General features: G+C 40.0%; 3 protein-coding genes across 3 annotated transcripts; 1 reads left to right on the top strand and 2 right to left on the bottom strand.

Annotated features, from left to right (window-relative positions):
- Positions 1-17,383: 17,383 nt before the first annotated feature.
- Positions 17,384-22,960, top strand: LOC131235282 (auxin transporter-like protein 3). Its single transcript, XM_058232416.1, has 8 exons — positions 17,384-17,647; positions 18,139-18,324; positions 19,202-19,314; positions 19,597-19,780; positions 19,895-19,992; positions 20,589-20,796; positions 21,911-22,168; positions 22,650-22,960. The coding sequence occupies exons 1-8, from the start codon at positions 17,495-17,497 to the stop codon at positions 22,839-22,841; spliced, it is 1,392 nt and encodes a 463-aa protein (XP_058088399.1). The 5' UTR covers positions 17,384-17,494; the 3' UTR covers positions 22,842-22,960.
- A 20,668-nt stretch (positions 22,961-43,628) lies between these two features.
- On the bottom strand, positions 43,629-44,735 carry LOC131235151 (glycine-rich protein 2-like). Its single transcript, XM_058232288.1, has one exon. It carries the CDS (start codon positions 44,551-44,553, stop codon positions 43,957-43,959), a length of 597 nt encoding a protein of 198 aa, XP_058088271.1. The 5' UTR covers positions 44,554-44,735; the 3' UTR covers positions 43,629-43,956.
- A 4,557-nt stretch (positions 44,736-49,292) lies between these two features.
- On the bottom strand, positions 49,293-57,052 carry LOC131234735 (uncharacterized). The gene is made up of 5 exons (XM_058231674.1): positions 56,713-57,052; positions 56,403-56,604; positions 52,550-52,618; positions 51,191-51,323; positions 49,293-50,757 (listed from the first exon to the last, which is right to left on the bottom strand). The coding sequence occupies exons 1-5, from the start codon at positions 56,972-56,974 to the stop codon at positions 50,113-50,115; spliced, it is 1,311 nt and encodes a 436-aa protein (XP_058087657.1). The 5' UTR covers positions 56,975-57,052; the 3' UTR covers positions 49,293-50,112.
- Positions 57,053-72,089: the final 15,037 nt, after the last annotated feature.

Genomic DNA, 72,089 nt, shown 5'->3' with positions numbered 1-72,089 from the left:
TTGATAATTGTGTTGCACTCCATCACGTGGGCCACGCCATAAAAAACAATGCACAATAACCCAAACACCTCCATTGAAGTATGGTGGCAAACAATGCACAATAACCCAAACACCTCCATTGAAGCATGGTGGCAAACAGTGCACAATAACCCAAACACCTCCATTGAAGCATGGTGGCCCACGTGATGGTTGGATGGTTGCATACATGCCATACACACACCACAGTAGGCCCACATAGAAAAATATTGTAGAACAATTCTATCCAACAACATTGCATAGGAGTTGGCCTTCTAAAAGAAAAAAAAAAAATGAAAACAAATTCCAAAAGAAACCATAAATCTTTATTCAAAATGAAAAAGAACTCAGTAAGAGATATTAAGGGGCAAGAACACGCCTCCATCAAGCAGCTTAAGAAGAGATTCAATCATTTTTTTTAAAAAAAAAAAAAAAACAGAATTTTTTAGCCCACGGCCGTAAAAAGGGGGGAATTTGATTTCTTCCTTCGCTTAGGCTTCAATACTCTTGAAAATACAGCAAATGGATCTTCTTGTAAGGCTGATTGATTGGTCAAAATCTCCTCTTCAATGGGTTCGTGGATCAAGAGAATCAAAAAATCAGATTTGAAGGTCGGAGAGGTACTTGCCCTTGAGTATTAGGGTTTGAAAGAGGGCTTTCGAAAGCCCTCTTTCGAACTCCTTAAGTTTTAAGATAGTGTTTCAGTGTGAGTTTTACACCGTTTACAATAATCATAAGTCCTCAGTCATACACGTGGAGGCCCTTTTATGGATGGTTAAGATTGTCTTATATGGGTACATATATAAATGCTTTCCATCTACAATAGGACCCACTATTTGGATGGTCTGGATAACTCTACATCATTGCCACATTCAAGAAGGATGGGTCACCACCATTTTACATCAGTAGTTGAACAAACAGCATAGAAAACCTATTCTTCAATTTTAGTAAAAAAATAGCATGTAGTGTACGCTACAAACACTACATGCAAAATCTGATTTTTTCGCATGGAACATAGCATGTAGGCTACACTACACTACAGTGTATGCTACATGCCATAGCAACACTATTTAAAACACTAGGTTAATCTCTATTGTATATAAAGCCAATAGCTTGGGCCATTTTTGCCATCGCAATTAGTCTTGTCAGCACACGTTAAGAGATGGTAAATTCATCATAAAAAATTTAGCTACTTGGCAAGGTACACTTGAGACTTTACAGCACAAGGGATAACATAGATTGCACAAGCTTCCATTCACTTATTTTAATGTGTGTAGTCTACACCAACCCCCTATCTTCTCTACGTGTAGCCCACACAAAAAGGTTTAATTAGCGAGATTGTGAGACAAAGGATCTATGAGACCTTGATGATTGTGTTAAATTCACTCAGTACATCTATTGTATCCACTCATGTTACGAAGTCGGCCCAAAAGTTATGTGGATTGGGGACTCATGTGGGCAACAACAAAGGAAACAACAAGGATGTTAAGATCACCTTTTCTTTCTTTATGTATAGTATGCACTTGCGTGTACCCTCAACCTTTCCTTCCACCTCTCTTTCTTATACACACACCCCCCCCCCCCGAAAAAACCCCCCCGAAAAAAAAAAGAAAAAGGAATCTCTCTCCCTTTCCTCTCTCTAAGCCCTCCTCACTCCACATGCCGTGCATGTGCCGGCACCCCTAGTTCATCTATAACAAATGCAAATGAGGCATGGGCTTAATTCTAACCATTGCTAAAGACCCATTGCTTTAGGCAACTCATCAGTCTCACCGTAAGTAATTATGATTCTTGTAGCAACACATTCATGCATAGGGTTGTCAAAGAGTATTAGGATCCATGGGTACCCAATGTACCTGACTCCATTATAGGGAGGCCTATTTAAGAACCAAGACATATCAGCCATCTCTAATCAAGCACCCAACGTGTACTCGAATCATGCATAATGATATTATTATATAACCTCTTACGCCTTTGGTACCTGATGCATCACTGACTATCCATTTAATAATTGGGACTAGTTTAGGCCTGATTAATAATCGAGTAAGTTGGGATTTAAATGTATAGTTCAGTGTTTTAAATAGCGTGTAATGTGTGGTGTAACTTTCACCCCTCTTCTTAAATTAAAAAATGGAAAAATACAGTAAATAATAAAAATAAATTTCATCATCATTATCATCTAAGCCTTGTCCCAATTAACAGGAGCTGGCTAAATAAATCCCGTTCTGCCAGTCCATTCTATCAAAGACCATAATTTCAGTTAGACCATAGGTCAGCAAGTCTTTTCTTGCTACCTCCACTCATATCCTTTTAGGTCTCTTTCCCTTGTGCTTTTAGAGCCTTCAACTTGTACCAACTCACTCCTAACCGGTGAAGTTCTTGGTCTCCATTGCATATGACCATACAATCTAAGTCTACTTTCCCTCATCCTCATCTTATTACTTATTGGTGTTACTCTTAAGTTCCCACAAAGCATTCATTTCTAATGCTATTCTTCCTCATCTTGCCACTCATCCATCTCAAAATCCTCATTTCAGCTACACTCATCATATGAACATGTTGTTCCTTAACTACCCAAGATTCTCTCCCACAAAGCATGGCTGGTCTCATAGCCATCCTATAAAATTTCCCTTTCACTTGGAGGGGTACAAGACTATCACATAAAACTCCAGAGGCACCTCTCATTTCTTCCACCCAGCTTTATTTCAATGGGCAACATCCTTCTCAATCTCTCCACTCATGAATTATCGACCCAAAATATCCAAAATTGATATATATTTTTTTTAAATAGCAAAATAGATATTTAAAAAACCAAAAAAAGGCCTAGAAAACAAATGCACTGCTTCATTGTTCAAGTACAAAGAATATTAAATCATCAAGTGAACCCAGCTGGGATGATGGTATTGTTCAACCATATAAAACAATGCAAAAACCACTTAAGAACCAGCATATGATGGACTGGACGGATTGGATGGCATGCCATACACATACACACACCCACTACAGTAAGCCCCACACAACAAATGGTTGCAGAAGAAGCTTATTCTACACCGGCCTCCAAAAAATGAAAGAAAGGAAAAAAAAAAAAAAAAAAAACCCAAAATCATTCATAAAAAAATAAAATATAAAAATCATTAACTAATATTAAGAGTAAGAAAAAATACCTCTATTTAGCTTTTTGGCTTTTAAATCAATGAAAACACCACCAATCGTACGGACGTCAAATAGGGGAATCTCGATTTTCTCCTTCGTTTGGGCTCCAATGCCCGTGAAAATTCAGCCAAAGGATCTTCGCAGGTGGTAGATCAAAACCCTTTAATATTGTTTCCAACGGTTCTACGGATTGGGAGAATCAAATCTGCGATTTTTTTTTTTTTGGGGGTGGGGGGGCCGCGCTGGAGCTGTGTACTGGGAGCTAGATGTAAGGACCTGTCGAATGCGGAAGCGGATTGGCTGGTGTACCTCACACCAGCTATACAGCTGCTGTATTGACGTCAGCAAATTCTGTGGGTTTGATCCTGAGGTATATGATATATCCAAACCGTCCATCCATTTGGAGAGCTCTTCTTAAGCCTTGAGACAAAAAATAAAACACATATAACTATCAATGAATCACAGTCCAAAAGGCAGTGGGAGATTAGACGTCTACCATTGAAATCATTTTTGAGGTCACAGGAGTTTTGGATTAATATGAAATTTATGTTTCCTCTTCATTTAGGTGCTTGTGACCGAACAGATGGGATGGAAATTAAACTCTATGGTGGGCCCCACGATTTTTTTAATGGTGAAAATCATTATCTCCGCTGCTATTTGTGGTGTGATCCAGGTGATCTTTGGATATGATTTATTTTTTGAATAACTCTCTAAAATAATCTCTAAAAATATATCAACGGTGTAGATAAAAAAAATACATCAATGTGGGTCCCATGTAACTTTGATCTCCTTTGAACCGTTCGTACAACTCGGAGCTCGAGGAGCGTCATTGCTCGTCTTCGCACGACACGTACCTAGAGCAGCTATATAGCTGATGTGTGGGACACCAGCCAATCCGCTTCCGACTACTTTCGCTTTATGGAGCAAGTTCCAATGTTAGTTCTACACCGTTTTAAGAATGGTTGCAACTCTTCTTGGCCCCGCCTATACAGATGGTTACGATTGTCTGAAAGGTACGATTCTAAAAGATATGCTCCATCTACAATAGGACCCACGGTTTGGATGGTTTAGATAACTGTAATTTATTGCCACATCTGAGGAGGACGAGTCACCATCATTTTTGGTAGTTGATGAAAGGGATTTCTGGCAGCGTGCAGGGATTAGCCCGGCCCGCATCGTTCAAAACAAGCTCGAGCATGACCTGGGCGATGACGGTCCAAAAGTAGGCCAGCCCAAGCTGGGGAGGCTCGCATCTATAATGGCTACAAGTACAACGCAGTTAGTCCAGTTCAGCCAAGTCCAGAATGGCGGCAGATTCAAGACGGATCCCCACATAAATCTCACAGTTTTGGCCGTAGGCGATGATTGAAGGAAGTTACAAGCGGTTCAGATCTTGGAAGATGATAGAAAAATGTCGGGGATTGTGTAGTGCAATCCGAAATAAATCTAAATAAATTTAGGATAGCAATTCAAGAGCACCAAGTAAATAAAGAAGTAAACATAAAAGCAAACACAAAATAACACAAAGATTTAACGTGAAAAATTCCTTTAAAAAAAAATTACGGCATAAAGCAATAAAAATTTACTATGAAAACATAAATTAGAAAGAAAATGGACTAACCCGATTCAAACAACCTCGAATCTCACTCTTGTTACATCCTTTAAAACCCTAGAACCCCTTCTAGAAACCCTTTTGAATACTTTAAAAAGCCTTAGAATCCCTTAAAATACCTCACAATCCCATTTACACTCATATATATAGTTTTAGAAAGAATTAAAAATAATAATAATAATTGGAAAGAATCCTAAACGAAATCGGAAACAAATCTCGCACTTTTACAGTTTTGCGAAAAAATTTGCGCAGAATCTGATTAGATTTAAGACATCAAATATAATAATCTCTACAATGTCTTCAATATTCAAAGATGTAGTTTTTTGTCCTCTTCTCTTCTCTCTGTCTTTCATCATAATTTCATCAATGCTTTTTGTGTACACTCCATTCTCTTATTACACCATCGCAAAGCCAAGAGAAGTTTCACAAAACTTGAATTTTTCTATATGAACAACCTTGGTGAGCATGTCTGTTGGATTCACGCTGATGTGAATTTTTTTCAGAGTTACGCCTCCTTTCTCAAGTACCTGTCGAATAAAATGGTAACGACATTAATGTGTTTAGTACAAGAGTGATAGATAAAGTTTTTAGTCAAATTGATAGCGTTCTTACTATCACAATTAACCGGCACGGCCTCCTGCCGAAGTCCCAACTGATTTATCATGCATCTTAACCAAACACCTTCTTTAAACGCTTCTGTTACTGCTTATATTCTGTTTCAGTCGTGGAAAGTACCACCACGGACTGAAACTTTGACATCCAACTAATTGCTCTACCCGCTAGTACAAACGAGTATCCTGAAGTTGAGTTTCTGGAATCCACACTACATGCATAGTCTGAATCCACGTACCCTACCAACTTTGCCCCCGTCTTCTCAAAAGTTAAGACATGGTCTTTTGTACCTCGAAGTATCAAATTAGTCATTTCAGCACTTCCTAATGTTGCTAGCCGGGGTTTGACATGTATCCGCTCACAACACCGATTACCCGTGAAATATCTAGTCTCATACAGACCATATCATATATTAAACTGTCAATTGCATTCGAATGAGGCATATGAGACATAATCTGCTTTTCCTCATTTGATTTAGGACATTGTTATGAGGAAAGCTTAAAGTAAGCCGCGTGGGAGACGCTCACCGGCTTTGCCTAGTCCATCCCATACTTGATCAACACATTTTCAAGGTATTCTGCATATGATAACCAAAGTCTCTCTTCCTGTCTCTATGAATATTTATGCCGAGAACCCTCTTTGCAGCCCCTAGATCTTTCATCTCGAATGTCCTTGATAATTGAGTCTTTAGTATGTTGATTTCAGACATATCATGACTAGCGATCAACATATCATCAACATATAATACTAGGATGATGAATTTGCTATCACTTAGTGTCTTGTAATAGACACAACGATCATATTCACTTCGAATAAATTTCTGACTCAACATGAAATAATCAAATTTTTTATACCACTGCCTAGGTGACTGTTTCAGGCCGTACAACGACCTCATTAATCTGTAAACTTTTTTCTCTATCCCCTTAACTTCGTAGCCCTCTGGTTGCTTTTATGTAAATCTGATCTTCCAACTTATCGTACAAGAAAGCAGTCTTAACATCCATTTGTTCTAGCTCGAGATCGTATTGGGTAACCAACGTTAATACGAATTTGATGGATACTTGCTTAACCACTGTCATAAATATCTCTGTGAAGTCGATTCATTCACTCTAAGCATACTCATTCACTATCAACATTGCTTTATATCTATCTTGTTTTCTTTTGAATAATCACTTGTATCTGATTACTTTTTACCCCACTGAATGCTCCACCAACTCTCATGTGTGATTTTTGTGTAACAAGTTCATCTTATCATTCATAGCCGCCTTCTGCTTTTCTGCATCATGTTCATCAAGAGTCTCTTGAATAGTTGATGAGTCCCCCTCATCTGTAATGAGGGTATATGCGATATTATAATCGTTCATGTATCTTGTTGGTAACCTGCGATCACGCGGTAGGTTCCTTCTCACAAATGATTGCTCTACCTGTTCTTGTACCTCTGTCTGTGCATTTGTTTCTGCCTGAGTATCATTCGTATCAATCTGAACTTTTATGATAAACTTTCATGGTTCGTCTTGCTCTTCTTGATCATTCTTGCGGAATAGAGAGCTTTTATCGAATCTGACGTTACGGCTAGTGATGACTTTACGTGTAACATTGTCGAATAACCTATAACCTTTCACACCAACACCATAGCCAACAAAAATTTACTTTTTAGCTCTATGGTTTAGCTTGTCTCTCTCAACTGACGGTACATGAGAGTAAGCCTTACAACCAAATATGCACAAATGTGAGTAGTCCAGCTTATGACCACTTTATACTTCCTCTGAGATTTTATATTTAATTATCGTAGATGAGAACCGATTCACCAAATAGAAAGCCGTGTTAACGGTCTTAGTACATGTCCTTGCCCAACGCAACATAACTTAACATGTATCTAGTCCTCTCCAAGAGAGTCTGATTCGTCCGCTCAGTTACACCATTTTGTTCGGACGTGTGGCGCACTGTGTTGTGCTTGATGATCCCTTTATCATTGCAATATTCATTAAACTCAGTGGAAGTAAATTCTCCACCATTGTCAGTCCTTAAAACATTTATTTTTCACCATGACTATGTATCCTTCTATGAGTTGATATGCAGTATGGAGTGGTTTGACTATTTTACCATTGCAATCAACGTCACAACCTCCAAATGGTGTGTAATGGGACAAGGTTAATCGAGCTAAGTTTCCATTGACATTTTTGCATACACACAACCTTTTAAAAAAAATCACAGTAATGGGCTTGGAAGGGTTAGGATTTATGCCACGTTCAGGTTGATCCTTCAATGATATATTTCTTCTTGGATCTCAAGAGATTTTTAGGATTGAATTTCCTACTATGCATGATTCTAAAATGGGATTCCATGGTATGATTTGAGAGGAAAATTCAACATGAAATTATCAAAATGTTTAGAGGTCTAGAATCCTCAGATTTAACAATTACACCAAACATCAGGTTTTACATTTGGTTTGACTCTAATGCATATATAGGAGACATGATCCTTAGATATATCAATGTAATCCAAATGAACCAATAATCATTTGTTAGAAGTGGTTGATCAATAGGTTATGAGTATAAGTGTATCAACCTTTTTTGATTCAAGGCAAGTATCATATTATAGATGATATTTCAAAAGATATGCATGATACTTGTTATGAAGGTACTTTTTATCAAAATCCATGGATAATCAAGAATTTGTATGTAAATTGATTTAAAATTAATATTCCTTTTAAGAGTTTAGAATCAATTTTAAGCAACTGCGACTTACTTCTTAATCAAAAGTTTTTTTTTTTCATTTTTTTTATTAACCACTTTTTGAAGTTTCTGACCCATCGACAAATACATCAAAAGATAGGTCAAGGAAACTTGTTGATTTACATGGGCCAGATGTTACAAGGGCCTGAGTCATTTTTAGGGCACTTGTGTTTGTTTTGTATTACCTATTTGGTAACCATTTTCTTTGAGATAGAAGAGTACTTCTTTGAGTGACTTCCAAACGATTTAGATGTGACTTTGTGATTTGTCTTGAAAGTAACATCAAGTTTCTTGATCATAGGACATTCCCATTTGTAATGTCCGATCTTTCCATAGTGATAGCAGTCAACTGGATCTTTCTGAATAGCTGAATTTGTCATCAGTGATGAGGTGGAGGAGGATTCTGATTCATATCTTAGGCCTGTCATATTTTTGAATTTTCTTCCCATGCCTAGAAGTTTCTCAAAATTTTCATTACTTTGAGTAAACTTTCGGGTTAGTTTAGCTATCTGATTAAAATATTTTACTTCCATTTTTAGTTTCTTGTTTTTTCTTTTCAATTTTTCAAGTTTTATTTCTAGAAGTTCAATTTTCTTAATTAGATTGTCAAAAGTCATGCTTCTAACTCTAATTCTTTTCCCCCTTTTAATTTCCTAAAGATCAAGTTCATCTTCCTCATCCAAAATTTTGGAAACGGCTATAGTGGTGGAGACCATGAGAATCTTCTGTGACTTTGTATCTCCATCACTACCTGACTCATCTGAATCTAAATTTGAGTCGTCAGTGTCATCCCAAGTGGCCGCTATAGTTTTTTCTTTGGACTTCTTTGTAGGACATTCAGTGGATACGTGTTCAAATTTTTGGCAGTTATAGCATTGGAGATCTTTGGACTTTCTAAAAGATTTGACTATCTGGCGTTTGTTGTTCAATTGTTTCTCCAAAAAAGACTTGCTATGGTTCTTGTTAAAGAATTTTTTGAACCTTTTAGCAAGAAGAGCTACTTCCTCATCATCTTCTTCATTTTCAGTTTCTTCATCCTTCACTGTGTTTTTAGAGGTTTTGAGGACATTGTTTTTTGATTTAGTGAGAGTTTTAAAATGTAGCTCAAAAGTTTGTAATGATCCCACTAACTCTTCAGCTTTCATCTCATCAATGTTCCTACATTCCTCTATTGTGGTGACTTTATAGTTGAATCTTTTTGGTAGGGATCTTAAGATTTTCCTTAAGATTTTGGGTACCAGAACTTTTTCACCTAGACCACCCATGGAATTACGTATGATGTTTAGTTTTATGAAAAATTCCATGAATGTCTCATATTCTTCCATTCTTATGCTTTCGAATTGGGAGGTTAGCAGCCGCAGCCTTGATCTTTTTACTATGTTGGTTCTTTCATGGGTGGTTTGCAATGAATTTCATTCTTCTTTCGAAGTTCCACACATACTGATTTAATTGAACACTTCTTGTGAAACTCCACAGTAAATAGCATTAATGGCTTTAGCTTCATGTAATTTCATTTCTTTATCATATATATTCCATTTCTCTTTTGGTTTTGGTTTGGACACAGTTGTATTGTTATCTAGTACCACTTGTTTAGTTGGAGGTACATATCCATTCTCAACAACTTTCCAAACTTCAGTAACCAAAGCTTGTAAAAAATATGACATCCTGGATTTCCAATAAGGGTAATCTAAGCCATCAAAGAGAGGAGGCCGGGAGACAGCTGGTCCCTCTTTACTCATTATTCCAACTTTTGTTTATGATCTCCCTCTAGGTTGTTAAGCTCTTGAAGAGGAACCCACTCTGATACCAATTGAAATTGCAGTTTGCAGCGCACTGGTAGAAGTATGAAACTGTCTTTATAGTCCTAGAGGGAGGTGAATAGGACTTTTCAAGTGATTGTACCAAATAAAAACTTCTATTGCCTAACTTAAATGATTTACAAATTAACTTGGTAAGACAATGTAACTCTAATGGCTTCCAAACCAGTTAGAGGGTCCAATTACATAGGCAGCTTAAGATATTTCAAAAAAGCAACTAGCCTATATCATAGTGAGCTTGTGTGTGGGAAGTGTTTCCTATCAATCAAATAATATTCATTCAATCATGTATAAGAATTTAAACATTTAAGCATTTTCAAACATGATTAAACGTATGTGCAAATGACAATCCCAAACATAATCATGTATAGTGGTTCGGCTTCATGCCTAATTTACTCCCAGCATCCATACTCAATCCCAAAGTGCACCGGATTTCACTATCAAATATTTTAAATAAGTTCAGCTATAACCTTTACAGTCTTATACTAAGAACACAAATTTATGCTCTTCGCAAGAGCAAAAGTCGTACACCTAGAATTCACGTGTAGGCCCACCAGCCAAGTTCCCACATAAGGCACCCATCGTTTAGGTCTATCGGCCAAGGTCCCATATAAGGCACCTAACGTTTAGGCCCACCGGTCAAGGTCCCACACAAGACACCTACTTTTAGGTCTACCGGCCAAGGTCCCACACAAGGAACCTAAATGAGTTTATTGATAGCAAACTCTTAGTCTCGATCCTACACGAGGAAAGAGACTATACTTTTGAACTCTTATAATGACACTTACTTGTCGGATTGAGTTATCTCTTGTAGTAGAAGTAGGTGCTTTGTGTCGGGTTGAGTTCTCTCTTGTAGCTTGTCTCGGGTTGCCAGATCTTCATGCTCTCGAGCTTGAATTAACTTCATGGTGCTCCCCCGATCGCCTAGCTTGGATTTACCTGTTGGCTCAAATTCACGATAAAAAACCTATGGACGCCCTAGAGTATCCAAAAACCAAGGATTTTTCTATTGGTTTGGTCTTTGAACTCTAGTGAAGGCATGCGTTCACGTTTTTCATTAAATAAGAGCTTTGAATGCTCATAAGAGTGAAGGATCACAATTAAGAGAACATGAAACTCATATGAATAGAGTCTAAATGAGCCAGGATAAGCTTAGAATATACCAAAGACTCTATAGTGCTTATTTCTACTATTTTTGCAAGTTCCCATAAGCCATTATTATAAATAAAAGCTTCCAACAGATATAAAATGACTAGTTTATAGTGCTATCGAAGTGACATTCGGTACCACCGAACTTGCTTCAGTATTACCGAATTATCTATCGGTGGTACCGAATTAATCCCTTAAGTTGCTGTTCAAAATATGTCCATTTCGGTGGCACCGAACATTGTTCATCGGTGATAGTCGGTGTCACCGAATTATCTAGTCGATGATACCAAATTAATATTGTAAGCTTGCTGGATAGTTTTGAGCACCTTTGGTGGTACCAAAGGTGCTATTCGGTGGCATCTTTGTCCTACCGACAGTAGACAGATTTTCCTATTTTTATCCAATAGTTTAACAACTTAAAACTTGCTTAGGCCAAGATTATGGGATATTCAATATATACTTGGATTTGGCTTAGAATAGATGACCTATGAGGATTTTCCTATTTGGGTTGGGATCGTCTATTTGCAAGGTTTTAAGATTATAGAATTAGTTCTTCGTTTTCAATGTAGCTTTTCCTACTTCAGCTCCAGTTGTGTCGCTAGTATTCATTTGCTAAGAACTCATCCAACTATAAGACACAACTCGTCACGTGATTGACAAACATGAGTTCCAATAAGCGCACTAACAAATAGATGACTTATCTGGTTTGGACACCATTGTTGTATATAGGGATGTTGAGGTCTTCCTTTCCTAACACCCTTTAAAGAAGATACGATGGAGTTCAAGCTTCTCTCGATGGTGTTGGATTGGGGACCTAGCCCTGTTTTAGACATTGTAGAGGGTGGAGTTTGAAACCCATCAAAACTCTTCTCCCTAAAGGCTTCACATGAATTAGCAATCCTAGTTTTATTTAAATATTATATGTATGTTATAGTTCTAGCATTCCACCCCTTACACAAATTTCTAGATGCATCACAACTTAATGGGACCCATTGCTACATTTGATCACATTATCCAACCCTTAAGACAATCCAGACCGTTAATCAACAAGGCCCACCTTATAGAGTTATTATAGTCCCACGACAAGAAGAATGAATTCGAAGTGTTTATAAATATTTATTTTCCATGGCCTTTAAAAAAGTGCTACACTATGTCCTAACTTATATGTGCAGACGAGGCCAAACAAGCGAAAAATCAACCAGAAAACCTATTAACACCCACATGTGCACGATACTCGTTCTCAGCCCAGTAGCTTGAGCGGGTCCCTTTTTTAAGTCTTGGTTTGCCAAACATTCATTTGTTTTAATTAATCCTTGTTTAATTGATTTTGTAACAGTTGGATGTTGCCCACTTTCTAGGACTGTTTCATTATATGAGATGTGTTTGCTTAAATACGAACACACCTCAACTATGTGTAATCGTATATGAACATAAATAAAGGCCTAGTCTCTTAGGGTTTTGCAACAATAAAACTCTCTCTCTCTCTCTCTCCAAATCACTTTTTCTCTTCTTCTTTCTCAGCCTGTGAAGAGAGCAACTGAATCCGCGCCCCACCGGTTCCAGCAAGGTTTAGATTTGTTGTTCTATATTATTGCATTTGCAATCATTTGAACAAGTGTGGCATTCTATATTTCTTTCATTTATTATTGTTCAAATATTTCTGATACAATTGTTTTTAATAGGCATTGTAAATTTAGTACACCTGGGGTGCTTAAAGATGAACATTGGTATATGTTGCACATGTAGCATGTGACGGGCACTTGGAGATGGACATGTCAAATGTATAGTGTTGGAAGATGGATGATCACATATAGATCATTTGCCATTAGCATGTGTCATTCTTAGGCCACATATAGATCACATGCGAAACATGTGGGGTGCATGAATATGGATGGTATCATGTCCGGCAAATACGTCATATGTGGCATATATTATGTGCTTGAAGATGAATGGTGGCACATGTGGCACATGGGCATATGTGAAGCACTTGAAAATGGATATTAACACAAATTTTGAATTGACACGTGTACATGAAACACTTAAAGATGGATGGTGGCATATCGACACATTTCAGCTTGAAGATGAACGATAAAAAATTTATAATATTGTGGTATTTTTCATTTGGAAAGGATATTTCTTAAGCACTAGAAGTGAACGGAAACTAGAAAGATCATTTTCTAGAAAATTTGTCAAAAAGGGAACAATGTTTCCAAATAAATTTGGAAAACCAACAAGTAAAATAGAGTTTCAGATAACCAACATTCCCAGAGTTACAGTGGGCCTAGTTGCACTGGGACATGTGGACAATCCAATCAATCCATCTTCACTGTTCATTAATAAAATCAAAATTTTGAATAGACCAGTCCCAAATAATTTGGGGTCTGGGCCAAGGCCAACCCAAGGCCCGGCCCATTGACAGCCCTACTGAGAAAAGAAGGATGTGGCAAAGGCCCAGAGAAACTGCTGAACCTAGCCCAAGAAAGGCAATCCATTGGACCAGCCAACCCCTTGGCACCATGGTTTAAGACTCAGTGACTCAGATCAACTCAGTCCTGAGTTGAGCTGAGTCGCCCATTTTTGAATGCTGACTCGTGCTGCACTGAGTCTGAGTTGACATGGACAAGTCACATCCGTCGATCCGGATCGGCACCTTATCTAGTGCTAAAGCCCTGATTGTCCAAGACATGAAAGTCACATACGTGTATAAAATCAGAACCCCTCATTGGTGGCCTGGATGGGCCATATCTCAACAGGCCCAATGATTAATGAAAACCAGATAAAAATGAAAAATACTAGCCTATTTACATTCTATGCAAGGGAGGCAATGGGTCATGCCGGACCATGAATTATGGTCCGAACCCGGCCAGTGGGCTGACCTGACTCACTTGAATCCAACACATTCAATGTAATCTGGTCATGCTCAACCAACTAGACCCAACTCATCAGGCCCAGCCCATTGATAAAATACAAGGGTGGGTAGGATCAGCCCATCATGACCCATGTCTAGCCCGAGCCTGACCCACTACCCATTTAACTTCCTTAGAAGCAGGTTAGACCAGTTGACCCATGGGCTGACCTGACCTGTTGCTGCCTCTGAAGCTATGGGCTTAAATCATCCAATCCTACAGTTAGGAGAGTCTAATATGATTTTGGGTTATGGTTAACCCACCCACAGATGGGTCCATCTCATTAACAGTTACTGGAACAGATTCGAGTATGTGATTTTTGGGGAGTAGCAGTTCATTGATGGTGGGTACTGTTGCATGAAAGGGAATGATGCACACATGTACGACAGTACATCCGTCCATAATTAAAGGATGTGGCCCCACCAAGGTTCATTGGTGATTGCCTTTTCCTATTCTTTCTTTTTCTATTTGTTTTCGACAAGGAGAATGATAATGACAATGACATTTGAGGACTCATGAGTCATGATGAATATCCACCCGGCATGATGGATACATGATCTCAGCCATTCGTCAGGTGGGCTCCATTATTGAATGACAAAGCCAACAACTTCTACTCTTTAGTTGATTCTAAGCATCCAATGCTCAGCCCACAAATGATAACTAAAAGCATCTAGAGGCCATCTATGTTAATAGTAATGGTGGTATATTTCAGTATGGACAATGTTACAATTTTTATTTTTATTTTTATTTTTTAAGGTTAAATCATAAATAGGCACTGGATGTTAAGAACCTATTGGTCAAAAGTCTCTAAATTAATGTAACGTATCAAGCTAGGCTCTTTAAACTATTGGAAGTATAACAATCCAACACTCACTTTGGCCTCTTTCCTAAGGCCTGGCAGTTGGACTCTAGTTATTCAAATAGCCCTTTTTTATACCATGGCGGCTTTCATTTTGGTCCAAGTTATTCTTTTTATAGGTCACTCCTTTTGTGACTTGGACATAGTATGTGGTATTGACTCTGATACTAATTGTTAAAAACCTAATCAATACACCTATGGATTGTGGAACACGTCAAGCTATGCTCTTTAAACTGTTGGGATCGTAAAACCCAATTTATACCAAGAACTCTAGTGAATAAGGATATGGTTGTCCATTTTAGGCCTAATATGAGTATGAACATGACTACAAGCATAGTTTTCATTGACAGTCCCAACCTGGACCATTTCCACTCCCACCTAAACCAAACTCAGATATGAACCAAACGTGACTCAAAACCATGGGCCAAAGATTTGGCAGGCACTTGTTTTAGTCTCTTGATATACATTGATACACCATCCTCTAAAGGCTCAAGCTTTTAGAGGAAGTGGTTATTTGACATGGTAAAAGAGTAGAGCAAAAGGTCAAAAACAAGAAATTAAGCCCAACGGAACTCCACCTCATACGTGAGGGGGAGTGTTAAAGTCCCTTAATATACATTGATACGCCATCCTCTAACAGCTCGAGCTTTTGAAGCAAGTGGTTTTTTGACAACTCGGGCATGATTGCATCTAGGTCCACGTCCTAAAAAACAAGACCCTAACATGTCAAACTCTAAACTGATTAGCACAAGTACCAGTAATCTAGGACCCAATCTGATAACAACCCTATTGAGGATTCTCATTTTAGGCTAAGAGGATTTCCAAACTGTAACAATAAGTTAAATCAGACTGTTGGTTATGGGAATGGATCGAACTTTAGGGCAAATTTGATAAAGATAGTGGTGGACCTGGAGAGAAGACACAAGTGAAGTTGAAGGTGTGTTTGGCAGGACTTTGTGGGCTAGATAACTAATCAGTGGCTTGACTTCAGTTTCCGTACGCACAAAGGCCCTATATAACAGCTTGTGTGGCCCGCTTTATTTAGCAGGCCACCTGGCTTGAGTTATTTGGTTCATGGGCTGGGCTAGAACAAGCCCATGGCTCGGCCATTTAGATATATGGGTGTCAATGGGCCATCCCAAAGCTGAGCAAAATCAAAATTTTGAACAGGGCTAAGGCTATCAGAGGGGCCTGACCCAGCCAATTCAGAATCAAGGCCACAAACCAAGGCAAGCTGGCCCGTTCACACCATATACCATATTTCCTGCCAGCATGCCAGAAATCAGTACCATGAAAACGACGGGCTCCACCATGAGAAATCCTTTATCTATAATCAAGCTGATCATCTCACTAGGTGGGCCATACCTGTATGTTGAATTATACTGGTGGTTGTCATTGATTTCGACACTGTGGCCCACCCAATTCGCAGACCAGCTATATTTTTGTGCTAGATAATCATCCGACACGGGGAGGGATGTGATGAGGTCAATCTCTGTCTTTCTCAGGAGATAACTACTCTGAATCCACGGAAATCTCTGGAATACTCACAGAGCTTCCTCAAATTCACGAGGGATAAAATCAAGAATATTCTTAATAAATTCGAAATAACTTGATTGATGATAAAAACTAAATTACAACTTTTTAAATCAGGAGTTCAAACCTAGGATGAAATTTTAGACTTAAAGACTTAACTCAAATGCCCTAAAAACGTGACTTACTATAAATGGTAAACTTACTATTTATAGACAACCTCTATTTCTAGCATACTCATGGTTTTTTGCCAAAAATAGTAAGTGTCCATTTTGGCCCAAAGAAAAGCCATTTTCATGTTTTGCATGATTTCTACAACTCAAAAGATCAAAATTATACTCTAACTAAAACTTACTATTTATAGTAAAAACGAAACTAAACAGGACTTTTGACCAAGTGTAGCAGGTTGGCTGGCTTAAGTAGGTCCTCCTACCCCAAAATCACTATAATATCTCAAAAAACTCATACCGATTTGTGAGATATGACTGATTTAAGGTTCTGACGGTCCGGATTATTTCCTCCACCGATCAAACCTTCTCCAGTCCATCTTTGCCATGAAAGTGTCTGCAACCCACTCTACATCATCATCATAATAGGGCCTATCATTTTCATGGTACTGATGTCCCACACAAGTGGCATGCTAGACACAAAGATGACACAGAGCACCACAAGTTGTGGTAACTTAGCCTGTAGGTGACCAGTCATGGTACCTTACAAAAGAATCCTATCTTTAATAAAAAGAGGGCCTACCCCAACCTTATAAAGCCATTTGTCACACGTGTGGTCTTATTCATGTGAACCAACCATTCACCTCCCACCAATCATTCACCGCATCTTACACCCATCTCTTTCAAAAAATAAAAAATCTCTTATCCTTTTCACACATGCATGCATTTTTATATCAGAGTCGTGGACAATCAAATACATGGTCCCATGAGATGGACAAAGCGTGTGGGTGGGCCACCCCGTTCGTGCAATGTATGCAACATGGGCCCCACACACCCACTTCAAAGAGTGAAAAGAAAATGGAGTTGATGCATGAGGAGGATTTCCTCCTTTATAACCTCTAGAGCTCCTCTCTCTCTTGAACACATTCCTTTAGATCAATGGCGTCGGAGAAGGTCGAAACCGTCATTGCCGGAAACTACATCGAAATGGACAGAGAAGGCGATCTCAAGCCTACTAAAAGCCGCTTATCGAAGTTCTTCTGGGATGGCGGTTCCGTCTACGACGCATGGTTTAGCTGCGCGTCTAACCAGGCATTCAAAATCATCTTCACAATCATCACTATCATTTATTTTCTTTAGTATTGAATAACAATCACCTATCCAAATACATAAGACGGGTTCCTCTACTAGTCCTCGTAGAATAAGCTTATTCTACAAGAATTTCTTGTGGGCCCACTGCCTTGTGTGTATGGATCCAGTATCCAGATGGGTGTCTACTATGAAAGCTAGACATCCTTAAAATCAGGCCAATCCAACCATCTTGTGGGCCCACCACATGAATTCTGATGAATAAGCACTGTAACTTTTCAGATGCAGGTGAATCTCTTGTAGAGAAACTGGTCTCATTATCTTCAGCTGAATGGTTAGATGGTACACTATCTACTTTTGGTAATGCAATAATACAAATCTTGTATTACTAAAGTAGAAAGAAGGGTGTATTCTTCAAAAGGGTGGGTGTAAATATCACTTCTACTACTATTACAGTTAACACAAGGAAGTTTGTTATTGTTGTGTTTGTGTAGGTGGCTCAAGTACTTCTGACATTGCCATACTCATTTTCCCAACTGGGGATGTTGTCTGGGATCCTTTTTCAGCTGTTTTATGGATTGATGGGGAGTTGGACAGCTTATCTTATTAGTGTCCTTTATGTTGAATACCGCACTAGAAAGGAGAGAGAAAAGGTGGACTTTAGAAACCATGTAATTCAGGTAATGATTGCATATGACATGCACAACATGGTGCTGCATATCATAAATTCTCTACATGGGTTTTTTCTTATGTCATTGTAAATATAGATTGTGATAAAATAACAGGAAAAGCCAATTTGGTTTTATTGAAATCTGATGAGATTTACTGTAATTTTCATTTATAAAAATGGTTTTAAGTAGCAGTTTCGGAGTGCATACTCACCTGGAGACTGAAACCTGTATGACTCACCCCGCCTCGTTCCATTTTGGTTCGCTTTGGTCTGGTGGCTCATTTAGTTGCCCAGCAAACTGAAATGACTCGATCGAGCTGACTCAGTTTTGGAAAGTTGTTAGAACCATTCATTTTTTAGGCTACCCATTTGCTCATTTCATCTTCATCAAAAAATTCTTGCATCTGGTTATTTTAGTAAATAATTGATATCTCGACCCATGTTGGTTGATGTGCATACACCCATTTTCCATTTAAGAAATGAAATAGTATGCTTTTGTGCTATTTCAATTCCAAAAATAGAAATGGGTGTAAGCAAATCAATTGGGTGGTTCTAAATAGCTCCCTAAAAAGAGAAAGACTTTGATACTCTGGGAGATTGTGATGGATGATATGCAGGCAACTTAGAAATTGCACACACGTGGCATACAAGTAATTCAAATTAAACTATCCAAATTATGGGTCCAGTTTAAATGTACCATGGACCAAAAATCACACTTATTTGATTATCCGAGTATCAAATTGGTGGATATTTATTGAAGCATTAAAAAAAAAATTTTAAAAAAAAAATCCAATGGTTCCAATTCAGTAAGCAAGTGTTCACAAATCAGAGGTTAGGATTGCTCAATCAATCTGATCTTGGGACTATCTTCTTTTGATTCACCACAGTGGTTTGAAGTCCTTGATGGTCTGTTGGGGAAGCACTGGAGAAATGCAGGCCTTCTTTTCAACTGCACTTTTCTTCTGTTTGGATCAGTAATTCAACTAATTGCATGTGCAAGGTAACTTAATACAAAAACAACATACTATACTAATGGGAACTAATATTTACACCCTCCGAACTCACCCCTTTAACTTTGCATTGCCTACTTTTGCCCAGTCAAAAAAAAAAAAGAAAAAGTAAAGGGCTTAAAGGAAAAGGTTTGCATGAATCAAGGTCAAAGGAAAAAGTACAAAAAGTAAAGGGGTGTGTGCATAAAAAACATGGGTGTAAATGTCTCATTTTTGCCCTTGTGGGGAAAAGAATTTCTATTCACATTCCTTTCTCTCCTCCTTTTATGCAGTAACATATACTACATCAATGATAATCTAGACAAGAGAACATGGACTTACATCTTTGGTGCCTGTTGTGCTACAACAGTTTTCATCCCTTCATTCCATAACTACAGAATGTGGTCCTTTTTGGGGCTCCTCATGACTACTTACACTGCATGGTATCTAACCATTGCTTCCCTCATCCATGGACAGGTAATGGACTTCTTCTCTATTCTGTTAACTTTAGGCTAGAAAACAGAAAAATACCCAAAACCCAAATCATGATTTCTCTCCTTACTCACATTTTTTTATTTTTTGAATTTCAAGGTTGAAGGAGTAAAACACTCAGGCCCAACCAAAATGGTTTTATATTTCACTGGAGCCACCAATATTCTCTACACCTTTGGTGGACATGCTGTCACAGTGTGAGAACTAATTATATTACATATACATAAACAGATATATAGTTACATGCATGCACACACATAGGTACAGAAATTTCCTATAACCCTAAGCTCTGCAGGGTCCGCCGTGATGCATGTGTTATCACTTCACCCATCCATTCTTCCAGCTAACTCTAAAACATGAGCACAAAAATGGGGTAGATCTAAAACTCGAGTGGGCCATGGCACAGGAAAAAGTGGGGATGGAAACGCCAGTTGTTGAAACCTTCCTGTGGCCCACATTAATGTCTATATGCCATCTAACCTGTTGATAAGGATTCTCACCAAGACAAAGGGAGAAAAAAAAAAGGGCTTGATCCAAAACTTCTGTGGCCCACAAGAAGGTTTCAATGGTGGGCATCCAATCTCCATTATTCCTTATGTTGCCCGCTTGAGCTCTGAATCTGCCTGATTTTGAGGTCACTTCCTGAGATGAGCTGGTGCAACTGATGGACAGAATTTTTTATATATAACACAAACATCCCAGTGGGCCCCACAACATAGGGTTATAAGCAAATTGCGTACGGTCTACACATATACAAATACATACAACTGAATTTTGTTGATGTGGGTTGCAGAGAGATTATGCATGCAATGTGGAAGCCACAGAAATTCAAGCTGATATACTTGATGGCAACTCTCTATGTGCTAACACTAACCTTACCATCGGCGATTTCGGTTTATTGGGCATTTGGCGATATGCTTCTCAACCATTCCAATGCTTTCGCTTTGCTCCCGAGGTCCGGATTTAGGGATATGGCTGTCATCCTAATGCTCATTCACCAGGTGATAAACCCAAAGAACCAATTTATTTTTAGATAGACTTTTAGGCCCCGTTTGGATGCAGTGTTGAATTGAATTGCAATAATTAGTTAAAGACACCAGATCCAATACAAAGCTTTGTATATTAAGATCAAGAGAAAATGCATCTAAGTGCATTTAAGTACATGAAACACTTAAAATGCACTTAGATGAAGTTATACATACTTAAATGACTTAGATGCAGTTTGTAGGATGAGCTCAACATTCAAAGATTTCCACTAGATCCAGCCAATTGATAAATCAAGAGGAAAGAGCCAAGTTGGAATCACCTTTGTTGTTACCTCAAATTCGAAAGTAACATAAAGGCAATTTGATCGTACTCCCTCATTTTGAATACAAACGGAGGTGGTTGAAATTTGGTTCAAACTAATTATTGCAATTCAATTCAATTCTGCATCCAAATGAGACCTTAAAATATTACCCATCTGGAATTTTGACATTATCTTTTATCTAACCTACTTTTAACTTACAAAGCATATGATATGTGGGTACGTCTCTATTTATGCTTTTTAGATCTAAGCATCTAAGATGACAAAAAGATGGGCAATCTATTTGGGTTTTATTAATCTTGACAAACATTCGATAATCATGTCTTGTTTGGAACGAAAAACTGAAACAAACCATTGATGATGACGACGTATCCATGTCTATCGTTACGGATTTTTTTGTATACTTAATTAAACTGATTTGTAATGATGCAACTCTATGAAGACTAAATGATAAAAATGGAGGTACCCTACTCCATTTATATGAGGAATTAGCCCCCAAAACACAATTATTACCATTTTGAGTCAAAGTTGAAATGCATGGAATTGCAATTTGGTACCCCGTCATCAATATGAACTAAAATGGTGCCACCCCCACTTTGGTAATTTCTTCAATAGTGATTTTAATGAATTGCAATTCAGCTCAATTGAGCATCCAAACACATATCAAGTGTTGTTCTGTTATTAGTTTTAGTGAATGTATCTTGGTGATGAATTGCTGGCTATATGTGCTTCATGAAATCTAAGTTCTATAAATCGAGAAAACTAAAGAGGAATCATTTTCCGCTGCTATGTTTGGGTGGTGGATGCAGTTCATAACATTTGGATTCGCCTGCACTCCCCTGTATTTTGTGTGGGAGAAGGTCATAGGGATGCATGAGACGAAGAGTTTGTTTAAGAGAGCTGTAGTTAGACTTCCAGTTGTGATCCCCATATGGTTTCTGGCAATCATATTCCCCTTCTTCGGCCCCATCAACTCCACCGTCGGATCTCTTCTGGTCAGCTTTACTGTCTACATCATCCCTGCTTTAGCACATATGATCACCTTCGCTCCTGCTTCTGCGAGAGAGGTTAGTATCCTAATCACCATGCTAGTTTCACATAACCATAGATGAGCCTATGCACATTCATAGCCATCATCATTTTCTTCTTCTCAATAGTTTTGGTTTCCTCCTTTGGCATGAGGAAAGATTGAAAAGGTGACCTTTGTGGCAAAAAATGCCAATGTGCGACATATGAGAGGTTTGTTCCATCCATCAAGTGGACCCTCTATGTACTTGCCTTGCCACAAAAAAAAAGAGAGGCTGTTCCACCCATGTCCAATACAGCATGGGTGCATCACCTACCTGATGAGTGGATTGGCCTAATTTTCGGACGTAAGGATGTTGACAATGAACTGCCCTCGATGAATGGCATACAAAACTCACATATGTGAACACTAGCAAATGCGCCGTGAATTTCCTCTATAATCTCCCTTCCAAGGGAATCATCTTATAGGATTTTCTCCATTTAATTAGTTTTCTTTTTTGCATTGGTGTTTTTCCTATACAGAATGCAGTAGAGAGACCACCATCATTTCTAGGAGGATGGGCTGGCTTGTACTCCATGAACTTGTTTGTGGTGGGATGGGTGTTTGTGGTGGGATTTGGGTTTGGAGGGTGGGCCAGCATGCTCAACTTCATTCAGCAAGTTGACACATTTGGCATGTTCACTAAGTGCTATCAATGCCCTCATAAAGCTTGATTACCATTTCTCCAAATAAAGGAAAAGTTTAAAATATTTCAAAGATATATGTAAAGTGATTAGTATCTCTTGTAATTTCTTTCTTAAATGCAACCCTTCATGGGAACCTCTTAATTCTACCTCTCTTGCAATCATTCAAACAAGTGGTTCTTATATCTTACTATATTATTCAAATTGAGGTGTGATTGGATTTTCTCATCTCCCAAGATACCTATGCATCAAATCACGGATTTATTATGGTAGAAACGCATGCATGAATTTCCCTTGAAGCCATTATTCTACCTTTGTTGAACTCAGTTGTCTTGTGGTCTTCCTCACTGGTCTCTCCTTCCGTGCATGCTAATGGGATATGTTTACAATGCTTAGAGAGGTTTTGGAGACCAAGACAATAGATATGGAGAGAATCCTTCTAAGGCTTCTACCCATAATTGAGACACCTCTCTCTACAAGTCTCCACACTTTAGGACTTTCTCATTCTCAATCCAACACACTTACACATGGGAGCATCGAAGTTTATGCAGCCTTTGTTCCATCCATAAGTACAATCACCTTTTTGAGGCCATTGCACATCCATAATCCTTTGGTATAGTGGCCATTGATCTGTGACGAGCCACCAACTGAGGAATTATAACATGAGGGTGTGATTTTATTGGGGGAAAAAGAAAGGGCAAAGAGAAGTGTGATAATTATCCAAAATTATGGATCCTCAAGGATTCCAAGACACTATTGAACCATGGATTCTATTTTTAGGGATCTTGTAATTAGATAGCAAGTGGAAATCTTGGTTTTGTGAGACAATGCTTACCTCGTATTTTGTGTTAGGGAAATTAGACTATGGAAAAGTGCAATGATTGCTATGTGGAATCCATTCACCTGAATTGTCTATGACATCTATTTTATGCAACTGGGTAAAATAACCGACCTCTATGGGGTCTACCATGTTGTATATGTTACTCCACTCCATCCATCGGGTGAGAAACCTTATTTGAGCTATAATACAAAAGATCAGCCCGATAAAAGACAATGGTGGGGCATATACTAATGGGAATGATGTAAAATTGCTTCTAAGACCTCTAAGTTTGTGTTGTGGCCTGAGTGAGAGACTGATCAGATTGATTTTTGTATCTTCACTTCGTCCTAGAAAGTTACACCTGATTAACTGGTTTGATAAGAGATTTACACCATGGTGTCCCCCCAAACAACAATGGTATGGCCCATCTGAGTTCTATCTAGCAGGTTTTTCCCCATAGCCTAAAAATCAAGGATGAAACTCATGGATGGAGTGGATTTTACACATATAATATGCCGGCCCCATAAAACTTAGGTGATTTACACACTACGTAAAACAAGTGTGAGGATCTGGGTTTAGAATCCACCATTATTTTTGCCATCCAAACATAGTGAAACGTCCCATCATAGGAAAAGTGTTTCCTTTTCTTTCTTTTTTTCCTTTTTTTTCCTTTAATCTGAATAGGTCTTGAATGTAAAAGAAGAAAAACAAAGGAAACTCATATCAATTAAGATGCTATCTTAGATTGTGGTTTGCACTACCAAAAAGAATGTACACTTGAGGTTGCAATTGGAATCATAAAAATTCTACTCCCAATATATAATATCGACATGGCGAACTAACAAAATAATACAAGAAGAGCAAGAGGAGATAATTGATAGAAGGGATTTTACTAATTGAAACTTGAAAGTAGCTTAAAGTGCTTTTTAACGGGTGAAATGATCAAAATGCCGTGTCCATTTTATTTCCTAGAAAGTGGTAAAATCAATCATTGTGGGGCATGCATGGTGTGAGTATGATATCTAACCTATCGAACAAGTGCAGCCTGTTGTGATGATCTGATGGACCAATCATCACATGGGTTGCATATGAACATAGACAATGGTTACCTTGTATATTGCTCTAAAGGTAGATAAGTAAAAAAATTACTACATAAAATCTATGATTTTCTTTGCAATTTAAATAAACATAAATGTCAAATCATGAAGGGAAAATAATTATTTTCAGGCGGTTTCATTGTCTCCGAACAGGCCGTCAGCATCTACATGCACCAGTGTCCGAAAATAGAAGATAGTTTCTAAGAAAATACATTAACATAATGACATGGCTTTTTTTTCTCAAGAAATCTTACATGTGCATGGGTGTACACACATACATGCACTGGACACACACCACATTGTCATAATCTCATAGTATGATGCAAAGCCAAAAGGGTCATGGAACCAAGTACATTTTCCACTTCTCATCTTACAAGCCAAAGTGACCTTTTAGCTCAAAAGATCCCTTAAAAGAAGAAAATATAAAGAGCTGATCAAGATAAAAGGCATTGAAGGCAATCCCTACCAATCTACTTTTCTCTCTCCTATCTCTTTATTGATGTGCACCATTTCTATAAATTTGTATATTTGAAAGTGAAGTCTCCTAAACCAAATTTAAGATTTGAGTACTTTGCATATCTACCAAAAGGGGAAAAAAGGCAGTACTTCAACTTTTATATTTTCTCCTAAGAGAAAAAAGAAGAATAAAAGGAAATTCTATTCAGGCTTGTTTGAGGCTGAAGATTTGCTCCCATGGATTTTCCAGTTCATGGATTTTAGACAAGTTCTTGATTGGCAGCTATTTTCTGAATTCCTTCAAATTGATTGATTTGTTAAACCAAAAAAAAAATAAAAAAAATCCTCCTTTAAAAGTTGTTATTTGCCAAATCCATTAAATGAATCTATTTAAATGTATTACAACTTTTGCAATTTTGATATATGCTTTGTTGGACATGGGCTTGTGGGTGGACCCCACTCAACTATTCCTCCTTTTATCCTTTATGATTTCTCTTCAGAGTTTAAAGTTGAATCTTAAATTTGAGGTTTAGATTCCACTTTGAACCTGAGATTGGGATGGGATGAGATCAGATGAAACTAGATAACTTTCAATCTCATCCAAACTCCCCGACCCTTCCCTATAAAAAGTGGAGGGGTTTTCTAACAAGAATGAAAGATAGTATACATAGATTTTGTCCATATGACCCGTCCCTTATATGATCAAAGCCATTGATCATAATTTGGAGCTATCTTAACCGTAGAATCAGATGAGTGACTAGATTTCTCTGCTCCTATAGTGGTTAAGCATACCACTAGACATGCATCATACATCTTCAGATTTTACAAAGGTCCTGAAATCGTGTAGACCGTCAGATCCTATTGGCCCACTCTTCTGAGCCGACGATCATGCTCTCCAAATCTATGGATTTGTAACTTGATTACTAAACAGTGGGCTTTATGATTTGCTAATTTATATTCCTATTCCCTTGATCCCACATCTTTACAGAATATACATGTGTTTTAATTCTGACAAGTGGAGCCATGGTTCAGTAGTCCAAACCATTGGTTTATTCTGTCCCACTCTCAATGGACCATGCATCAAAAATCTCTTTGACATGGAAATTTTTATTTTTAGTTGTGGCCTACTGATGGATGGTTTAGAAGAGCCAATACAATTATACAATGACAATGCTCATTCAACTGAGATAAGATCTGATGGTTGTGATTTTTGGACGCATTTTATTCCATTGAGTTCTTGTTTTCTGGTATAACATTGTTAGACAGGCCACATGCCTTGTATAGCCGATTCTATAGATATACGATATATAAGTAGAAGATTTTATATTTATCATTTTACCTTGTATAGTCGTTGTAAAACTCTATATATTCAACCCTTTAGGGTTGTCTCAAATATACAGAAAAGCAAAGGAGAATCATTTTCCTCAAAGCCTTCATCGTTTTTTGCTTTGTTTACATGGTATCAGAGCAATACCGATCCTAATCCAGCATCTTCTTCATCACCGGCACCACCATCTGTCAGATCCGGCCCTCCTCTGTCAAATCCGGCTCTTCCCCTGTCAGATCTGGCTCCTCCCCTGTTAGATCCATCCCTGTCCTGTCAGATTCGGCCCTCCCCAAGCTCGTCCGATCTTTCCCAGGCCTATCCGCACGCCCTTGCTACACGTCCCCTGCGCACGACCCTGTGCACGCACCTGCGCACGTCCCTGAGCACCTCTCTATTGTGTCCATTCCCTGCTACATCATCTCCTGCTACATCTGATCCCTACTGCAACATCTCCTGCTAAACCTACTACTACACCTACTACTGCACGTCTTGATCTGTTGCTGTCTTTTGTTGCCTCCGATCCCTGTTGATCTCTTGCTGGTTGTTGTTTTGATTTCTGGCTGCAAGGTACTTTCTTCTTTAGCATCATTCTTATCTCGTCCTACCTATGGATAAAGACTCCCGTACAGAGGCCCCATGATATAGTTTCGATGGCACCAACTACAATATATGGGCCATCCACTTTCAAAGTTTTCTTAAGGGTCGTGGTTTGAGGGGACTGATTGATGGATCTGTTACTGTCCCTGCTTCCACCAATGCCGACAGAATGGCTGATTGGGAAATGAAAAATGAATGGATTATTACTTGGATTCTTAATTCGGTCGATCGATCAATAACTGTTGGCCTCACGCCACATCGCACTGCTAAGGCTATGTGGGATCATTTTCAAACAATATATCAACAAAGTAATGTGGCTAGGTCATACCGCCTGGAACAAGATCTGGTTCACCTTACTTAGGGCGATAAAAGTATTCAAACTTTCTACTTTACAATGGTTACAATTTGGACAGAGATGGCTATGATGGATCCAGAATTTCCAAATGACTTTAAAATATTCCACACAATGCGCGAGAGTACGCAAGTTAGACAGTTTCTTATGAAACCGCGTCCGAAATTTGAGCATTGCAGGGCTGCTCTCCTGAACCGTAGCCCAACTCCTTCAATGAATTTGGTTATTAATGATTTATTAGCCGAGGAACAACGACTACAGGTCCTCTCTCAGGAGACATCTCAGGGACCATCTGACCTGGCACTTACTGTATCCACCTCTGCACCAAACAGTGGTTCCACTCCTTTAACTTGTCGCGACTGTAACAAATTGGGACATGTCGTCGCTCAGTGCAAAGCTTGATGTGCGTATTGTCGAATAACTGGTCATGGTATTCAGGACTGTTGTTCACATGTCTACGTATCCTCGTTCGGCCGTGGACGTGGTGGTCAAGGTCATGGCCATGGTCGTGCTCTTTCTGCTACTTCTGCGACTACTTCTTTCGACCCTTCTGTTAGTGATACTGCATCCACTAGTTCTGTTGAAGGTCTTTCCTCACCTTTAACTCCTGTGATGCTCAAGCAGATCATGTAAGCCCTTTTTGCGGCTGGTATGTCAGGTATAACCTCATATTCTCCATGGTTCTTCGATTCCAGTACTTCAAATCATATGACTGGTGATGTATCGCATCTTTGTGATATTCATCCCTACATTGGCAATCAGGCTATTTCTACTGCAGATGGCACTAAACTACCCATTCAGTCCGTTGGTTCCTTAATTTTCTCTCCTTCTGACCATCGCTAGTTTACCCTTCGAGATGTGTTTCATGTCCCTAAACTCTCCTCAAATTTAATTTCTACTGGTCAACTTACATCCAATAATTGCTTAGTCATATTTCTTCCAAATTGTTGTTTTGTGCAGGATCTGGCAACGGGAAAGGTACTTGGGAAGGGTAGGTGGCATGGATGTTTGTACGTACTAGATTTTCACCCATCCGTTACTCCAGCTCGTTGTTTCTTCTCTCCCTCTTCCTCGGATATTTGTTAGGCAAATAAAATGTGGAAACTCTGGCACTTTCGCCTGTGTCATCCACATTCTGATTGTTTGATTTAGCTTTTTTCTTCTAGCATGTTAGGGAATATTTATCTTAATAAAAGTGATTTAGATTATTCTTGTTCTTCCTGCTGCCTTTCAAAAAGTAAGTGTATTCCCTTTCCTGTAAGGACTACAAAATCATCATCTATGTTTGAACTGGTGCATACGGATGTCTAGGGCCCTTCCCCAATTATGTCTCTCTCTGGACTACGATATTATGTTATATTCATTAATGATTTCACCCATTACACTTGGATTTACTTTATGCACTCTAAGTCATAGGTGTTTGAAAAATTCAAAATATTTCATTCTATGGTAGACACTCAATTTCGAGTAAAAATTCAAACTCTCCGCTCTGACTCAAGGGTAGAGTATCTCTCCACAAATTTTCGTATATATCTTCAAGGTCATGGGATTATTCATCAGACCACCTATTCTGATACTCCACAACAGAATGGGGTGGCTGAACAAAAAAATCGCCATATTTTTAAAATTACCAATACCTTAATAACAGCTATGAGTGTTCCTCGTTCCTTCTGGGTGGAAGTTATGATGCATTCAATTTACTTGATTAATCAGTTGCCAACCACAATCCTGAATAGTAAATCTCCCTACTTTGTTCTCACCGGTTCTCTTCCTACATATTCCACATTTCGTGTTTTTGGTTGCGTATGTTATGTTCATTTGGCATCACGTGAACATAACAAACTTTCCCCAAAATCAGTCAAATGTATGTACTTGGGATTTGGAGAAACTCAGAAGGGTTTTCGTTGTTATGATCCGGTCTCTCGTCGTGTACGGGTATCACGACATGTTGTTTTTCTTGAGCATATTGCCTTCAATTCATCTGTTCCTCCTTCACCCACACCAGACTCTCCTAGTCTTACTATTTTTCCTGACATTCTGGTTGCTTCGAGTACACCTCCTTGTCCATTACAGGTTTATTCACGACGACCACGTAAAATCCATCACTTACTACTCTCCCTATTGTACCCATAACCAATTCAGATCCTATCTTGGCACGTCGTTCTACTCGTGTACAGCGACAGCATGATCGCTTGATATACTTTATGTCTGCTATGAATACTACCCTGGATATTGTATCTATTCCTACTTCATACCATCAGGCAGCTAGTCATGATTGTTGGAAGAAGGCTATGACAGAAGAACTTGCAGCATTGGATGATAACCATACGTGGGACATTGTTACTCGACCTACTGACCAACAATTGATTGGCAGTAAAAGGATTTATTCTATGAAGGTCAAGTCTTACAGATCATTGGATCGATACAAAGCTCGGCTTGTCGCTTAGGGATACAAACAGGAACACGAAATTGATTATAATGAGACATTCGCTCCTGTAGCCAAGATGAAAACTGTTCGCACTCTTCTGGTAGTATCATCAATTCGCTCTTGGCCACTCACTCAAATGGACGTGAAAAATGCTTTTCTTCATGGAGACCTCCAAGAAACAGTATATTTGAAACCTCCTCCTAGATCTTTAATCCCTGCCAATAAAGTCTGTCACCTGAAGAAAGTTCTATATGGTCTTAAACAGGCCCCTCGGGCATGGTTCCAACGTTTTCATGATATTGTTACAGGATCAGGCTTTACTCAAAGTAGTCATGATCCATCCTTATTCTTGCGCACCTCTGAGCATGGAATTGTTATTGTTCTCATATATGTTGATGACCTACTTCTGACTAGTAGCAATGATACTAACATTTTGGCATTAAAGGAAGTTCTGAAGTCATCCTTCAAGATGAAGGACCTGGGTCATCTGACATACTTTCCTGGACTTGAATTTTTGCGCTCTATACATGGAATCCTGGTCAGCCAGCATAAATATACCAAGGATCTTCTCGCCTTGGCCTCCTTAATAGATCAAAAGACAGCTTAGACTCCCTTGAAACTTAACGTTCAATATGGCCGTGACGATGGGGAACTCCTTGCGGATCCCACATAATATCGCCGTTTGGTTGGGAGTTTGGTTTACTTAACAATGACTCGTCCTGATATTGCCTATGCGGTCCAAGTTGTCAACCAATTTGTTTCTGCTCCTCAAACTCTTCATATGACTGTAGTATTGCGCATCTTACGGTACCTACGTGGAACTCTGGATCGATTTCTGTTCTTCTCCTCCATGGCCCCTCTGGACCTTCGTGCTTATTCAGATGCTAACTGGGCCGGTTGTACTCTCACACGCAGATCTACCACTGGCTACTATGTTTTTCTCGGCACTTCTCTCATCTCTTGGAAGTGTAAGAAGCAGGCCACTGTTTCCAAATCAAGCATGGAAGCCGAGTATAGAGCAATGTCAGCAGCTTGTAGTGAGATTATCTGGTTACGTGGACTTCTTTCTGACTTGGGCGTTCATCTACAAGATCCTACTCCACTCCATGTAGATAATCTGATTGCCATTCAGATTGTCTCTAATTCGGTTTTCCATGAACGGACAAAGCATATTGAAGTTGACTGTCACTTCATCCGCGAGAAGTTTCAGTCTCGGCTCATTTCGCTACCACATGTCGCATCCCATGATCAGATTGCCGACATTCTCACGAAGTCCCTCACTTCTGCACGACACTCATTTCTAGTTATCAAACTATTCCTTATCGATGACCAACATTAGTTTAAGGGGGGATGTTAGACAAGCCACATGCCTTGTATAGCCGATTCTATAGATAGATGATGTAAAAGTAGAAGATTATGTATTTATCATTTTGCCTTGTATGGTCATTGTAAAACTCTATATGTTCAACACTTCAGGGTTGTCTCAAATACACAGAAAAGCAAACGAGAATCATTGTCCTCAAAGCCTTCATCGTTTTTGCTTTGTTTACATAGCCTCGGTCTCACCCATAGGTAGTGTCCAGGACTTGGACTTGAGTCATGACTCAAGATCTCTCATGATCCAACCCATCGAACATGGAATGCTGCACCAATGTGGCATGAGCCATGAAAATCACTGTCTCCACCCATCTCAAGATGAATAAAAGGATCTCACCAATCATTAAATCCAAAAAATAAAAATAAATCAATTTGGATGATAGAAAATGAAATGTGGGTCTATGATCCGAACCGTCCATCTAGCGGTTCTCGTTCCATAATGGCCATTGTCCATAAATCACACCAATAAGAATTGGACTCTTCGCTATTCCCATCAAATGTCATTTATACAACGGACAAGATCACCCAATTGGTGCAATTTTTAGATAGAAGCATACAAGAGCAGGCACAGCAAATGGACGGTCTGGATCTAGTGCCCATCACCCACATGTAAAGTGGAGCCAAACAAAGCACCATATGCGTGTCGTATTAATGCCTAGTGGGCCCCACTAAAGACAGACAGCCTTGCAACCCCCTTGTATTTTTCATATTGTAAGCTTGCCACAATGGAATCGTATCTTGATCAGGCACCATGTCCAAATCATCCCATCAGATAAAAGCTACACATGTGCGTGGGCCCCACATACACGAAGTATCAATGAACACGGCCGGATGCTGTCAAAATCCATGTGTCCTGACAGTGTTGGTAGACCATCCTGTTTCAATGGTGAGCACTTGAGGACATGCCATGAGTCAAAGATCCCAACAAGGTAAGTGGCCCACCTGACTACTACGTAACATGGCTTTGGTCAAGGCCTTCTGGTGGACGATGGTCCACCAACCATCAGGAAAAGCATGGGAGAGTGGCCCACCTTACTCATTAAAGGTCACATGCTTTTCTTCTAAAGGAAAATTAGGTGGCCTGAGAGAGTTGGTACTGAGTCAAACCCAAGGGTCCATGGAATCTTTCATGCTTCTTTCTCTTTCATCATTTTAAATACCAGTTTTGGAAGCCGTTGGTGTGACTCGTTTTGTTGCGCAGTGAAACTGAGTCAACTCAGTTACCATGCTAAAAGATGAAAGAGCTGGCAATGGGCTGAGAGGAATAGCTTAGCATGTACTTTACATAGTTCACTCTAATACACACACACACTATATCATGTATTTGGATTCCTTATTCTCATTTTTTTCGAGACAAGGCAGGCAACAGAAATAGCTTAGTATCTGCTTTACATAGTGCATACTAATTTTTTTTATTTTTTTAAAATACTATAAATTTTTTTTAAATACTATAATATATTATGTATCTGAAAATTGTATTAATTTTTTTTTCCTATCTCATTAATATTATAGTTGTGTAAAATATTGTCAAAAAAAAATAAAATAAAATAAAATTCATTCCCCAAATTATATACTAAGAGCGGAGATGGAGGCCCGAGCTCTATTTTTTGGGCGTGACAGACCCACGACTTGTAATTGACGGAGGCACCCCAAAATTTTTTTTTTTTAATTAGACTAATTTTGGACCATTGATCATTTAAATATATATTTTTTTCTTATAAGGCCAGGGCCTTTCAACCCAGCCCAGACCTAGCCCACCCTAAATGGATTGAATCTCCAAAGAGCGTTTAGACTCATGAAAGTGTAATTGTGCCAACTCATCCAAATGTGTGAGGTCCAACTGTGTCTAGGCACCCCAATCCGTTCATCAGGCTTGCCAAGGTGTCCATCTAAATACTCAGCTGGCCAGCTCACAAAACCCATTGGGCTTGTCCCGGATTTGAACCGTGGCTCGTGGGTTATGGCTCCATGTACATGCGTTTTATCCTGCCTGTGCTGTTCCAGTCATTTGTTGGGTGAACCATTTTGATTTTCTCTGTCTATTTATTTATACATGTGTGGCCCACCTAATCAAGGGATGGATTAGGAACATTCCATATAGGGTCGATTGGCCAGGATCTAGCATAGCCCAGCCCAAACCTGGCCCATTTCCACCCGTTCTCAGCATCAATTTAAATAAAATAGGCTGGATCAGGCCTACTTCTGGCCTTTAGGTTTATGCAAGCCCAGATCCAACCCAACTTTCTAAGTCTCAGCCCAAACCCAGCCCAAAAGAACGATGGACTCAGCCCAGCTGTGCCAGCCTAGCCCATCTGCCACCCTTCATGTCATGTGTACTTCAATCCAGATCATCCAATTGGTGGCCACCGTAATGTATATGTGAATCCAAACCGTGAATTTGGTGTGTTCAATCACGCCGTGGATTCTAAAATCCATCCTGATCTGTAAATCAAATGGGCCACACCAAATTGAACAATGGAGGACATCGGTGAAACTTATCATTGAAACTTCCAGATGGAATATGGTGTCCATCATGTTTTCTATATAAAACCCATATTCCAAACCATTCATTTAGGTGAGAACTGGAAACACTAAATCGCAGGCCATTCGAAAACTCGGGTGGGGCCACACCACGTGTGTGCATTGCTCCTTGTGGTGCGTCCAACCTGAATTTTGGATCAAGATGACTCTTGGGATGGACGGTGAATATGAGGCGGCGCACAAGATGCACCGTTTAGATTCCACATACAAATCATGGGTGGACTCCAGACAGCTCTAACACATGTTAGGTTAACGTGCGTTCGTATGCATGTCGATGCACTCCATGATTCACCTGCATGCATGTAATGATCACATGCGTTTGAACGTATGCTAATTACCATAGCCATATGGGACCCACCGTTGATGTTCATGTGGAATCCAAACGGTGCATCAGGTGTGCTTCCTCATAGGAATTGTACATCCCAAAAATCATCCATATAAGGTATTAAGGTGAGACACACCACAGGGAGAAATGTACAATCACGGTCATAACCTATATATTCACTAGTAATGGCCCCACCTAAATTTTTGAATGGTTTGATCTTTAGTGTATCCCTTAGTCCAGGTGGGACGGACCTAATGAACGGATTAAATGACATATGCATAACACGGAGGACCCCACATTCCATCTGGAAGGTTCTACGGCGTGCCTCCTCCTCCCCAACGTCCGGCATTGTCCCCCTCTTGTATGGCCCACCTGCATTGATCCGTTTGAATTTTTAGCATCTAGGCTTAAAATCAGGGGGTGCATCTAATGAACGGGTTGGATGGGATTCACAAGTCATGCTGGCCCCACCGCTCCATGGTCCACATGGCATAAAGTGACCTACTGTTTATGGGACGTGACCCTAAAATTAGATTAATTAAGCAATCTCGTCCTTTGATTAGTGGTTTGTCAAATTTTAGATTCTCGAGTGTATATTTGTTTTTAACCATCAAATTAGAGGGCGCGGATTGGGTACTTACCCCACCGGGACCTATCCATCTAGAAGTGGACGGTCCTGTCAGGCGCTCTGTGGGCCCACCGTAATATTTCTTTTTATCCAAGCCGTCCATCTATTTTGACAGATCATTCTAGGGCATGAGCCCAAAAACGAGCAAGATCAATGGCTCAAATGGACCACACCACAGGAAGTAGTAAGGATTGAATGCTTACCGCTGAAAACCTCTTGGGGCCACAGAAGTTTTAGATGAAGCTGATATTTATGTTATCCTTTCATCCAGTTCAATGTGACCTTGTGAACAGGTTGGATGGCAAATAAACATCACTGTGGGCCTCGGAAGGTTTCAACGGTGGGGATCATTGTCACCACTGCCTCCTGTGGTGTGGTCCACTCAATCCTTCGATCTAGCTCCTTTTTGGGCTCATGCACTAGGATGATCTGCCGAAATAGATGGACCGCTTGGATAAAACACATATATCACAGTGGGCCCCACAGAGCCTGACAGTGCCGTCCAACTCTAGTTAGGTCATGGTGATGCCGAAAATCGGTCCCATTGGATCACACCAGCAATTTGATTTTTGGGGCTAGTCCACTGGGGCCCACATGCGGGTTGGAACCGGGCTAAACAAGTGGGACCCGACCCGGATCAAAACCCGAATAAATTAGTAGAAAATAAGTCTCGATACAGACTTGGGGGATGAATCTATAAGTGGTATGGGTCCAGTCACAGGGTAATGGGTCTCCGTTCGGGTCTAGGCTGAATTCTTGGCCCGCTTAGTAAATGGGTTCAACCCAAACCCGACCATTGACACCCCTACATACATAGGATTGTTTTGACTGTAGGTTCATTCAGGATCATCAAACATGTGTTGCCCACTGGGGCCAACATGCAAAGACGGCGTATGATCGGAACCATGGATGATTCTTCTCATTTCCTTTCAATGGTTCACATTTCATATCTCGAATTCAACGGTCATAATCATTTCTCAGTTATTGGACTATAGGCAATTCAAAATAGAGAATTGATCACCTAGTGCATGCATCACGACTAGGGGTACAGGACGTTTTCAGCCCTTGAATGCATACAACAAAACGATGGCTATAGGATGGACGGTCGAGATAATCCAATCAATGCTTCTACAAATGCAGGTGATCATGTATCATCAGATACGCATAACAACGTCACCATGCAAACATGGAAAGTGTGTAGAACATCCAACCGTTCATAAGGTGTGGCCCCCTATAGAAGATGGCCATGTCCACAAATGGCCGATGACCGGTTTCTATACGTATGGTCATCTTCATGGACATTTTAACACCCGTGCCAAGTTGACACGTGCTGCTGCATGAAAATGTGGTGCGTGTGGGGTTGGCTAATGAACATCTATTCTACCTCTTAAAAGAGGAGAAGACCATGTGTAGGGTTGGCTTAGCACCACCAGCTTCACCCCATTAACATGGCAGGAGTGGTAGAAAAGGGTAGGAAAAGATCACCAAGTTCCTCTCATCTGATGAACCTTCAATTCATGAGGAAAGGAAAAGCTGGAAATTTTCTTCCACTCCAAACTGATATCTTGACTCCTAATTCAACTGAAAAAGTAGATTTATTTTTATTTTTTCCCGTAAATTTTATAAAAATAGTAAAACATCTAAATTAGTGTAAATAGAGGTTGTAAATGAGTTAAATGAACTGAGAGTAAATGGCTTACTGAGTTGTGTTTGGATGGAAATAAATGAAATGTATTTGAAATCCAAATAGTCCATTTGAATGGGAGGAACTGGATTGCATTGGAAATTATCAATATATTCACAGGAACATATGCAATATCCCAAATCAGCTTTAAGATCCCAAATTAGTATATATATGGGATATTTAACGAAATGATTGTAATAAGCCCTCTGAAAAATATACTCTCACAGAAAAAATTTGCTGAATTTTTGAGCCTTGGGTAGGCTACAAGCGTAAAGATCACAAACAAGTAACTTCCCAATGTTTTTTTAACAGTTGATTTATATGGCCAACCTTTGGATGGTTTGGATCATTCTATTGGTTTGATTATAGTCATGTGGCTGTTGAAGTATCATCAGCATGTCACATGAATGTCGGGCATGTACATCAAGGCACCTTTGTTAACTCTTATGACTCTCCAATGGAGCTCAAAAAGGCATTTCACTCAATTTACTTTGAAATGCTCTCTCATCATTTTTAGGCCCATTTACTCGGGTCCAAACACACCCCAAATGCCGTTTACCTTAATTTACTTCCAATTCCCCCCATTTACTCACATCCACCCCTCAAATGGCCATTTACCTTCAATTACTTCTAATTCCCCCATTTACTCCCATCCAACTACCCCTAAGCCTATCCAAATTCATTAAAGATAACTCAAAAAGAAATTATAACTTCACAAAAAAAAAAAAAAATGGAGTAAATTTTGACTTCAAACTAAAACATAACCATTGATATAACCTTAATTTGTGAAACAATTCAATACTTGTGAAACAATTCAATGGTAGCTTTTCGAACAATACCGAAAACCTCTTAAAACCAGACAATACTGTGGATGCCTTGGGTTCAAGCCCATGACTCAATGCCAAACAGCCTTCTCTTCATCTTCAACATTAGGACCTGGCACCACAAGGTGTCATACCTCATCAACATGCCATTTGTGTAGGACATCAACGAAACGGGAGGGCCCCACCATGCAGATCACCTGGCTGGCACAAAAATCAGCTGCTCGCACTGTTAGAATTGATGCACAACCAGCGGTCTGACTCAGGAGACAGGTGTAGCCCACATAGTGAGTGGATCAGCCTGGTTTTCGAGAACGGTGATCTTCATGGGAGGCCTACCGCCGGGGGAAAATCTGGGAAGAGAACAGGGAGGATTAGGCCTTCTACAATTGCAAGATATTCACATGGTGTGCCTCAAACTCTCATGGAAAGCAATGCCCTTAAAAAAAAAAAAGAAAAAAACCGACACTCACGCCCATTCAGTCTGCACTGTTTTTCTTTCTTGGCCTCCTATTGAGAGGTATAGGATTTTTCAATCTGCAAGATTTGTCATGCTTGGACTGCCACAAGGGGTCCTACATATCATCAGTATCGGCCCAAAATACAAACTAAAAACCCAATCACACACATTTTTACACGTTTCTTAATTCCTATTTTTATTCACATGTCACATCACAGGTCGAACTGGTGAGACTGCCAGTTGGACCTGTTTGGACTGGATCTCCAAACAGAGAAAATAAAAATAAAAATCTAGGTAATGATTAAATTTTGTTTAGTTGATACGCTGGGGTTTTCATGTGTAACAGGTCAACCCCAGATTTTCTGTTTCCAGATGAGTGTTTGGCCTAGCATTTCTTAGGGATGATTAAATGTTGTTTGGTTGATACACTGGGTTTCCCGGGAAACCTGGGAAAAGTCTAAAATTCTATTTTAATTCCCCAGCAAAAAATAATAATAATAAAATAATAAAATAAAATCTAAGGAATAGAATTCCTGCCTAATTTAGAAATACCAAACTTGTTTTCTTTCTTTTCATAAAACCAAGAAATTACTGATCCTAGAAATATAAAAACTAGCAACTAAGCACCCCTTTATTGTGCATGACTATGGTGATGGAATTATTTGGACAGCTATATATTCCTTGAGAAAACACAAAAGAAATTATGTCCATTTACAAAAACATACACCGAGTACACTCAGACAAGCCAGGTATTTAATCTGGTGAGTCCTACCTTGGAGCGTCTACAGCTCCAGTGGAGCTGAAGAACCGTAATATGGAGCAATATCTCTGCAATACACACGAGAGGGTGATGTGGAAACCAGGCCCTAGCATGGATGGTTTGTCTTAAAAATCACACTTACTCTACATAATCCTATGCATCTGATATGTTGCTGTTAAAGTGATGGTGGAAAACAAAAACAGTTGATGGTCAAATATGGAGTGGGGTAAACTGTAGGAAAAAGTGATGGATGGGATTGTATCATGGGTTTTGTTTTTGAAACGTAAGTCATCCAATTGATGGACCCAGTCCATACATCACCCTGCCAAATGCCCCGTGGATTGATGACTCAATCATATTCAAGTTCTTCCAGCTCTACCATATCATCTTCCTAGCTCAAAAATCACAGTGATAGAATGATGATAATTGTAATGCCGGAGAAGCGCGGTCTTTGGCTGCGGAGGAACTATATGGTTCTTCACATCAGCACACATGCTTGCATGACCCACATGATTTTGTACACAAACTACATGGTTTACCAAGTCAAAAGTTTTTGCCAGACCAACAAAAGACTTTTCTTGCCCATTTGTTAACCATCAAAGTTGCATCCTGATAGGCTATTCTTGGTGTATATCCAGCTAAAGCTTGTTTGGATAGGGTTGCATGAAAGGCTATCTTGTTGTCCTAGTCTGCTATCCTGATCAGTAGTTGTCGAACACCCCGACATAGGGATGGATGGACACGCACATTTGACAACTTTGGACACTGGTTTTTTTTTTTCATCCTTATCTTCTTCTTCTTCTTCTTCTTTCTTTTTTTTTGTCTTTTTGTCTTTTTCTTTTTTTGCACAAAGGCACATTAAAGGCGTGATAGTGACACACTTGGACGCTTAAAGATGAGAGGTGGCACACGTGCATATACACATGGGCATATGCGGCACCTTGGTGGGTGCTTGAAGGATAAATGTGGCACATGTGCTTGGAGATGGACATTCTTAATTGTGGCACATTGCCACATGTGCCACATGCCACGTGTGAGATGCATGTATACAAAAAATAACTGTGTACCTTATGAAAAAATATGCTCAAATCACCAGTTTGGAAAGATCAGTTACTGACTATCAAATTTCCTACAAGGCTATCAACATTTTTGCAAAACTATGTAACAAGTATAGATGACAAAGCATAGACAGAGTCACTATCCAAACAGAACTTTTTAGGTTACCAAACAGGCCCTTGGTGTCCTCAACCTGGACACGAATTGCCTGTAACCAGTGGTTACTAGCCGTAACCCCTGACATGGCCTAATGAAGAAGCGCCATGTGCATGTGCTAGTGGTGGGGCCTGCAGTAAAAAGGGTAAAAACATTATTTTACCCAGAGGAATATTTCCTTTTGTCTGTGGGCCCCACCTCTGACATATGTATGTGGTGCTTTTTAGTTGAGCCATGTCAGGGCTACATGAGATTCCTGTAACCCCTAGTTACAACCAATTCATGTCCCCTCAACACAATCACCCTGTGAATGAGCAAGCCGAGCAAACTTGGAAAATCATTGATTTGTTAGCCCTTTATCCAATGGCTAAGATTGTTAATCAAACTAATCATCAGAATAAATGTGGGGAACTGCGCCAGTGCCCATGAACAAGATATCAGGTTGTTCCATTGTATGCACATGGCCCACTTTGTATGGTGCTAATTGATTAAAAAAATGTCAGTCTTTTTGAAGTTCAGAACAGCACATCAGATTGAGAAATCAAATGTTATTAATATCATAGTTCTTAAACTTGGTGTCCAAGTCAACCTGACTCAATGAGATTTAGAGCTGAGTCACTAGACACTTACTCTAAAGGGCAACTTAGTCCCGACTCAACAAGACCCGTTGATTTGGCTCCCTGACTCAGTTGTTTCAACACAACTCATGGTGAGCTGAACCGAGTCACTCGGTTTGATGGGCCAACTGTTTCCTGGATAAAAGTATAATCATAGTCATAGTTCTTAAACTCAGTTTCCAAGTCAAACTGACTCAATAAGATTTAGAGCTGAGTCACTAAGACCCTTACTCAAGGGCGACTTAGTCCCGACTCAACAAGACCCATCGATTTGGCACCCCGACTCAGTTGTTTCAACACAACTCATGGTGAGCGGAACCAAGTCACTCGGTTTGATGAGCCAACTGTTTCCTGGATAAAAGTATAATCATAGTCATAGGTCTTAAACTCCGGGTCCAAGTCACTCGATTTAGAGCCGAGTCACTAAGACCCTTACTCTAAAGGGTGACATAGTCCCGACTCAACAAGACCCATCGATTTGGCACCCCAACTCGGTTGTCTCAACACAACTCATGGTGAGCTGAACCGAGTCACTCAGTTTGATGGGCCAACTGTTTCCAAGATAAAAGTAGAGGTGGGCATCGAGTCAAGTCGGACCGAATTGCGTCCAACTTGACTCAATCCGAAAATTTCAAGCAATTGATCCGAACTCGATCCGTTCCAGGACTGAGTCCGGGTCAGCTGACTCGATCCAATCCGATGCACTGCTGGCCTGACCCAAACCGAGTTTGACTCGGTCAGGAAAACTAAGTCGGATCGGGTTGGGTACGGTTCGGATCGGGACCTATGTGGTAGGGAGGGGCGGGATTAGGGCAGTGCAGAGGAGAGAGCAGTGGGTGGAGACGGGATGAGGATCTCCTGTGAAAGCCTTTCGCAGGAAGTTCCTGTGCAAGGATGCGGGGTGGGGCCCACCGTGATGTTTCTGTGAAATCTACCCCGTCAATCCGGATTTTGATCTTATTTTAGAACATACGACCAAAAATAAGATGGATCCATACCTCAAGTGGGTCACACTATAGGGAAATTTGGAAAAAGAAATTACTGCTGTTGAAACCTTCCTGGGCTCCACCTTGAGGCTTATGTGCCATCCAAACTGTTTATAAGGTCAATACCACTGGGATGAAGTGAAAACACTAAAGAAAAAGCCTGATACAAAACTTTTATGGTCATAGGATTGTTTCAACGGTGCTCATTGAATCCCCATTGTTTCTTCTCATGTGGCCCACTTGAGTATTTTATATACCTCATTTTTGGTCGAGTGCCCTAAAATGAGTTCGAAAAACAGATTGACGGGTGGATGTCTCAGAAACATCGCAGTCGGCCCCACCCTAGATCCTTGCGCAGGAACTTCCTACCAAATGCTTTCGCAGGAAATCCACGTCGGTGTAGACATGAAGTACACGGTTCGGAAGCGGATTGGCTGATGGTGTATTGACGTCAGTAAGCTCTGTGGGTTAAACTATGAGGTATGTGTGATATCCAAACCGTCCATCCATTTGAAGAGCTCGTATGAAGGCTTGAGCCGAAAAATAAGATAGATATAAAGATCAGTTGGATCACACTGCAAAAAACAGTAGGGGATTGAACGTTTACCATTGAAACCCTTTTGCAGATCACAGAAGTTTCGGATCAATATGAAATTTGCTTTTCCTCTTCATCCATGTATTTTTAACCTTATTAACAAATTAGATGGAAAATAAATGCTATGGTGGGGCCCATGTAACTTTGATCTCATTTGAGCCGTTCGTAAAACTCGGAGCTTGAGGTGCGTGGGCGCTCGTCTTCGCACGACACGTATCTACACCAGCTGTATAGCTGGCGTGTGCCACACGAAACCAGATTGCTAACTCGGTACTCTTATCATACTTACTAAACTCTGTTTGTGCCCACCGTGAATGCATGTGGTTTATCCACGCTGTCCATTCATTTTTCCATATCATTTTAGGGGTTGAACCCAAAATTGATGCATATCCAAAGCTCAAGTGGACCATACCACAGGAAAAAGTAGTATTGATTTCCACCGTTGAAAACTTTGTAAGGCCACGGTGATGTTTATTTGTCATCCAACATGTTCATAAGATCAGAAAGACATGGATGACAGGAAAAAACAAATATCAACTTGATCTAAAACTTCTTTGGCCCCCAATAATTTTTCAACGGTAGATGTTCAATTCACACCGTTTCCGGTGGTGTGCTCCACTTGAGGATTGGATACACTCTATTTTTGGGATAAAGCCCTAAAATTATCTATTAAAAAAGATGGACGGATCGGATCGGATCGGTCCAGATCAGATCCAATCGGATTGGATTGGCCCGGATTGGCCACTGATTCGAACTCAATCTGATGTACGATCGGATCTGAGTAGGCCTACTCGATCCGACCCGATCCTGGCCTTCAGTTCGGATCGGATCGGGTCGGATCCGTCGGATCGAGTAAGATTTTGCCCAGCTCTAGATAAAAGTATAAAGCTTGCCTCTTGGGTTGTGAACCTAAGACAAGGAACTAAATAACTACCATAGCATTGCTGATGATTTGCATATTTTACCTATTTTAAATAAAAGAATGATTTGGTAGCATAGTCACAGAGGTGTTGAGCTGTGTGGGCCCGTCATGATGTGTGTGTGACATCTGCTATATGCCCCCGCCCGTTCGCCTATCGAGCTCAAAAATCAGGCTGATCCAAACCTGAAGTGGATCATCCCATACTGAAGAATGCAAAATCATGCCTAAAGAATCTAAATTCACGTGGTGTGTCCTACCTAGGTTTGGAATGGTCAGATTTTTGGGATGTTCCTTCATCTTGTTGGGGCACGTGACGTGTGTGAGAATTGGCATCTACCCACCTTGCTAGGCCCAAACACAATCTGGAAGGTTTTAATAGGTGGGCATTCCCTACCAACTGTTCCCTATGTTGTGGCCCCACCTGAGTTTTGGATTGGTCCGAGTTTTGGGTACAGGGCCAAACATGGTGGGTGAAGCTGGTTGTCAGAGTGGACGCCATGCATTCATCACGGTGGACCCCATTTTGCCAGAAACTAACATAAGTATGAGATGAAACCTCTTTTAAATATTTTATATATTCACAACTATTTTCAATCTTTTTAATTTAATAGAAAATACCAAATTGGATCAAGTGAAACTCAATCTCAGTCCAGCATTTGAGTCAACCCAATCTTTTTAATTATGATATGCTATCATCTCCAACTAAAACCGAATTCCAAGCTTAAACCAATACCACACTAAGAAACAAACAAATCAGCACGAAAAGAAAAATAATATAAACAAAATCAATACCATGTTACCCAAAGAAAATATAAAGAAAGCAGCGAATAGGGATTTCATTGATTGATATTGAAAACATAAGCAGCAATCGACTGATCAATAAAAGAAAAAGAAAAACTATATATATTTTTTTTGTAAAGAATTACCACAACCCAGCAAGCAAATTACCGAAAACAGGACATGATCCAACCATCCATTGCTGCAAGACAGATCCAAAATCAACAGCGCCGGTGAAATTCATCACCCCCAAAAATCTTCTTCTGCTTCTTTTCTTCTGTCGAGATACCCCATCAACCCGAAATACCCAGCAAACAAACGATAATTACAAGCGCAACCACACTAATTAACCCACATTTGCTCTCAGTTCGGCTCATACGGGCATTCCCTCGCAAAATGCCCTTGCTCTCCACAATTATAACAACCTCTACCACCCCCGCCGCCGCCGCCGCCACCACTTGATCTCCCGCCGCCACCGCCCTGATGACAGTCCCTCGCCATATGACCACTTTGCCCACAGTTATAACAAGCGCCACCCCCACCACCTCCATATCCTCCACCCCCACTAACTCCATATCCTCCACCCCCACCACCCCCATACCCTCCACCCGTCCTTGCTCTCCCACCACCACCCCTCCCTCCTCTCCCATAACCGCCATAACCACCACCTCTCCCTCTCCCGCCAGAAAACCCCCTCCCGCCACCGCCACCCCCGCCGCCGCCAGACACATACGACCCGTTGGGACCGGTAACATCGACTGCCTTCGTCCGTCCATCATCGCCACGGTCGATCTCGAATTCGACCGTCTCGCCCTCCGAGAGGCTCCGGAAGCCGTCGGATCGGATCGACGTCTGATGAACGAACAGATCCTCACCGCCATCATCAGGGGTTATGAATCCAAACCCCTTCTGCCCGCTGAACCATTTGACGGTCCCGGTAGATCGCCTTCCCTGGGCCATCTGCTCTTCGCGATTCCCAAACCCTAAACCCTACTTCTCGAGAAACCCTAGCTTTGGGAGGGGAATTCCATGGCGTCGATTTGGAAAACCCTAACCCTAATTTGGGGTTCTGATGATTTCTTTCTACCTTCTGCTTTGTGCTTTTCTTGCTACTGCTTGGGAGTTTGATCTGTGGTGTGGGGATTTTATTGAGGGGGAAACGGATCTTGAATCATTGGACGGTTCTGATTTCAGATGTGACACTTGGGGGAGATATCTGCCGTTGGTTTTATTCAATTTCGTTATATGGGGAAATGACTAAATTACCCTTCAATATGTCAGTTAGATTCTCTATCGGTGTGGGTTTGCTACAGATTAGTGAATTATGGTAACTGGTGTGCTTACACGTGGCGTATAAAGTCATCTATCAAGACCGTTCATATCGTGGGACTATCTGTCGATGGAATACGGTAGCAAGTTTACACTCATTGGAAAATCGTAGCCATAGAATTGGTGGAATGAAGATGGACGGCTGACAAGAAAATGACAAACTTTCGGAATTCAGCCGGTCATATTGCCAAGTGTACGAGGATGATGAGCTTCCACGACAAGTAAAGCAACGAGCGGAGTGCAGCGTATGATTGTTCATACGCATGCACTCAGCACTTATACACGTCATAATGTAACTGAAATCAAACCGTAGAATCATTGGTCGTTGATATCTACACCATCATAACCTCTCATTGAAGGATGACTCGTGTGTTAAATCTCGACCATTGATTCTTTTGTTTTCAGCCGTTCATTATTGAATATCGCTTAAATGTAGTATTTGGTTTTTGATCCATCAGGTTCACGGTTTGGAGGGTTTGATTTGAGTTACACGCATGCGTTCAGTACACCAACGGTCCAGATCACTGAATCACTGGCCCACTTGGGCAAACCGAAAGCGGCTGCCTACCGTACATATCACGTTGGATACTTTACGGTCCGCTGCTTGTCTTGCACACAGTAATCAGTGTGTAGTATCATAATCGCCTAATGTTAGATAGTAGAGACGGAATCTGATCCGTTGGATCATGATTGTGACAAGTAGGGAGGTGGATCCAGGACTTGTAACCGTTGGATCCTGTCCTCGGGTAGCCATTGGTTGAAAATTACACCAAACGGATGATCCTAGCCTTAAGATTATACTGTTGATTTTTTTTTAATCGTGACCATTCATTTAATTGCCATTGTTTATATCTATATGATCCCCTGTTAAGTGTAGTTTTCAATTGTGGGCCATCCATTGACAGGACCCATTAGATGGATGATCTAGATCCACCACAATATCTGTGTGAGATCAAAAGTCAGTCAGAGTGAAAACTCAAGCAGGCCACACCATGATAAACGGTCGAGATTGGGACTTTCCACCATCGAAACCTTCTTGGGGCCCACAGAAGTTTTGGATAGTGCTGATATTTGGTTTTTCCCTTCATCTTGGTGGTAATCATCTGATGAACGGATTTGATGGCATATAAACACAACGGTGGGCCCCAGAAAGGTTTCAAAGGAGAACGTTTCCATTCTCACTGTTTCTTGTGGTTTGGCCCACTTAAGTTTCAGATCCATATCATTTTTCGTACACCGTCCTAATACAAGCTGAAGAAACTGATGGACGGAGTGGATGTCACGCAGACATTTCTGTGGGTCCCACAGAGATTTTGTTGCACGGGCTTGAAGCCTCACACAAATGTTGTGGGTAACTTGCGTAGCCCACACGCGTGTACAGCCCCTGCCCATGACGTGTCAGCATGGCACGTACGATCAGTATCCAAGGTTCCCACAAGTTGGGACACATCGCTTAGATGCCCTCACCCAAGAGATCAGCTATGTCCAAAGATCAGGTGGGCCACATTGTCCAAAATAAATTGACAGCTAGGAAAATTTGATTTAGCCGTCCATTTGTTTTTCTACACTCGCCTACATTCCCAATTCATGTTCAGGCGATCCACACGGTCTGGCCCACCACTGGACCACTTTTACACATATCCCATAATGGCACTTGTGCTAGCATGTAGATGGGCAGGGGTACACCTCACATGTGGCTTGGCAAACCTCCCATTCCCACTGCTATTATTGGTAAGGAGGTCTCAGTCCAACCGGTTGTACCACAAGTAACCATCCACCCGGAGTATAACATCAGATATTTCATATTTTTGGTACATCCAACCCGTCCAATGGGTTGGCACCATCACCAAGATCACCTTTTAGAGAAAAATCACATCAATTCATCGGGTGGGCCACATTTGTACTTTGTTATTCATATGGTAACCATCACCCAGCAAATAACTTCCAACCTTTCATGTGTATAGGAAATCCAACCCGTACAATAGGTTGATGCTATCATGAAGATCAACTTTAGAAAAAATAAACTCTATCCACTAATCCAGTGGACAACAATTGTACTTTATTATTCATAAACGTCCTTAATTTTTTATTAGGTGTGGCCCACCAAATGAGTGGATGAATATGATTTTTGCATACGTCAATCATCATGATGTTTCCAAGTTATTGGACGGGTTGGATTTTAAACTTCTCATCAGTAAGAAGCCACTGATTACACCCACCTTAATGATAGATACACCTTTTCTTTCTTCTTATAATAATACAACAGTCTACATCCTTCTCCCTTGTATTATCGGAAGTATTACCAAAAGGTGTATCTATCAACCAGTATGGGTATAAATATAAATGACATTATTACCCTTACCAAAGCAAACATAGAATAATTCATAGTTTTGTTATTTTTTTCATGGTGTGTAGGGTATTTTGGTCCGAAAGTGGGCCATGATGGTCCCAGCCATTGGATGCAACATGAGAAGATATTTTATAAGTGGAGAGAAAATAAAGGGACGAGAACGATGGATAGGATCCAAAAGAGAAAGCAAGTGGCCAAAAGAACGGTCCTGCTAGCACCTCTGTTACACACAATATTCCGTATATATTCCCTTTAAAAGAATTTTTCCTTTTTTTCTTGCAAGCCACCAACTAAGAAAAGATGATATTCCTAGTTTCTGTATTCTCTCCTTCTTTCCCCTTCCTACAATAGAAAAAGTAATGAGATGATGCCGGGATTTTAAGAATATAGTCACATGGCCCACTTATCAGCTTTTGAAACATGATGAAATGGTAGATGGGAGATGATGCCATAGAGAACAACTCCAATGTGGTGGACCCATCTCGCATCGATACACTTGTCATCCAGGCCGTCCATCTAGTGGCCATACCATGGATGAGTCATGTTTCGAAAGTAGTACACTTGATGCAATCCTATCCGTTGCTTTCTTAAAATTCCTTGACGGTGAATGATTTTTACCTTATCGCTTTGAGGGATACTTATCAGACGGCTGGAATCACCTGATATAATTTTGTTTTGAACTGTTTGATATCTACTGTAGAGTCAATGAGATGGACGGTCTGGATTGGTTTATTACCCTGCCACGAGTATGGTGGAGAGATGGATCCATCAATGTTCTGGTTCCATTGGCTATAGGGCATCATATCCGAAGATAGAGATAGAAACCTTGGTATATATTCCCTTAGAAAATAACAAAAGACACCGACCATTTTGAAAAGTATAAGGAATTTTTAGACACCATGTGTTATAATTTGCTAAAATGGGCACAAACTAACAAAAGCATAGGGTATTATGATAAGTCGTCTTTTGTGTAAACTACAAAAAACTAAAAACCATCCCCACCGTCCAAGCGGTGCACACGTCAACTGATCATTAATTGTGCTTTTGTGGGCCACCCCTCTTACCAAAGAATCGTGCTAACCATTTTTTATGGATGCGGATTGAATGCAAAGCTAGGTGGGACCCACTGTGATGTTTGTGAGAAATCCACCCATCCATCCATTTTGCTATCTCATTTTAGGACATGAAATATAAAATGAGGCAGATCCAAAACTCAAGTAGGCCATATAACAGGAAACAGTGGGGATTATAGTCCCTCGTTGAAACATTCAAGGGATCACAAAAGTTTTGGATCAGGTTAATATTTTTGTGCTTTCAGTTCATCCAAGTGGGAATGACCTTATGAGTGATTTATGATATATAAATATAATGATAGACCCCAAAAAAGTTTCAACACTAGGCATTTTTCATACCCACTTGGCAAAATTGGATGATGGAGTGGATTTCTCACAAACATCACAAGTGGGCCCCAGCTAGTTTGACTGGTAGGATTAAAAATGATTATCGGATAAAGAGATCCAATACAACAAACTTCCAACAGATGCCACCCTTGATCCCCTTTGAGATAACATGAAGCAAGTTCTTCTTCCCAATTAACAGCTGAATTTCAGACACCCAAGAACAAAGGAGCCCTATATGAGCCAGCTCAGCTGATTGCAACCTATGGGGTTTTCGGATCATCCCAGCCAGTAAAAAATTAGGTTGGAGCGCAGCCCCAATCGAAGAAGGTGTGCTATCACTTAAAAATAAATAAATAATTGCCCCAACCATAGGTAGGGCCCACAGTGGAAGACAGATGACCCAAGAATCATCATAATCCTAGCCGTTTGATCCAGAGCCTGCAGGATGGATGGACTACAGCACATGACAGGCCCCACTTACCCACCAGTCTACATTCAACAAGGCATATAGACCTAGGTTTTGCAAATGGGTATGCAGCATAACATGTAAGCAAGCAGGGCCTTGTTGGGGACACGAGGAATGTGATCTTAGGATATATCCCATGGGGAAGGTGGACCACTTAATTCAGAATCAGTCCCATTAATAGCGTATGCTACTCTGATTTTATACACAAACTATCCCAAATATAATACCAACAAGAACATATCTCATTATCAATTTGCAAATGCATCCAACTGCATCACAACATGAATATGCCTCTAATATTGCAGCTCATCTACTAAAAATGTACCCATAATCCCTACCTAATACTCATCTAAAACCCAAAACTTTGATCCGCAAGCCCACTTGGTTGAGAAACATGAGAAGCTTACCTCAATTTCAACATCCCATGCCTGGCCCATGAATAGATGGGGGCGTCAAACATCAAGGAATCTCAGAAAAATATATTGAAGCCATGTTCGACACTCCGAACACACGCATGTTTGCTGATCATGGCCATGATAGCATGAGCATCATCAAACCCCCAAGGGAAATCGAAGTCCTCATTTCATACCAGTGGGCTTCATGGTTTGGCGATTGGGGCTACTGATCCGATGCTGACGGTCAACAGTCACACCCCCCCAAAACTCATCTCCATAGGAATAATCCCTGCTCTTTTGAATAGTTCATATTCAACTTGAGGCCGAAGAATGAACTGCTAGGATCCTTTCCAATTTTGAGACATCTCCAGCACACATCTATCCTATCTAGAAACCATCAAATCAACCACCTACATCACAGAAAACCATGGGCCCCACATATAGAAACTGAGGACCCTGAGGATATTATCTGCTAGTCAGTCCTTGCGCCAAGGATCATACAGTTCCTCTCGATGTATAATGTGTTTTTTGGCTGTTAATACCTGCTGCTTCTTTTCGAACTTGGTTTCTTACTACCTTTTAAGATTCCGGAATCTCCCCTTCCTCTAATTCCTCGTCCCTCAACACCTCTCCATCAAAGACCGAACAATCCCCACTCCTTCCATCCTCTTCATCAACAAATCCGCCATCCAAGCACAGGAAATCATCAGGGTTAACTTGCCCAATCAGGTCCGAATAAGCATCCCTCAAGTCCTGCTCAAAATCGAAATCCATGTCGTTGGCTTCTTCTGATGCCTTCATGCTGCAGTGAAAATACTCAATCATTTCTTCCCCCTTAAATGCTCGTACGTTGCTTTCAGAAACAGGTCTCGTGACTTCAAAAGCTCTCGTCGAGAGACTAGCTTCTTTCTCAACTACCTTATCTCGGATAAGAGGCTCTGGATTCATGTAGTTCATGAAATCCATCACCTGTGTATCGAAGGTGGCATCATCTTCATCGATTTCTTCTTCCCTGAAGAGAACACCCTTTGGACTTGGGATATCATTGAAAGGCTCTGCCTTCTCCACCTTAGAAAATGTGTTTGCGTCTTTCTCGACTTCAAAGTCATAGCTGTGGGAAGGGAGGAAAACATGGATAACAGGGAACTCGATAATGACAACACCGGCCAATTGCAGGCTTATAGGGTCCTTTATGTTCAGCTCACGGAATGGCGACTTCAGACCCTACAATAACAAGATATTAGATATATGCACATGCTAGTTGGCCTAAGTATTATTGAGATGTCATGCAGTACTTGATCGTAGGAAACGACATCTCTTGTCCAGCAGTGGTCCAGATGGGGCCCACCTTTTGGTAATACAAGCCACTGATCCTGCTGGCCCAGTCATGGGACACATCCTCCCCAATACCTCCTCAACAGATGGCCTTAATCATCCATTAAGAACTGACAATGGCAACAAACAGTCCATGTCCATCGGGGAGAACCAGAAGGATATGATCATCTGGCGGGGGACATTTTGAGGTACCTCCCATGCAACATGGCCTACCATATGACAGTTTGGGACACCAAAGGGCGGGCACCAAATATACGTATTGTTGGGCCAAGCAAATGCCTGGTTGGACTTAACATATGGGAAATGGTTGATCTATCAATACCTTCGGGTTTTTTTGAATGAAAAACTTGAGAGAGTCTAATGGCTCCTTGCAGAAGGGCTTCAGCTGATTATTCCACGGACCAGGTTTCAGATGTTTTTCAATCACGGGAACCAGGTGCTCGTGTTCATCTACTCTGCATGAACGAAAGAAAATGGAATACAATTACTTCTGCAATAAGATTCAAATGATTAGAGGCACAAGATCTATCATATAATATAAACTTCCAGAAGAACCAGTTTATCCACAGAGATGCTGCCTTCAACGCTCAATTCTTATGAATGTAATAGTAAATAAAAGAAGAATGCTCACCTACAAAAAGTAGCATTTGAATCCATTTGTGCAGTCTGGTGGGCCCACTATGATGTGTTTCTCACATCTGAGCTGACCATCACATGCATCACCTCATGTTAGATCTCGGGCCCAACAGTCAACCCGATTAGTGATTCATGTGTGCCACACGGAAGGAAACAGTTGGATGGAGGACGCCCATGCTTGATTTTTCATGGGGCTGATCATGCTGTGAATGTGATATCTACTCCGGCCATGAGATGCGTCACCCAGTTTTGGCTCTGGGCCCAAAATCAGCCCCATCCATCATTCAGGGGGGGCACAGCAAGGTAAACAGTTGGAAGTGTGGGCATCCCCTAGTTCACTGTCTCTTATGGTGTGGCCCATCTGAATCACAGATCAGACTGATTTTTGGGGCCCAGGCCTAAATTTACTGGCTGCATCTGATCATCGGCTGGGATGTGAGAAAAAACATCATGGTGGCGCCCAACCCAAGCGGACCTCACAAATGGAATTGTTTGTTACAGTTCGCAGGTGAGCAGTTCTCCAAATAAAATGGCCCCTTTTTCATTTTTTATATTTTTGCAAGGCCAAATAAAATGGCCTCACTCAAACAGGTTAAAAAGAAGAAGAAGAAGAAGAAGAAGAAGAATGGGTAACATTTAACACAATGTGGAAAAGAAAGTCTGGAGTTTGCAAGCCCCACACACATCCTCTCCATATGCATTCTATACTCTATGCCCCTCTCCATGTAGATGATTGGTATACCATATATGTATGAAAAATAGGCCTCCGTCAACTGATCAGGTAGGCAACATATGTATGAAGACAATGGATGGTTTAAAAAACTTGTCCACTGTTTCATATGTCTGGCCTACCTGATGAGTTGAGCTGCCTATTTTTGGGCCACCTCAACTACATGACAAGCCTGACTTGAAAAACAGCCCGGATGCCCTACACATGCCATGTGGAAGCAAGTAGAGAGTGCTTGTAGGGGTAGCAAACATCAAAAGTCACGTGACTCACGTCCTGTAATTGAATCTGCACAAGATGACAATGTTGGCAGCTTACCCATGATCAATTAACACGACATCTGTTGAATGAAACCGCCACTCAATTGTCCAGAAAATCGATTTCTTCCTGAAGCATAAGAAACCAAAACATCACTGGTCAACCATCAGAATTAGTAAAAACCCGACTATTGCAATCAGCATGAGAGCCTGGATTTAAAAGAGAATAATCTCTATTATATATAAAGTGAGCAGCGTTTGGATATTGTTGACCCACAATTAATGGGGAAGGGGCGTTACCAAGTAGTTGTTGAGTGTGGCTGGCCCTTCAACTGAGGGATAGTTTTGCCTTTTTCAATTCATTGATGAATGATGAGAGAGCATGCTGCCACTTCCCTTCCTCTTTGAGTGTAGCCCGCATGTAAGCATGCTACTAGGGAGACGGTTCAACAATGGCTATATGGGGGCCACTGTGATGACCATGTAACATCCATACCATACATTAATTGTGCCACCTCATGGTTTTTTTTTTTTTTATAAATGAAGGTAACAAAACAATTATTAAGAACCATTGCGCAAGAAAACCTCAGGGCGCAAGAAAACCTCAGGCAGGGAGGTGCAGCAACTACAAAGCAAAAGCAGAAATTAAATTAAAAGCATCAATGTCCTTGTATTCTTATTGGGTCTCTTTCAAGCCAATGCCTCCTTTTTCTGATCCATAACGGCAGTTAAAGAATGACCGAGGAAAACAGACATGTGAATTTGCACTTGCAGACAGAGTTTTTCAGTTTTTTTGTTTGGCCTTTCCAATGCATCATTATTTGAACAGAACCTTAGTCTAGGAGGTTTTTTTCCCAGATAACTAGCATTTTTTTTTCCTTTTCTTTTCTTTATAAGTAGCATGTTTTTCTGTTGAGAGGAATTACAGGATCCTTGACCTGAGGATATACACAATACAATCAGATTTTTTTAGTTTGCGCAAGTGGGGCACATAGTTTACTGATTAGTTGGGTTAAACAGCATCTTCAATAAAATTCTGCAGAAAAAGAAAATGCCAGATCAATAGAGGAGAAGAATCCTGATACCTAATCCATATTTATAAGAGCAAAGGAGGCGCACAAAGTTGCACCAACTATTGGAGAATCAAACGTACAAGTCACTAGATGAAGCTCAATGAAAGGCTGGTAGAAGAAGGATATCAGAAAATGAGTTTAACTTCGTGTTAGGGAGATCAAACGGTTGTAGCTATTTAACACTAAGAAAGTCCCTGGAAAAGTACAGAGCAAAAAGGAAGCATCTATGCATGGGCTTTACAAGAATCCAAAGAATGTAACTCTAATAAGGGCTATCAACTACACGATTTTTGTCTCTCAATATTCAAATCAAAAGCAGAAGTTTAAGACTCCAAAACGGGTTGGCCTCTTGGGGTTCCTTTCCACATGCTAAAAGGCATTCATTGTGAGAGATGTGTGAGCAATCACAGAAACCCTAACAATTGTGAGTTCTTCTAATTTTTTGTTATGATTCATATGAGATGGTTATCTCGGAAATATATGATAACAGCAATCAGATCTACTATCAAGATAGGACTAAATTTTGGAATAAACAAAACCATGATTCCATTTTCAATACAGTGAAGTGCTCACCAGTGGGCCTTCAACAAAAACAACAGCTTTAATTTCATGGAAAAAATCAAGTAAAATCCACCTCAAATTGGGTCCCTTTTTTTGTGAGAGTAAGCTGAAATTTTCTTAAGGGAAAAAACCATAAGGAAAACAGGAGATAGGGACAATGATTAACCCCCAACTACAACAGCAACTCCACAACAGGAACTACAAGAAGAACATTTAAAAACAAAATTACAGAGAGCAAAATAAGCACTCCCTGATCTTCGACCTTCAATAAATATATTGGATTTACTTGCTCCATCTTCTGCATGTTTGTCCGCGATTTCATTAGCCATTCAACCCACATGGGAGATGGAGATTTGTTTTCCTCTGCACAATTCCATCGCTTCCTCCATACGGTTAGCCACTTTCCACAGACTGGATCCTGATCTGGCCCACAAAATTGCATTACTAGAGTCCCCTTCCATAACAGTGGATAGCTGGGTGAAGATGGAAATAATGTCTATTGCTTCCAAGGACAGCTGCTGCTTCTGTGAAGTTTGAATCTTTAATGTCAATCGCAACGAGAAGATGATCAGCTCCAAACCTTCATGATCTCAAACAATTCCACCGATTCTGGCAGTCCCCAGATTATATAACAAGCAGCCATCAAAATGTGTTTTATACACTCCAATTGGAGGGTATTTCCAGCTGGTTTGGCTTTTGGAGCTCTGAGATGACAGTGAAGAACCTCTTCCCAATTTGATTCCAATGCCAAGGCATAGAGCCCTTTGCACCCTCTAATCGCTCTAATGCATTCAGCAACCAATCTTTTTTTCACAATCAACCGGACTAGAGATATTTTACCATAAAACACTCTATTGGGTCGCTCTAGCCATATAAACCATAACACTGTGAGGCCTGCCATTTTCCAAGCATTCTCCCCGTGGATCCCCAAGCCAACAAAGACCACTCCACCATCAAGTTAATTACTGATTCTCGGAATACCCAGCTGCACCCAAATCTCATCACCACCACAGCCCGGATCTCTATTGCTACTAAGCAATTCAGTAGGCCACACAAAGGATCGCAACAATAATAAAATCTAGGACCACAAAGGAAAGAAAACGTTGAAGTTCATATATTCCACCACCACCACCATCATCAAGGACTATCCCAACTAATTGGGTTAGCTACAAGAATCTTGTTCCACCATTCCACTCTATCCAGGACCATCCTCAGTTAAACGATAGATCATCAAATCATTTCTTTTTACCTCCAAGCACATCCTTTTGGGCCTTCTCTTTACTCTTTTAGAACCTTCAACTTAAACCAACTCACCCCCAACCGGTGTTGTTCTTGTTCTCCATCTCACATGGCCAAAGCATCTATGCCTACTTTCCCTTATCTTATTACCTATGAATGATACTCCAAAGTTCCCTCAAATGCATTCATTTCTATATCTATCATTCCTCATCTTGACACCCATCCATCTCAACATCCCCATTTCAACTACACGTCCTATGAACATGTTGTTCGTTGACTGCCTTTCTATCATTCCTCGTCTTAACAATCATCCATCCCAACATCCTCATTTCTACTACACATCCTATGAACATGCTGTCGGCTGACAGCCTAACATTCTGGTCCATAAAGCATGAATGGTCTTATAGCTATCCTAGAAGATCTCCCCATCAGTTATTTTGGTAGGCGGCTATCACATAAAACTCCAAGGCACATCTCCACTTCATCCATCCAGCTCTTACTCTACAAGCAACATCCCTCATCATTCTCACCACTCTCATGAATTATCAACCAAGATATTGAAAATGGTCATCTTGGGGTACTTCTTGGTCTGCCATCTGGCAAGCCTGAATTACCAGAGGCAAGCCATACAGGTAGGGCCTATTTTTCAGCTATCTAATTGCTTGTCTGGCAAGCCAAACCATTCATGGGTGATGGACCAGGAATATCCTTCATCTAACAGTTTGATATTTTCTGCTCAGAATGGACCCTTCACTATATTTTCCTTTCAGCCATCCATCTGAAGAAAAATTATCAACTTGCTAAGATTTTCAATTGAAAAAGCATTGCAGCATCACCCGTCGGAAAAAGCATTGCAGCATCACCCGTCTATGGTGGGGTCACTAGATCAACAGTCGGGATAACTGAAAAGCGGGCCCCATATTTGCAGACTGCATGCTGGGGTGGATCCATAATTCAGACTGGTCGAATAAACTATATAACGGATTGAGATCAACAAGTTCAATTCAATCAAACAATAAATAAATAACTGAAACAACTAACCTCTGGTGGAAAATCGACCGATTCTTCTCTCTCTTCTCCATTCCGCTGGGCAGAACAAGAAGCCGCGTCTTCCGCCGGCCTGCGGCATTCCGCAGCAGCTTCAATCTAATGGGCAGCCTAAAACCATAGTTCCCGAAAAGCCCATCTCGCATCCGCTGCGCGGATTCCGCCGCTCGCTTTGTTTCCTCAAGAAAATTGTAATCTAAACATTTAAATAATAATAAAAAAAGACCCAGATGGAATTATGAGAAAAGGCGAAATGGGTATTTGAGATCGGTCCAGAAAAAGGGAAGGAGGGAGAGAAACCGACCGGAGATGAGTAGATTGTCGTCGAATTGAGAAAGCGGAATGAAGGCGGTCCGGAGTCGCTTGCCGGTGCAGCTGGTGCGTTGCTTGTGAGATTTGACGCAGGGGAGGCTGCAGGTGCGGAGAGAGCAGCCCGGGCATGTGTACTTTGATGGGTTTTGGGAGCATTCTTGGCAGAGAGATGATTTAGGGTTAGGGTTTGGAGGAGACGCTTCTTCACCTCTTTCCATATGTGGGGTTTTGCAGGGGCTTTTGAGTTTTTCCATCTGTGGGGTTTTGCAGGGGTTTTTGAGTTTGTTACTTCTTGGGGGTGTTGTTTGGGTTATAGAAGAAAATATTTCAGTTTGTCGAGGGATTAGGGTTTTGGGAATTATATGATACTCGGCAGCATATGAGCCCCGATACGCAGGCAGTTAGAAATTGCACAAGTGGTGTGCATTGACGCAAATCAGACCGAGTAAAGTGCAGAGCCACTCTCTATTAGTGACAGTCGCAGAACCAGTATATTTTAAAAGCCATAACCTTTAATTTGTGTACACGTTGTAATCCAACCATTGGATATTTTTCATTTTTCTCTCCCAGAAGTCTCCACCGATTTCACATTGGCATCTATATGGTGGGCAATATAAGTTGCAATGTTTTTATTAGGATCAGTCTTTTTGGACAGTTTAATCGACCAATTTGAACCATCTATTAAGTAAGTGTAGAATACATTTTATGGACTACCATTAAGAAATTTACTAGTTATCTAATCCATCCTTGATTTGGACCAATCTTATGTAGTCATCCTTATTTTTCAAGTGAACGTGGTTAAGGCGATCTCAGCCATAGATCATGATGATCATAAATCCCTCGTAGACATCTTATTGATCCTCAGTATATAATATTGCATTGCATCTTCATTACGAGTTTATTAAACAGTGATTTCTTTTATAGTCATTGGAAACTTGAGATTGGACACGACAATCATTGACTTGGAAGAGTCATGGTCCACAGATCTCAATACCTGGTTAGACTATGACCATCACAAGTGCATGGGACACACCTGTGGACATGAGATATATAGTCGTTTTCTGTGAAGAAATTGACTTGAGTTAAGATGGACAGTCTCCACCACCGGGAACCGACCTAGTGTCGGTGTATGTCTTACCTTTACCATTCAAAAGAGCGTTAGTGTGTCATGAACAAAGGATCCAGGTTTGGACCTTTGGTCACTTACATTGGTGAATCAAGATCAAGCCAAAGATATGAGGTTCCTTAGCCCGGACTATGATCATGAAATCATGACTTGATTATATATGAAAGATGATTAATCCTTAGACCTGATGATGTGTAAAGGCTATGATCTTCATTAGTCGGCTCTGACTCTTCCTACAAGGTCTATCTAGGGGCCAATAAAGTGGATGTAGTTGGGTACTTCCATCATAAACTGTTGATTCTTACACAATCCAACAAATGATTCACTGGTTTGTCTAGGAATATGTTTGTATCTTTAATCTAGACATATTAAGAACTCATCAAGTAGTTTTTTGCTAATCCCAACACTCTAATTGTTTTTGTCGAGTTTTCAATGGTTTTTAATCATTGAAGTTTTGTTTTAACCGTTAAAATTGCACCTGATCATACTTAATGGTCTAGATCTGATGGTCCGCTTTTGACCGGCATGAGATATGATCATCAATGGATGGCAATAGTAGTAGAGAAATTACATCATGAGTATATGTATAGATAAGGCGGATTGACGCATTTCCCTCACAATATGTTACAAAGTTGTGCATAGGGTGGCGGAGTATCATACTAGTATTCCCATGACTTCTTCATTATTTTGTTTGATCCTATCCCAAAAGATTAGATAGGAGAAGCCCTAGACACATTCCCCCCAGGTGTGTGAAACAAGGAAAAAAATTATAAAGAGAAAAAAAGTTTTTCTTAATCTTTTTCATCTTTGTGTGCGCCATCATTGTGGATGGTTGTGTGATTCCTTAGCACTTATCAGAGGATATTCCTTGGGCTATCCGGATCTCTCTAATACTAGAATAGATCGAGAGAGACCTCCCAGTTTACAGGACCATCATCGGCGTTACATTAACAGATATTGTTACACTCGGGTATAATCTAACTTTCTCAAGTTAGTTATTTGATTCAAGAAATTATACATGACCTTATTCAGAAGATCCTGTGTTAGGATTTCATATTTAGACTTGGAGAAAATCGAATTCGGATGTGCAAGTTTGATGAAATCCCATCAGATTGATATCAGAGTGGTCCTGTGTTACGATCATCGTCAATTCACGTCTCATCATTAGGGAGGAATGGACTTTTCTAATCCAACCTCAGCCTAACCCAGAAGCACAATGTGAGGTGAGTGATCTCAATTCTCCTAACACACTTGTTAGGCAAAGTAAATCTATCACCACCCTTAGAAGCAATAAGGTGATTAATGGAGAGATTCCAAAGGAAGTTGAAAAATCTAAGGAATCTACAAAATCTAAGGGTTATTATGAAATTAGTAACATTCAACATGATGAAGAGATGAAGTGTGATTACAAGCCCGTGGTCTAGTTTCCCCAAAGGTTGATCTCATTGAAGCCTCCAGTTAATGATTAAGATATTTTGAAATTTTTTAAACAAGATGATATTGATACAACCCACCAAATTGACATGCTTGATTTCATTGTGGAAAATGAATCCCTTTTAACTGAATGTTCTAACTCTCTAGAAGTTTGCTTAGCACACTTTGAAGATTCTAACGATAACTTAATTAAGGAATAGTGAATGCCATGTGGGATCATACCCTAATACCAGACATTAATAAGGGGAAACATTGTTTTGAAGTGCTTCTTTCCACAAATCCTGAATGTTGACCATTAAGGGTGGAGGAGCTGGAAATTGAATCAAAGTCTGAAATTTCAAAAATTATTGAGACTATATCGATAAATGATAAATTTTATGAATTACAATTAATTGTAGTCTCTCATATACCACGGTACATTGACACTTAAAATCCTTCTGTAACAGGTGAATTTTATATACTTTGGACACCTCAAAATATTGAACAAAGATTTTATGCTGAGGTTTATAAATTTCTCTAAACATTCATGCTTTAGGATATTCAAAACTACTATAAAATAGGCCTTTGGATGATCTTGTTAAGAATCTTGATGAAAAATTTGTTACAATGCTAGCCATGGGAGGAAAACATCCATCAGGAATGAGAAACTTTTTTCCTTTGCTTTCATAGAGCAGTTTAGTTGCTTTCTTAGGATTAGTTGGCTTTAACTAGCTTAGGTAGTTTCTGTATATTTGCCTCAACTTAGAGAATTTAAGATCGTATGCATATTCGACATTTCAGGTACCATCTACCCTCTACTTGATTACAAGTTTATTGTTCTCATGTTGTTTTTATTACAATTTTTTTTCTAATATTGAGAACAATGTATCATTTTGGTTAGGGGTGAGGTTTCCTTTTGAAAAATTCTTTAATCTATGATAAAAACTAATAATTTTGGGCTACTTTCTTTTTTAAGGTTAATTTTATCTATTCATGTTGAATTAAAAGAAATCCGAGTGATTAGAATGATAAGGCAGTAAGTTATTGAAATTGAAGGCTAGAGACTAGTATATTTGTATAATCCAATTGAGTTCTCTTTATTAAATTTTCAAATAAAAATTTAAAGCATTGTTAACCCATGATTTCATGTTTCACGGTCTGATTTTCATTATTATGATTGAAGTTTGATACAACAGTGTTAACTTGATGCTTATAAGGATGCTAGGAGCCAAGCCTAGGGATTTTGTTCATGATGTTCTTTAAAAAAAGTGAAAAAAGAGTTATACCTAGTTAAAAACAATGAGCATAAAAAAGGGCTACCTATTAAAAAATTGTTTATGAAAAGACTATCATATTATGTAAAAAGAAAAAGAAGAAAAATGTTTATATATTGACAAAAAAAGAAGGATAAAAAAGTAAAAGTCTTCGATGAAAAAATCGAAAACTAAAAAAATTATTAGAGAACTGTAAGGTAGGTTTTGGTTCAGGCTTTGGTTGATCTAACCATTCTTTTTTAATTTTCAATGTTGATATGAATATAGAAAGTCGAACTCCTAGTTGTAAAAAGTCAGACTTCACTGAGTATTGTAGTTTTCGAAGTTTGGAATTTTTCATTGAACGATTAAAAAAATAAACTTAATGGAGGATTGTTGCTAAATATGCTAGGATTTAGATTGAAAATTTCATAATAAAGCTTTGTGTCATGCTGCTTGGATTGTTTAGGATGAATTCAAGGATACATGAATAAATTGAGTCGTTCTTTTGGAAGAATTTTGTTTTAGATTTTGAAATCTTTTGCCTGTTTTGCTCAGGACTAATAAAATGTTGGTTGGGGGTGTGTTAACACCTAAACATTGCATATTTATCCTCTTTATTACATCACTTTTTTAAATACAAATATATGTTAATATGAACTAATTACATTGATTTTCTATTGACAAGAAGATTTTAGAGTCTAAGTCAATTATGTACTTAAAATGTCGATTTTAAGCTTAAAAGAAATTAAGAAGAAGAATTAAAGAATTAAAGCTCAATTGATGAATATTAAGTATATTCAGGTTTGTAGATCGAAGGAGATTAAGTGGAAGTCAAATGATACTTGAAAACAAGTGAATAAATCAAGAAAAATGAGTCCTGAAATTTCAGGGCCATGAAAATAAAATTCTGACATTTTAGGGCAAAAAGACAAAGTGCTAAAATTGCAGGGTCAGAAAGACAAATCTCATCGATCGATTGATAGAATTGCCGATCGATCGATGGATCCATCGATTAATCGACAACTAGGGTATAATCGATCGAAACTCCTTGATCTATTTAAAAAGCTTGTTATACTAATTTCACCAACTTTGATCAATCGATGGACAATATTCGATCAATCGACAATTAACATATTTTTGAATTCTAGTCACTGGAAGTTGTTGGAGACCATCGATGCATTGATCGACGGTGGTAGTGAGTGCGAAACTTTGTGATTTTTCAAGGGCGGTGTGAAAGTAAGGAACTCTTATATATTTAAGGAGTTATTTTACACATTTGAAGCATGTCTACGGTGTTGGGGAGAGAGAGAGAGAGAGAGAGAGAGAGAGAGAGAGAGAGAGAGAAGGCTTGAGTAGAGTATCGACAACATCTTCCCACCTCGATTTTCTTCCGGGTTCTATTAAATTTTTAGTTTTTCTTTTGTTTTAAAGTTAAGTATGTCTAGTTAATCTCTTAGCTAAGGCTAATAGGTAAAGATTTTTATTTTAACATAATATTTTAATTTATTAATTCATAATTTTAAGATTTCATGATGATAGTTAATTGAAATATATTTGAATTTTACTTTAAAACTTTTGTGTTGTTTCATCTTTAATTCATTATCAACTCTGGTTACATTGAATGCTTGGAATTGCAATTATAATGCTTGTTTAGAGAATGAATCAATCTGTAAAATTCCTTGATTTATTGTAAACTCTAGGCACGATAGATTGTTGAATTCCCTACAATTAATGTCCGAGTGCTTCATGAGAGAATCGTTCAATTGAAATCATACGTTGTTGGATGTTGAGATTGGTTTAACTATTTAATCTTCTGATAAGAACGAATTAGAATTTGGTTTTAATTGAGTTATAAAAGATGAATTGATGAATTATGTATTGTGATCACTAGAAGTGGATCCCTAAATCCTTGGTCATTTTTATTAATTATTTTTTCCTCTACTTATTCGCTGGATTAAAACCCAAAAAATCCATTTAACTTCAGACTAGTTCTAGTTGTGTTTTCACTCCTTATAGTTTGACCTCGGTCTCACCGAAAATATATTACTTTGCATTCTTACACTTTGGGTTATGCAATTCCTAGGTTGTATCAAGAATCATTCGTGGTTGCTTCTCTAGATGACGATGAGCTTGTCTCATACCATGAGGCATTGTCATCTATTACTGCGAAGGAGTGGATAACAACCATGGAGGATGAGATCCTCTCTATAGAAGTCGGAGAACATGTTGATCTTCCACTTGAATGTAAGACCGTCGGGGCCAAAATGGGTCCTGAAAGTCAAATGAATGGTAGATGGAGTAATAAACAAGTTTAAGGCCTGACTAGCAGCCAAGGGCTATATGCAAATTGAGGGCATAGATTATGAAGAAACATTTTCTCCAATGGTAAAACTTGCCTCAATCTACCTTATTCTGGCTATTGTCACACATATGCATCTAGAACTCTATCAAATGGATGTCAAAACAACATTTCTTAATGGAGACGTAGATGGAGAAATCTACATGAATCAACCAACAGGCTTCAAGATTAAAGGACAAGAGTACGAAGTTTGCCTCCTCAAAAAGTTTATATATGGCCTGAAGCAATCATCTAGGCAGTGGTATATGAGATTTTATTGAGTCTTCGCTTCATATGGGTTTGCGATGATCTAGGAAGACCATTGTATGTACGTTGGACGACCAAGGTGGAGTTTTTCGATCCTATCTTTGCACGTTGATGACATTTTATCAGTAGAAAATGACAAGGAGATGCCAATTACCATGCTGATCGCCTGAGATATTTTTCATAATCACATTAGGAGTCTGGGTTTTCATAGAATATGATTTTGTGAATGGACACTTTGATACATTTTCTTTTGTCAAATTATTTATATTCAAACATATATGTTTATATTAGTTGTTCTTCTTTTTGTATTTGTGGACGGGCACATTTTGAGCACACACATTTGCCGCGTTCTATTATGTGAAACGTGGATTAAGATACGTCACCAAGCAAAGGTTGTAAATCTCACACGACAATCGCCCTAGCGCATTGATTGCAAGCAGGATGAGATACATGATCGTGGTTTGCCTGTAATCAATTATACTTACATATTGCTTTGAACTGAGTTTAAGATGAGGTTCATTTTAAGATTGAGTATGACCATTTTCATTTTAGGATTGAGCATGACCATTTCCACTAAAGTCGTACAACCCAAATAAGCTGAATGCGAGACTTCATCTAGGCACTCATAAGAGTGTCTAAGTTAAGTGGCTTACGACTACTGAGTTAAGATTTGTACAATGTAGAGGTTGACGTACTCTTTTTGGAGCTCCACCGTAACATGCATTCATATGGCATGTGCTAAAGACAATCGAAAACACATGCGGTGCTTGCAGAATGGATATGACTTTCTCCTCCATGTAAGAAAATTGGTGTGTAGGTATCCCTTTTGCCCTTATGATTGTGGGCTATGCTTTGAAGTTAAAGCCTAATGATGCTAATCTAGCTTGTTCTCCAAATACCATGCAGAAAAGAATATAATGGAGCATGTCTGGGAAAATGATCACGCCAAAATGGATATGTATGAGCGCTACGGGAAGGTTGTTTGGTTACGAACCTTATGTGTTTATGTGCGCAAGTAAGATGAGTTCATGGCTGACCAATGTGTTCCTCAGCACATTTGAACTCATAGCTATGAACAAGCACTAGACAATGGCTTGAGTTGAGAGCATCCATAAGAAGTAAGAGTATATCCAATCTGGTGTAACCAAGACAAGTCTGGCGCAGGTTAGTGTTGTAGAGGATGAGATACATTATGTCAGTTGATGGAAACTTGGTATAATTGCTCTCTCGTGAGGTTATATGCTTCACCGATCGCACACAACATTTCGTGGTATAAGAAAATTTTCTTTTACTGTTTGAGATATGATCACCAGTTGGGGTTAATACTTGACTTGTCTGAGTGGGAGATGTAACATATTTCATCCAAGTAGACTACACCCAACTTGGAGATAACTATTGTGGTAGTTATTGGGTAATTGTCATCAATTTGTTGTAGCAGTTGTGTAACTGCAATAACTGCATATTCGTATCAATCTCTCATGGTTGCATAATTGCATATTTAGATAAAAGAAAACTAAGAGAAGATGATCATCAAAGGAGAAGACAAAAACAATGAGAAGTTTAGATTTTATCAGACCACATGATTTGCAGTGTGGATATTTTGGCTACGAGAAGATTAATCATTTAGGCACCTTCGTTTACCAGTGAAGTTGTAGACTTACTTCCGATGATGTGAGACGTAATCGGAAATATTCATTAATATCTCCATCATTTTCTGTTGCCGGTGGTGGATCGACTGATTGGCAACAGTTGATGACGGTGGTTGATTTGATAGTTTCTAGATAGGATAGATGTGTCCAGAAGAACTCTCAAATTGGAAAGATCCCAGCCGTTCATGCTTCTGCCTAAGTTGAATGTGGACTATTCCAAAGAGTGAAGATGAGTCATTCATTTTACCAGGTCATTCTAGTACATGAGCCCAAAAAAGAGGCAGATCTAAATCTAAGGTGGACCACACACCATAGGAAAAAAGTAGTAATTGAACGGCAATGTAATGTTTATTTTCCATCCAATTGTTGATTAGGTCACACAGACCTCGATGAAGGGAAAATACAAATATCAACTTAACTTTTGTCACCCCCAAAAGTTTTTAATGGTGGGCGTTCAATCACCGCTATTTCCGGTGGTTTGGTCCACCTGATATTTGGATCTGAGAAAATGGATGGATGGCATGGATAAAACACATACATCATGGTGGTGTTCACAGCTTTTCCAACACCGACTATTACTAAATCTGAATACAGGTTGTAAGGTCTACTTGCTTGAATGTTATTCTTCATGGCCATTTTCAAAACCTAGGTCTATGCACCTTGTTGAATGTAGACTGGTGGGTAAGTGGGGCCCATCATTTACTGTACAAGCCATAGTCTGATAGTCCATCCTGTAGGCTCTGGATCAAACAGATAAGGATTATGGGGATTCTTGTGGCCAAGATTGTTCCACGGCAGGTCCTAACACCCAGGGCCCAAAAATCAGCCCCATCTGTGACTTAGGTGGACTACACAATTGGAAACATTTATATAGGGCAACACTTACCTTTCAAACTGTTTCCTTTGGTGTGGCTCGCCTAAATCACATATGGGCCTGGTAAGGCATATTATGTTTGGAGTAGATTTCATATAATCATCGCAGTGGGTCCTATAAAAATCAAGAGTGGAGGTCTCTCTCAACTATTTCCTTTGTATGTTCCACTTTAATCATATGGTAGCATTTTTTTTTTTTTTTCGCCGAATACATTACTTGCGATGATACATCCAACTATTGGAGTGGATTTCACATACACATCATGATGGGACTCTTAAAAAAATCAAGGGTGGATGTTTGTCTCCAAACTGTTTTGGCTGATATATAAAATAATAATAATTTACGGATGCTTGATTTTTTTTACAAGGCCCACCATGATGTATATGTGGGATTGACTTTGATCAGTAGATGTATAATCTACGTTAGGCCTGAGGCCAAATGAGGCTGATGTATAATTAAGGTGGGGCCACACCAATGGAAACAGTTGGGTGGGAGATGTCTACTCGTGATTTTTTTAGGACTCACCATGATGATTATATGAAATCCACTCTAACCACTAAATGTCACGCCAAAGATCAGACCCATATGTAATTCACTTCGGCCACACCAAGGGGAAAATTTTGTATGGTGAACGTTGCCTTGTGTACTGTTTCAAATTCCGTGTTCCACCTAAATAACAGATGGGTTGATTTTTGGGGTCATGGGTCTAGCATAGTGGTCGGAGTGGATTTTACATAAACACCGTGGTGGGCCTAACTGAGCTAGCAACCTCTTCATGCTCTCTCTGTATATATTAACATTAATTAATCATTATTATTTGTGAAGCTGGTTGGACCTAACTAGAGTTTCTCTATTTACATTACAAACTTGCCCCTTGCAAACAGTAATATGCCAAGCTGGGCTGTTACACACAGTCCAAGCCCGACCTAATTGAAAATGGGCCTGAATTTGACCCCAGCACTCGGGCCTGATGCCCCACCCCAAGTCTGGCCTGAGGCGGGTCGCCCAGCCGGTTCACAGCCCTAATTGTTGAGTCCTGCAGCCCAGTATCAATACAGGCTCAAGCCTATTTTTGGACTAAATAAAACAAACGGGTGTTCATGGCGTGGTTAGAGCTAGAGCTGTATACGAACTGAGTTAGCTCAGTTAACTCGCTCGACCCGACTCAGTTTGAAACTAGTTGAGCTGATTTTTTGAACTTGAAAAAATTTCAAACCGAATCCCAGCTTGACTCAACTCGGCTTGGAACTTGACTCTATTCGATTTGATTCGACTTGAATCAGGTTTACTTGATATAAATAATTATATATTTAAATAAATAAATAAATTATACACACACACACACTCAAACTTAGCTTGAAAGATCGAGCTTGAACTTGTCTCGAGTTGGCCTAAGTACCTGATTGATACGAGCCAAGCTAGCTAGTCTGGGACAAGCCAAGTTCAAACTAGGGTAGCCCATTGGCTGAGCCGAGCTCAGTTGGGCTAAGCTCAACTCTGTTCGACTGGTGTACAGCTCTAGTCAGAGCTAGAGTCCAAGCCAGGGTTGTACACGAGTCAAGCTAGCTCGAAAAGCTCGCTTGACTCAGCTCAACTCAGCTCGAATTGACTCGGCTTGAAAGGCCGATTCAAGGCAAGTCAAGCTTGTTTACTAAAGCTCGAGTTGAGTTCAAGCCGACCATAGTGTATTTCAACTCGACTCGACTCGAAGCTCGAGCTCGAGCTTGACTCGGCTTGAGTAATATTAATATATATTATATTATATTATATTAATATTAAATATATATATTTAAGTTTTTTTTTTAAAAAAAAAAAGAAGTTAAAACTTAAAAGTTTTTACTAAAAAACCCTACCCGCCCTCATTCCCTCTTTTTCTTTCCCTTACCCTATTGAGGTAAACTCAACTCAACTCGAGATAAACTCGACTCGACTGGAATCACTAGCTCGACTCGAATTCGACTCGAAAGCTTTGGCAAACAAGCCAAGCTTTAATGTTGAGCTCGAGGGAGACCTCGAGCTCGAACTCAAGTATAGTATGGACAAGTCAAGCCGAGCTTGGCCCACCTCGACTCGACTCGGCTCGATGTACAGCCCTAGTCCAAGCCTATATATGGCTTTCATGGGCTGAATGTGGGCCCAGTTAGGGCTGGGTCTAAAATCTATCCCTTAATTCAGAAGGGGCTGGGCTTGGGCAGACCCAGACCTAACAACCAGCTTCATGTGGGAACCCACGTTTGCTGTTCTTGATCAAGTAACCATTTTTAATTAGCCCATTAAAAAAAATGGTCAGTGTAATTCTTTGGCTCGAAAGGTGGCCCACCAAAGCACACGATGTGTGCACCGCTTGGATGGTGTTGATGGTTTTTAGTATACACAAAAGTCAACAACTTACCTAACTGGTAGGGGCCCACCTGGTCCATGCTTTTGTTATTTTAGCCCCAAATTAGCAAATTATACTTTTTAAAGTAGTTTATTTCTTTTGTTATTTTCCAAGATTTCCATCTCCATCTTGGGATATGATGCCATAGAGCCAGTAGAGCCATAACATTGATGGATCTATCTCTCTAATGTACACGTGGCAGGGTGACAAACTAATCCGGGCCATCCATCTCATTGACCCTACAGGTGGATGTCAAACAGTCCAAAACAAAATCAGATCAGGTCATCCGAGCCGTCTGATAAGTGGCCTTCAAAGAGATGTTATAAGGTGAAAATCATTCTTGGTCAAATCTAAGAAAGCAACGGATAGGATTGTCTCATGTGTACTACTATTGAAACATGACTCATCCATGGTATGGCCACTAGATGGACAGCCTAGATTGCAAGTGTACCGAAGCGAGATGGGCCCACCACTGTTCTCTATGGCATCATCTCCCATGTATCGTCTCATCATCTTTCAAAAGCTGATGGGTGGCCATGTGACCATAATCCTAAAATCCAGGCATTCCCTCTACTTTTTTCTATTACAGGGAGGGGGACACAACACACAAGAGAGAATATACGGAAACTAGGAATATCATCTTTTCTTAGTTAAGGGCTTGTACATAAAATAACAAAAAACTATCAAGAGAGTATATGGGAAAGATTGTGTGTACTGGAGGTGATACCATGACCATTCTTTTTGGCCACTTGCTTTCTCTTTTGGATCTTGTCCATGGTTATCTCATCCCTTTATCTTCACCCCACTTAAAAAATATCTTCCCATGTTTCATCCAATGGCTGGTAGCCTGGTACCATTATGGGCCCACTTTGGGACCTAAATACCCTCTACTCCGTGAAAAAAATAACAAAACCTAAAGGACAAGCTCATGGGTCATATAACCTCTAGTGACATCACATATAATCCATATATACATCTTTCAATGAGTTCCTAGTATAGCCATATATATATATATATATATATATATATATATATATATATATATATATATATATATATATATCTTAATTATATTAGATTCCAAGTATAAGATCTTTCCATTTTAAGCAGCCTTCAAATCAACGGTTTGGATCACTATATCTTACCATTTCAATTTGTAATCAGCCTTAGGCTTTGATTGGTAGGTGACTAAAAATGAGTTGATATCATTTTAGTTATGTATTAGAGATCAAGATCTATAGTGTAATTAATGTTAACATTAAACTAATTATGTATTAAATATTCATATCTCTAGTGCTTTATTACTATTAAATAAAATGAGATGGATTCATTTTTAGCCACCTATTAACCTGGGTCTTAGGTTTTTTAATGGATAAGAGGGCAATTTACTGCTTTTTAACATAATTACCATGATATGCAAACAAAATCAAAAGAATTATTATATATGCCTTATTTGTTTCACTAATTACCAAGATAATATAAAGAAAATGTGCAATGATTATGAACTTTTGATTTATTGGCCATAAAATTATAATGATGACAATTTCTTTATATCTCATTACTTTAATATCAAATCATTACATTCATACCCTTCGTATCGATATTTTATGATATAATTATGAAAAAGTACATTGATTACAACTTTTTTTTTTCTCTTAAAAAGCATGTGCATTTATGTGCAATTTTGTTGTGTTTAGTCTGACAGTAGTAAAATCGCGTTTCCTTTGCATTAGGAGAATAATTGGCTAAACAAATAGGCTGAATTTGCTCATGATCTATCTAAATTGGAATCAAAATTTAAACTGTTTAATTTAAGTTACATGTATACTAAAATATTTAGTGCCTGTGTATCAGCCATCACACCTAGGGGTGTACATGAACCGAACCAACTCGGTCAACTCGCTCATCTTGGCCCAACAAAGCTCGACTCGGTTCGGACCGAAACTGAGTTCGATCCAAGTCGAGCCATTTTTTATAGCTTGAAAATGAGTGCGAGCCGAGCTGAGCTGGCCCAGCTCAACTTGACTCGGGTCGATATATGGCTTGACTCGGTTATATATATATATATATATATATATATATAGGGAAAAGGTATTATGCGCTCGACCTCACGATTAGCTCTCGTGAGGTTGAGCCGTGTGGGCCCCACCATGATGCGTGTCGACCATCAACACCGTGCATTTGATGGGTACCCTCTAAATTATGGGATATCCCAAAAATCAGCCGTTTACGGAACTCAGGTGGGGCCATACCATCTAAAATCATGTGAAACACCGTTAAAACATATAAAAGCACTTGATGGGGCCCACCTGAGTTTTGAATTCTGCTGAAACTTGGTTTGAACCCTCATGCAAGTGGGACACACATAATGGATGGGTTGGATTTGCAAAACACATCTCTGTGGACCCAAAAAACTGATTACGAATGTTTTAATGGTGCACGGCCCCTCCCCACTCCTGTATATGGTGTGGCCCACACAAGTCACGGATTGACTTGATTTTTGAGACCTAGGCCCACGATGGAATGGTGCATCTGACTGATGGGTTAGATGTTTGAAACGCATCACGGTGGGGCCCACACAGCTCGACCTCATGGGATGGACTTGTGAGGTCGAGCACATAGTACCTTTTCCCATATATATATATATATAAACCCTAAAATCCTAAATCTACCCTCCTTTACATTTCCTCACCTGTCTGGCCTTATCTCCCTGCTCCCTCTCTGCCGGCTCATCCGACTCCCACCCGACCCTATCACCCTGCTTCCTGGCCCCTGCTCATCCTTGCTCCCTATCTCTCCCTGCTCATCCCAGACTCCCGCCTGACTGCCCCTCTCCGCTCTCCAGTCTTTCTCTCTCTCTCTCTCTCTCTCACTTCAACCGCCCCTCTCAGCTCTCTAGTCTCTCTTTGCTCGTCCATCTAGTCATCCCACCGCCCCAACAGTAGCGAGCTAGCGACTGGCTCGCATGTACTGTCATTGCCTCTCTCGGCTCTTCTCGTCGCTGACCAGGAGGCCTTCCACCTCTCTCTGCTCGACCACAGCAACCCACCCGACTAGCAAAGGCCCTCTGCTCACTGGTAAGCACTCGAATCGAACTCAACTTGAAAGCTCGAACCTAGCTCGAACTCGACTCGAACTGGTTCGATTGTTGATCGAGCTGAGCCGAGCTGGAGATGTTGGCTCAGTCACCGAGCTGAGCCGAGTTCGAGCTGGGTGTGCTTGGTAACCGAGTCGAGCCGAGCTAAGTCCAGCCTGACTCGGTTCGTCTCAATGTACACCCCTAATCACACACAGTCATATTATGAAGTTTTTTCCCCTCAGTATTCCCATGCATTTTCATCCCTTTCTTATGAGAATGGATGGCTTACGGAGTAAACTCTGTGGGGCCATCCTCGTGTATGTGTCTTATCCATACCGTTCATCCAATTTTTCAGCTCCTTTTTACGCTGCGAGTACAAAATTGAAGCTATCCAAAGCTCCAGAGGACCACACCACAACCATAGGAAACAATGGGGAGTGAACGCCTACTGTTGAAATTAAGCTTTTTGGGGCCACAAAAGTTTCGGGATCAATATGATATTTGCGCTTTCCCTTCATCCATGTCTGTGTGATCTGACGAACAAGTTGGATGATAAATAAAAATTAATGTGGGCCCTAGGAAGATTTCAACAGTGGATATCATTATCCCCACTGTTTCTTGTGGTGTGGTCCACTTCAGTGTTGGATATGCTTCAATTTTGGGCTCATGCCCTTAAGGGCCCGTTTGGCCGGGTGGATTGGAAGGGATTGAATGGTACTAGGGTGGATAGCATGGATTTCTAAGTAATGATGGTGTTGTCAGTGGATTGTCTTGAGATCCATGGGATTGCTATATCCATTCTGTTTGGTACGCCTGGCCAATTCCGAGATTAAACCTTCCCATCCCTTCCAATCCCTCGAACCAAACACGTCCCAGGCAAATTTGAACGGATTAGGGTGGATTGGATTTGATTTAAAGGTAATGATGGTGTTGTCAATGGATTGTCTTAAGATCCATGAGATTGGGGTGATCTCACCGACTCTGTTT

The sequence above is a fragment of the Magnolia sinica genome, chromosome 19 (assembly GCF_029962835.1).
Source record: "Magnolia sinica isolate HGM2019 chromosome 19, MsV1, whole genome shotgun sequence".
NCBI classification, from domain to species: Eukaryota; Viridiplantae; Streptophyta; class Magnoliopsida; order Magnoliales; family Magnoliaceae; genus Magnolia; species Magnolia sinica.
This window is presented reverse-complemented; position numbering and strand designations above follow the sequence as displayed.

What these genes read in the sequence shown, in the direction of transcription:
- LOC131235282 (XM_058232416.1), top strand. Translation starts at nt 17,495, where the DNA reads ATGGCGTCGGAGAAGGTCGAAACCGTCATTGCCGGAAACTACATCGAA. An exon ending in GGTGGACATGCTGTCACAGT is followed by an intron (nt 19,993 to 20,588) that starts GTGAGAACTAAT and finishes TGTGGGTTGCAG; the next exon opens with AGAGATTATGCATGCAATGT. An exon ending in CTCCTGCTTCTGCGAGAGAG is followed by an intron (nt 22,169 to 22,649) that starts GTTAGTATCCTA and finishes TTTCCTATACAG; the next exon opens with AATGCAGTAGAGAGACCACC.
- LOC131235151 (XM_058232288.1), bottom strand. Translation starts at nt 44,553, where the DNA reads ATGGCCCAGGGAAGGCGATCTACCGGGACCGTCAAATGGTTCAGCGGG.
- LOC131234735 (XM_058231674.1), bottom strand. Translation starts at nt 56,974, where the DNA reads ATGGAAAAACTCAAAAGCCCCTGCAAAACCCCACATATGGAAAGAGGT. An exon ending in CGACAATCTACTCATCTCCG is followed by an intron (nt 56,605 to 56,712) that starts GTCGGTTTCTCT and finishes TTAAATGTTTAG; the next exon opens with ATTACAATTTTCTTGAGGAA. An exon ending in TCATTCAAAAAAACCCGAAG is followed by an intron (nt 50,758 to 51,190) that starts GTATTGATAGAT and finishes TTGTTATTGTAG; the next exon opens with GGTCTGAAGTCGCCATTCCG.